General features: G+C 39.2%; 4 protein-coding genes across 4 annotated transcripts; 1 reads left to right on the top strand and 3 right to left on the bottom strand.

The window, feature by feature from the left end:
- Positions 1 to 40,598: 40,598 nt before the first annotated feature.
- LOC142628526 (uncharacterized) lies at positions 40,599 to 45,884 on the top strand. Its single transcript, XM_075802608.1, has 5 exons — positions 40,599 to 40,882; positions 42,103 to 42,372; positions 44,285 to 44,521; positions 44,982 to 45,199; positions 45,380 to 45,884. The coding sequence occupies exons 2-5, from the start codon at positions 42,124 to 42,126 to the stop codon at positions 45,606 to 45,608; spliced, it is 933 nt and encodes a 310-aa protein (XP_075658723.1). The 5' UTR covers positions 40,599 to 40,882; positions 42,103 to 42,123; the 3' UTR covers positions 45,609 to 45,884.
- A 1,122-nt stretch (positions 45,885 to 47,006) lies between these two features.
- Positions 47,007 to 48,788, bottom strand: LOC142637330 (MLO-like protein 13). Its single transcript, XM_075811607.1, has 8 exons — positions 48,744 to 48,788; positions 48,136 to 48,224; positions 47,998 to 48,047; positions 47,853 to 47,916; positions 47,507 to 47,782; positions 47,359 to 47,421; positions 47,203 to 47,263; positions 47,007 to 47,078 (listed from the first exon to the last, which is right to left on the bottom strand). The coding sequence occupies exons 1-8, from the start codon at positions 48,786 to 48,788 to the stop codon at positions 47,007 to 47,009; spliced, it is 720 nt and encodes a 239-aa protein (XP_075667722.1).
- Positions 48,789 to 49,991: 1,203 nt separating this feature from the next.
- On the bottom strand, positions 49,992 to 54,865 carry LOC142621558 (MLO-like protein 13). Its single transcript, XM_075794846.1, has 13 exons — positions 54,732 to 54,865; positions 53,929 to 53,986; positions 53,544 to 53,755; positions 52,964 to 53,080; positions 52,660 to 52,800; positions 51,646 to 51,720; positions 51,473 to 51,561; positions 51,335 to 51,384; positions 51,213 to 51,253; positions 50,883 to 51,119; positions 50,731 to 50,798; positions 50,575 to 50,635; positions 49,992 to 50,462 (listed from the first exon to the last, which is right to left on the bottom strand). The coding sequence occupies exons 1-13, from the start codon at positions 54,849 to 54,851 to the stop codon at positions 50,223 to 50,225; spliced, it is 1,509 nt and encodes a 502-aa protein (XP_075650961.1). The 5' UTR covers positions 54,852 to 54,865; the 3' UTR covers positions 49,992 to 50,222.
- Positions 54,866 to 55,717: 852 nt separating this feature from the next.
- LOC142620865 (endoglucanase 25-like) lies at positions 55,718 to 60,075 on the bottom strand. The gene is made up of 6 exons (XM_075794168.1): positions 59,386 to 60,075; positions 58,593 to 58,903; positions 57,767 to 58,228; positions 56,917 to 57,052; positions 56,611 to 56,783; positions 55,718 to 56,486 (listed from the first exon to the last, which is right to left on the bottom strand). Exons 1-6 carry the CDS (start codon positions 59,762 to 59,764, stop codon positions 56,085 to 56,087), a joined length of 1,863 nt encoding a protein of 620 aa, XP_075650283.1. The 5' UTR covers positions 59,765 to 60,075; the 3' UTR covers positions 55,718 to 56,084.
- Between the last annotated feature and the right edge of the window lie 11,284 nt (positions 60,076 to 71,359).

Raw genomic sequence — 71,359 nt, 5'->3', positions numbered from 1 at the left:
TGTAGTTCTCGGACCACAAACCTTGTAGAAATTGATGTCTTGTCATTTGTTAAACAGAACCTTAATTATGCCGGGTCCTCGGACCTCCTACTTTGGGAAAATTAACATTTGAAGTTACTGTTCTTAAGAATCAAACAGAAACTTGGTTAAGTGTAGTCCTCGGACCACAAACCTTGTGGAAATTGATGTCTTGTCATTTGTTAAACGAGAACCTTAGTTATGCGGGTCCTCGGACCTCCTACTTTGGGGAAATTAACATTTGAAGTTACCGTTCTTAAGAATCAAACGAAACTTGGTTAAGTGTAGTCCTCGGACCACAAACCTTGTGGAAATTGATGTCTTGTCATTTGTTAAACAGAACCTTAGTTATGCCGGGTCCTCGGACCTCCTACTTTGGGGAAATTAACATTTGAAGTTACCGTTCTTAAGAATCAAACAGAAACTTGGTTAAGTGTAGTCCTCGGACCACAAACCTTGTTGAAATTGATGTCTTGTCATTTGTTAAACAGAACCTTAGTTATGCCGGGTCCTCGGACCTCCTACTTTGGGGAAATTAACATTTGAAGTTACCGTTCTTAAGAATCAAACAGAAACTTGGTTAAGTGTAGTCCTCGGACCACAAACCTTGTGGAAATTGATGTCTTGTCATTTGTTAAACAGAACCTTAGTTATGAGGGATCATCGGAACTCGTACGTTCGAGAAAATAACAATTGAAGTTACTGTTCTTAAGAATCAAACGAAACTTGGTTAAGTGTAGTCCTCTGACCACAAACCTTGTGGAAATTGATGTCTTGTCATTTGTTAAACGGAACCTTAGTTATGCGGGTCCTCGGACCTCCTACTTTGGGGAAATTAACATTTGAAGTTACCGTTCTTAAGAATCAAACGAAACTTGGTTAAGTGTAGTCCTCGGACCACAAACCTTGTGGAAATTGATGTCTTGTCATTTGTTAAACAGAACCTTAGTTATGCGGGTCCTCGGACCTCCTACTTTGGGAAAATTAACATTTGAAGTTACCGTTCTTAAGAATCAAACAGAAACTTGGTTAAGTGTAGTCCTCGGACCACAAACCTTGTGGAAATTGACGACTTGTCATTTGTGAAAAGGAACCTTAGTTATGCGGGTCCTCGGACCTCCTACTTTGGGGAAATTAACATTTGAAGTTACCGTTCTTAAGAATCAAACGAAACTTGGTTAAGTGTAGTCCTCGGACCACAAACCTTGTGGAAATTGATGTCTTGTCATTTGTTAAACAGAACCTTAGTTATGCCGGGTCCTCGGACCTCCTACTTTGGGGAAATTAACATTTGAAGTTACCGTTCTTAAGAATCAAACAGAAACTTGGTTAAGTGTAGTCCTCGGACCACAAACCTTGTGGAAATTGATGTCTTGTCATTTGTTAAATAGAACCTTAGTTATGCCGGGTCCTCGGACCTCCTACTTTGGGGAAATTAACATTTGAAGTTACCGTTCTTAAGAATCAAACAGAAACTTGGTTAAGTGTAGTCCTCGGACCACAAACCTTGTGGAAATTGATGTCTTGTCATTTGTTAAACAGAACCTTAGTTATGCCGGGTCCTCGGACCTCCTACTTTGGGGAAATTAACATTTGAAGTTACTGTTCTTAAGAATCAAACAGAAACTTGGTTAAGTGTAGTCCTCGGACCACAAACCTTGTGGAAATTGATGTCTTGTCATTTGTTAAACAGAACCTTAGTTATGCCGGGTCCTCGGACCTCCTACTTTGGGAAAATTAACATTTGAAGTTACTGTTCTTAAGAATCAAACAGAAACTTGGTTAAGTGTAGTCCTCGGACCACAAACCTTGTGGAAATTGATGTCTTGTCATTTGTGAAAAAGAACCTTAGTTATGCCGGGTCCTCAGACCTCCTACTTTGGGGAAATTAACATTTGAAGTTACTGTTCTTAAGAATCAAACAGAAACTTGGTTAAGTGTAGTCCTCGGACCACAAACCTTGTGGAAATTGATGTCTTGTCATTTGTTAAACAGAACCTTAGTTATGCCGGGACCTCAGACCTCCTACTTTGGGGAAATTAACATTTGAAGTTACTGTTCTTAAGAATCAAACAGAAACTTGGTTAAGTGTAGTCCTCGGACCACAAACCTTGTGGAAATTGATGTCTTGTCATTTGTTAAACAGAACCTTAGTTATGCCGGGTCCTCGGACCTCCTACTTTGGGGAAATTAACATTTGAAGTTACTGTTCTTAAGAATCAAACAGAAACTTGGTTAAGTGTAGTCCTCGGACCACAAACCTTGTGGAAATTGATGTCTTGTCATTTGTTAAACAGAACCTTAGTTATGCAGGGTCCTCAGACCTCCTACTTTGGGGAAATTAACATTTGAAGTTACTGTTCTTAAGAATCAAACAGAAACTTGGTTAAGTGTAGTCCTCGGACCACAAACCTTGTGGAAATTGATGTCTTGTCATTTGTTAAACAGAACCTTAGTTATGCCGGGTCCTCAGACCTCCTACTTTGGGGAAATTAACATTTGAAGTTACTGTTCTTGAGAATAAAACAGAAACTTGGTTAAGTGTAGTCCTCGGACCACAAACCTTGTGGAAATTGATGTCTTGTCATTTGTTAAAAAGAACCTTAGTTATGCCGGGTCCTCGGACCTCCTACTTTGGGGAAATTAACATTTGAAGTTACTGTTCTTAAGAATCAAACAGAAACTTGGTTAAGTGTAGTCCTCGGACCACAAACCTTGTGGAAATTGATGTATTGTCATTTGTTAAACAGAACCTTAGTTATGCCGGGTCCTCGGACCTCCTACTTTGGGGAAATTAACATTTGAAGTTACTGTTCTTAAGAATCAAACAGAAACTTGGTTAAGTGTAGTCCTCGGACCACAAACCTTGTGGAAATTGATGTATTGTCATTTGTTAAACAGAACCTTAGTTATGCCGGGTCCTCAGACCTCCTACTTTGGGCAAATTAACATTTGAAGTTACTGTTCTTAAGAATCAAACAGAACTTGGTTAAGTGTACTCCTCGGACCACAAACCTTGTGGAAATTGATGTCTTGTCATTTGTTAAAAAGAACCTTAGTTATGCCGGGTCCTCAGACCTCCTACTTTGGGGAAATTAACATTTGAAGTTACTGTTCTTGAGAATAAAAAAGAAACTTGGTTAAGTGTAGTCCTCGAACCACAAACCTTGTAGAAATTGATGTTTTGTCATTTGTTAAACAGAACCTTAGTTATGACGGGTCCTCAGACCTCCTACTTTGGGGAAATTAACAATTGAAGTTACTGTTCTTGAGAATAAAAAAGAAACTTGGTTAAGTGTAGTCCTCGAACCACAAACCTTGTGGAAATTGATGTCTTGTCATTTGTTAAACAGAACCTTAGTTATGCCGGGTCCTCGGACCTCCTACTTTGGGGAAATTAACATTTGAAGTTACTGTTCTTAAGAATCAAACAGAAACTTGGTTAAGTGTAGTCCTCGGACCACAAACCTTGTGGAAATTGATGTCTTGTCATTTGTTAAACAGAACCTTAGTTATGCCGGGTCCTCGGACCTCCTACTTTGGGAAAATTAACATTTGAAGTTACTGTTCTTAAGAATCAAACAGAAACTTGGTTAAATGTAGTCCTCGGACCACAAACCTTGTGGAAATTGATGTCTTGTCATTTGTTAAACAGAACCTTAGTTATGCCGGGTCCTCGGACCTCCTACTTTGGGGAAATTAACATTTGAAGTTACTGTTCTTAAGAATCAAACAGAAACTTGGTTAAGTGTAGTCCTCGGACCACAAACCTTGTGGAAATTGATGTCTTGTCATTTGTGAAAAAGAACCTTAGTTATGCCGGTCCTCAGACCTCCTACTTTGGGGAAATTAACATTTGAAGTTACTGTTCTTAAGAATAAAAAAGAAACTTGGTTAAGTGTAGTCCTCGGACCACAAACCTTGTAGAAATTGATGTTTTGTCATTTGTTAAACAGAACCTTAGTTATGCCGGGTCCTCAGACCTCCTACTTTGGGGAAATTAACATTTGAAGTTACTGTTCTTAAGAATCAAACAGAAACTTGGTTAAGTGTAGTCCTCGGACCACAAACCTTGTGGAAATTGATGTCTTGTCATTTGTTAAACAGAACCTTAGTTATGCCGGGTCCTCGGACCTCCTACTTTGGGGAAATTAACATTTGAAGTTACTGTTATTAAGAATCAAACAGAAACTTGGTTAAGTGTAGTCCTCGGACCACAAACCTTGTGGAAATTGATGTCTTGTCATTTGTTAAACAGAACCTTAGTTATGCCGGGTCCTCGGACCTCCTACTTTGGGAAAATTAACATTTGAAGTTCTTGTTCTTAAGAATCAAACGAAACTTGGTTAAGTGTAGTACTCGGACCACAAACCTTGTGGAAATTGATGTCTTGTCATTTGTTAAACAGAACCTTAGTTATGCGGGTCCTCGGACCTCCTACTTTGGGGAAATTAACATTTGAAGTTACGTTCTTAAGAATCAAACGAAACTTGGTTAAGTGTAGTCCTCGGACCACAAACCTTGTGGAAATTGATGTCTTGTCATTTGATAAAAAGAACCTTAGTTATGCGGGTCCTCGGACCTCCTACTTTGGGGAAATTAACATTTGAAGTTCTTGTTCTTAAGAATCAAACGAAACTTGGTTAAGTGTAGTCCTCGGACCACAAACCTTGTGGAAATTGATGTCTTGTCATTTGTTAAACGGAACCTTAGTTATGCGGGTCCTCGGACCTCCTACTTTGGGGAAATTAACATTTGAAGTTCTTGTTCTTAAGAATCAAACGAAACTTGGTTAAGTGTAGTCCTCGGACCACAAACCTTGTGGAAATTGATGTCTTGTCATTTGTTAAACGGAACCTTAGTTATGCGGGTCCTCGGACCTCCTACTTTGGGGAAATTAACATTTGAAGTTCTTGTTCTTAAGAATCAAACGAAACTTGGTTAAGTGTAGTCCTCGGACCACAAACCTTGTAGAAATTGATGTCTTGTCATTTGTTAAAAAGAACCTTAGTTATGCGGGTCCTCGGACCTCCTACTTTGGGGAAATTAACATTTGAAGTTCTTGTTCTTAAGAATCAAACGAAACTTGGTTAAGTGTAGTCCTCGGACCACAAACCTTGTGGAAATTGATGTCTTGTCATTTGTTAAAACGGAACCTTAGTTATGCCGGGTCCTCGGACCTCCTACTTTGGGGAAATTAACATTTGAAGTTCTTGTTCTTAAGAATCAAACGAAACTTGGTTAAGTGTAGTCCTCGGACCACAAACCTTGTGGAAATTGATGTCTTGTCATTTGTTAAACAGAACCTTAGTTATGCGGGTCCTCGGACCTCCTACTTTGGGGAAATTAACATTTGAAGTTCTTGTTCTTAAGAATCAAACGAAACTTGGTTAAGTGTAGTCCTCGGACCACAAACCTTGTGGAAATTGATGTCTTGTCATTTGTTAAACGAGAACCTTAGTTATGCGGGTCCTCGGACCTCCTACTTTGGGGAAATTAACATTTGAAGTTCTTGTTCTTAAGAATCAAACGAAACTTGGTTAAGTGTAGTCCTCGGACCACAAACCTTGTGGAAATTGATGTCTTGTCATTTGTTAAACGAACCTTAGTTATGCGGGTCCTCGGACCTCCTACTTTGGGGAAATTAACATTTGAAGTTCTTGTTCTTAAGAATCAAACGAAACTTGGTTAAGTGTAGTCCTCGGACCACAAACCTTGTGGAAATTGATGTCTTGTCATTTGTTAAACGGAACCTTAGTTATGCGGGTCCTCGGACCTCCTACTTTGGGGAAATTAACATTTGAAGTTCTTGTTCTTAAGAATCAAACAGAAACTTGGTTAAGTGTAGTCCTCGGACCACAAACCTTGTGGAAATTGATGTCTTGTCATTTGTGAAAAAGAACCTTAGTTATGCCGGTCCTCAGACCTCCTACTTTGGGGAAATTAACATTTGAAGTTCTTGTTCTTAAGAATCAAACGAAACTTGGTTAAGTGTAGTCCTCGGACCACAAACCTTGTGGAAATTGATGTCTTGTCATTTGTTAAACGAGAACCTTAGTTATGCCGGGTCCTCTGACCTCCTACTTTGGGGAAATTAACATTTGAAGTTCTTGTTCTTAAGAATCAAACGAAACTTGGTTATGTGTAGTCCTCGGACCACAAACCTTGTGGAAATTGATGTCTTGTCATTTGTTAAACAGAACCTTAGTTATGCGGGTCCTCTGACCTCCTACTTTGGGGAAATTAACATTTGAAGTTCTTGTTCTTAAGAATCAAACGAAACTTGGTTAAGTGTAGTCCTCGGACCACAAACCTTGTGGAAATTGATGTCTTGTCATTTGTTAAACGAGAACCTTAGTTATGCGGGTCCTCGGACCTCCTACTTTGGGGAAATTAACATTTGAAGTTCTTGTTCTTAAGAATCAAACGAAACTTGGTTAAGTGTAGTCCTCGGACCACAAACCTTGTGGAAATTGATGTCTTGTCATTTGTTAAACAGAACCTTAGTTATGCGGGTCCTCGGACCTCCTACTTTGGGGAAATTAACATTTGAAGTTCTTGTTCTTAAGAATCAAACGAAACTTGGTTAAGTGTAGTCCTCGGACCACAAACCTTGTGGAAATTGATGTCTTGTCATTTGTTAAACAGAACCTTAGTTATGCGGGTCCTCGGACCTCCTACTTTGGGGAAATTAACATTTGAAGTTCTTGTTCTTAAGAATCAAACGAAACTTGGTTAAGTGTAGTCCTCGGACCACAAACCTTGTGGAAATTGATGTCTTGTCATTTGTTAAACAGAACCTTAGTTATGCCGGGTCCTCGGACCTCCTACTTTGGGGAAATTAACATTTGAAGTTCTTGTTCTTAAGAATCAAACGAAACTTGGTTAAGTGTAGTCCTCGGACCACAAACCTTGTGGAAATTGATGTCTTGTCATTTGTTAAAAAGAACCTTAGTTATGCGGGTCCTCGGACCTCCTACTTTGGGGAAATTAACATTTGAAGTTCTTGTTCTTAAGAATCAAACGAAACTTGGTTAAGTGTAGTCCTCGGACCACAAACCTTGTGGAAATTGATGTCTTGTCATTTGTTAAACAGAACCTTAGTTATGCGGGTCCTCGGACCTCCTACTTTGGGGAAATTAACATTTGAAGTTCTTGTTCTTAAGAATCAAACGAAACTTGGTTAAGTGTAGTCCTCGGACCACAAACCTTGTGGAAATTGATGTCTTGTCATTTGTTAAACGAGAACCTTAGTTATGCGGGTCCTCGGACCTCCTACTTTGGGGAAATTAACATTTGAAGTTCTTGTTCTTAAGAATCAAACGAAACTTGGTTAAGTGTAGTCCTCGGACCACAAACCTTGTGGAAATTGATGTCTTGTCATTTGTTAAACAGGAACCTTAGTTATGCGGGTCCTCGGACCTCCTACTTTGGGGAAATTAACATTTGAAGTTCTTTGTTCTTAAGAATCAAACGAAACTTGGTTAAGTGTAGTCCTCGGACCACAAACCTTGTGGAAATTGATGTCTTGTCATTTGTTAAACGAGAACCTTAGTTATGCGGGTCCTCGGACCTCCTACTTTGGGGAAATTAACATTTGAAGTTCTTGTTCTTAAGAATCAAACGAAACTTGGTTAAGTGTAGTCCTCGGACCACAAACCTTGTGGAAATTGATGTCTTGTCATTTGTTAAAAAGAAACTTAGTTATGCGGGTCCTCGGACCTCCTACTTTGGGAAAATTAACATTTGAAGTTCTTGTTCTTAAGAATCAAACGAAACTTGGTTAAGTGTAGTCCTCGGACCACAAACCTTGTGGAAATTGATGTCTTGTCATTTGTTAAACAGAACCTTAGTTATGCGGGTCCTCGGACCTCCTACTTTGGGAAAATTAACATTTGAAGTTCTTGTTCTTAAGAATCAAACGAAACTTGGTTAAGTGTAGTCCTCGGACCACAAACCTTGTGGAAATTGATGTCTTGTCATTTGTTAAACAGAACCTTAGTTATGCGGGTCCTCGGACCTCCTACTTTGGGGAAATTAACATTTGAAGTTCTTGTTCTTAAGAATCAAACGAAACTTGGTTAAGTGTAGTCCTCGGACCACAAACCTTGTGGAAATTGATGTCTTGTCATTTGTTAAACAGAACCTTAGTTATGCGGGTCCTCGGACCTCCTACTTTGGGAAAATTAACATTTGAAGTTCTTGTTCTTAAGAATCAAACGAAACTTGGTTAAGTGTAGTCCTCGGACCACAAACCTTGTGGAAATTGATGTCTTGTCATTTGTTAAACGGAACCTTAGTTATGCGGGTCCTCGGACCTCCTACTTTGGGGAAATTAACATTTGAAGTTCTTGTTCTTAAGAATCAAACGAAACTTGGTTAAGTGTAGTCCTCGGACCACAAACCTTGTGGAAATTGATGTCTTGTCATTTGTTAAAAAGAACCTTAGTTATGCCGGGTCCTCGGACCTCCTACTTTGGGGAAATTAACATTTGAAGTTCTTGTTCTTAAGAATCAAACGAAACTTGGTTAAGTGTAGTCCTCGGACCACAAACCTTGTGGAAATTGATGTCTTGTCATTTGTTAAACAGAACCTTAGTTATGCGGGTCCTCGGACCTCCTACTTTGGGGAAATTAACATTTGAAGTTCTTGTTCTTAAGAATCAAACGAAACTTGGTTAAGTGTAGTCCTCGGACCACAAACCTTGTGGAAATTGATGTCTTGTCATTTGTTAAACGAGAACCTTAGTTATGCGGGTCCTCGGACCTCCTACTTTGGGGAAATTAACATTTGAAGTTCTTGTTCTTAAGAATCAAACGAAACTTGGTTAAGTGTAGTCCTCGGACCACAAACCTTGTGGAAATTGATGTCTTGTCATTTGTTTAACGGAGACCTTAGTTATGCGGGTCCTCGGACCTCCTACTTTGGGAAAATTAACATTTGAAGTTCTTGTTCTTAAGAATCAAACGAAACTTGGTTAAGTGTAGTCCTCGGACCACAAACCTTGTGGAAATTGATGTCTTGTCATTTGTTAAACAGAACCTCAGTTATGCCGGGTCCTCGGACCTCCTACTTTGGGAAAATTAACATTTGAAGTTCTTGTTCTTAAGAATCAAACGAAACTTGGTTAAGTGTAGTCCTCGGACCACAAACCTTGTGGAAATTGATGTCTTGTCATTTGTTAAACGGAACCTTAGTTATGCGGGTCCTCGGACCTCCTACTTTGGGGAAAATTACATTTGAAGTTCTTGTTCTTAAGAATCAAACGAAACTTGGTTAAGTGTAGTTCTCGGACCACAAACCTTGTTGAAATTGATGTCTTGTCATTTGTGAAACAGAACCTTAGTTATGCGGGTCCTCGGACCTCCTACTTTGGGGAAATTAACATTTGAAGTTCTTGTTCTTAAGAATCAAACGAAACTTGGTTAAGTGTAGTCCTCGGACCACAAACCTTGTGGAAATTGATGTCTTGTCATTTGTGAAAAAGAACCTTAGTTATGCGGGTCCTCGGACCTCCTACTTTGGGGAAATTAACATTTGAAGTTCTTGTTCTTAAGAATCAAACGAAACTTGGTTAAGTGTAGTCCTCGGACCACAAACCTTGTGGAAATTGATGTCTTGTCATTTGTTAAAAAGAACCTTAGTTATGCGGGTCCTCGGACCTCCTACTTTGGGGAAATTAACATTTGAAGTTCTTGTTCTTAAGAATCAAACGAAACTTGGTTAAGTGTAGTCCTCGGACCACAAACCTTGTGGAAATTGATGTCTTGTCATTTGTTAAACGGAACCTTAGTTATGCGGGTCCTCGGACCTCCTACTTTGGGGAAATTAACATTTGAAGTTCTTGTTCTTAAGAATCAAACGAAACTTGGTTAAGTGTAGTCCTCGGACCACAAACCTTGTGGAAATTGATGTCTTGTCATTTGTTAAAAAGAACCTTAGTTATGCGGGTCCTCGGACCTCCTACTTTGGGGAAATTAACATTTGAAGTTCTTGTTCTTAAGAATCAAACGAAACTTGGTTAAGTGTAGTCCTCGGACCACAAACCTTGTGGAAATTGATGTCTTGTCATTTGTTAAACAGAACCTTAGTTATGCGGGTCCTCGGACCTCCTACTTTGGGGAAATTAACATTTGAAGTTCTTGTTCTTAAGAATCAAACGAAACTTGGTTAAGTGTAGTCCTCGGACCACAAACCTTGTGGAAATTGATGTCTTGTCATTTGTTAAACAGAACCTTAGTTATGCGGGTCCTCGGACCTCCTACTTTGGGGAAATTAACATTTGAAGTTCTTGTTCTTAAGAATCAAACGAAACTTGGTTAAGTGTAGTCCTCGGACCACAAACCTTGTGGAAATTGATGTCTTGTCATTTGTTAAACAGAACCTTAGTTATGCGGGTCCTCGGACCTCCTACTTTGGGGAAATTAACATTTGAAGTTCTTGTTCTTAAGAATCAAACGAAACTTGGTTAAGTGTAGTCCTCGGACCACAAACCTTGTGGAAATTGATGTCTTGTCATTTGTTAAACAGAACCTTAGTTATGCGGGTCCTCGGACCTCCTACTTTGGGGAAATTAACATTTGAAGTTCTTGTTCTTAAGAATCAAACGAAACTTGGTTAAGTGTAGTCCTCGGACCACAAACCTTGTGGAAATTGATGTCTTGTCATTTGTGAAAAAGAACCTTAGTTATGCCGGGTCCTCGGACCTCCTACTTTGGGAAAATTAACATTTGAAGTTCTTGTTCTTAAGAATCAAACGAAACTTGGTTAAGTGTAGTCCTCGGACCACAAACCTTGTGGAAATTGATGTCTTGTCATTTGTTAAAAGAACCTTAGTTATGCGGGTCCTCGGACCTCCTACTTTGGGGAAATTAACATTTGAAGTTCTTGTTCTTAAGAATAAAAAAAAACTTGGTTAAGTGTAGTCCTCGGACCACAAACCTTGTGGAAATTGATGTCTTGTCATTTGTTAAAAAGAACCTTAGTTATGCCGGGTCCTCGGACCTCCTACTTTGGGAAAATTAACATTTGAAGTTACTGTTCTTAAGAATCAAACTGAAACTTGGTTAAGTGTAGTCCTCGGACCACAAACCTTGTGGAAATTGATGTCTTGTCATTTGTTAAACGGAACCTTAGTTATGCGGGTCCTCGGACCTCCTACTTTGGGGAAATTAACATTTGAAGTTCTTGTTCTTAAGAATCAAACGAAACTTGGTTAAGTGTAGTCCACGGCCCACAAACCTTGTGGTTATTGATGTCTTGTCATTTGTTAATCAGAACCTTAGTTATGGGGTGTCCTCGGACCTCCAACTTTGGGAAAATTAACATTTGAAGTTCTTGTTCTTAAGAATCAAACGAAACTTGGTTAAGTGTAGTCCTCGGACCACAAACCTTGTGGAAATTGATGTCTTGTCATTTGTTAAACGGAACCTTAGTTATGCGGGTCCTCGGACCTCCTACTTTGGGGAAAATTAACATTTGAAGTTCTTGTTCTTAAGAATCAAACGAAACTTGGTTAAGTGTAGTCCTCGGACCACAAACCTTGTGGAAATTGATGTCTTGTCATTTGTTAAACAGAACCTTAGTTATGCCGGGTCCTCGGACCTCCTACTTTGGGGAAATTAACATTTGAAGTTCTTGTTCTTAAGAATCAAACGAAACTTGGTTAAGTGTAGTCCTCGGACCACAAACCTTGTGGAAATTGATGTCTTGTCATTTGTTAAACAGAACCTTAGTTATGCGGGTCCTCGGACCTCCTACTTTGGGGAAATTAACATTTGAAGTTCTTGTTCTTAAGAATCAAACGAAACTTGGTTAAGTGTAGTCCTCGGACCACAAACCTTGTGAAAATTCATGTCTTGTCATTAGTTAAAAAGAACATTAGTTATGCGGGTCCTCGGACCTCCTACTTTGGGGAAATTAACATTTGAAGTTCTTGTTCTTAAGAATCAAACGAAACTTGGTTAAGTGTAGTCCTCGGACCACAAACCTTGTGGAAATTGATGTCTTGTCATTTGTTAAACAGAACCTTAGTTATGCGGGTCCTCGGACCTCCTACTTTGGGGAAATTAACATTTGAAGTTCTTGTTCTTAAGAATGATAATGAAACTTGGTTAAGTGTAGTCCTCGGACAACAAACCTTGTGGAAATTGATGTCTTGTCATTTGTTAAACAGAACCTTAGTTATGCGGGTCCTCGGACCTCCTACTTTGGGAAAATTAACATTTGAAGTTCTTGTTCTTAAGAATCAAACGAAACTTGGTTAAGTGTAGTCCTCGGAACACAAAACTTGTGGTAATTTATGTCTTGTCATTTGTTAAACAGAACCTTAGTTATGCGGGTCCTCGGACCTCCTACTTTGGGGAAATTAACATTTGAAGTTCTTGTTCTTAAGAATCAAACGAAACTTGGTTAAGTGTAGTCCTCGGACCACAAACCTTGTGGAAATTGATGTCTTGTCATTTGTTAAACAGAACCTTAGTTATGCGGGTCCTCGGACCTCCTACTTTGGGGAAATTAACATTTGAAGTTCTTGTTCTTAAGAATCAAACGAAACTTGGTTAAGTGTAGTCCTCGGACCACAAACCTTGTGGAAATTGATGTCTTGTCATTTGTTAAACGGAACCTTAGTTATGCGGGTCCTCGGACCTCCTACTTTGGGGAAATTAACATTTGAAGTTCTTGTTCTTAAGAATCAAACGAAACTTGGTTAAGTGTAGTCCTCGGACCACAAACCTTGTGGAAATTGATGTCTTGTCATTTGTTAAACAGAACCTTAGTTATGCGGGTCCTCGGACCTCCTACTTTGGGGAAATTAACATTTGAAGTTCTTGTTCTTAAGAATCAAACGAAACTTGGTTAAGTGTAGTCCTCGGACCACAAACCTTGTGGAAATTGATGTCTTGTCATTTGTTAAACGGAACCTTAGTTATGCGGGTCCTCGGACCTCCTACTTTGGGGAAATTAACATTTGAAGTTCTTGTTCTTAAGAATCAAACGAAACTTGGTTAAGTGTAGTCCTCGGACCACAAACCTTGTGGAAATTGATGTCTTGTCATTTGTTAAAAAGAACCTTAGTTATGCGGGTCCTCGGACCTCCTACTTTGGGGAAATTAACATTTGAAGTTCTTGTTCTTAAGAATCAAACGAAACTTGGTTAAGTGTAGTCCTCGGACCACAAACCTTGTGGAAATTGATGTCTTGTCATTTGTTAAACAGAACCTTAGTTATGCGGGTCCTCGGACCTCCTACTTTGGGGAAATTAACATTTGAAGTTCTTGTTCTTAAGAATCAAACGAAACTTGGTTAAGTGTAGTCCTCGGACCACAAACCTTGTGGAAATTGATGTGTTGTCATTTGGTAAAAGAACCTTAGTTATGCGGGTCCTCGGACCTCCTACTTTGGGAAAATTAACATTTGAAGTTCTTGTTCTTAAGAATCAAACGAAACTTGGTTAAGTGTAGTCCTCGGACCACAAACCTTGTGGAAATTGATGTCTTGTCATTTGTTAAACAGAACCTTAGTTATGCGGGTCCTCGGACCTCCTACTTTGGGAAAATTAACATTTGAAGTTCTTGTTCTTAAGAATCAAACGAAACTTGGTTAAGTGTAGTCCTCGGACCACAAACCTTGTGGAAATTGATGTTTTGTCATTTGTTAAACAGAACCTTAGTTATGCGGGTCCTCGGACCTCCTACTTTGGGAAAATTAACATTTGAAGTTCTTGTTCTTAAGAATCAAACGAAACTTGGTTAAGTGTAGTCCTCGGACCACAAACCTTGTGGAAATTGATGTCTTGTCATTTGTTAAACAGAACCTTAGTTATGCGGGTCCCCGGACCTCCTACTTTGAGGAAATTAACATTTGAAGTTCTTGTTCTTAAGAATCAAACGAAACTTGGTTAAGTGTAGTCCTCGGACCACAAACCTTGTGGAAATTGATGTTTTGTCATTTGTTAAACAGAACCTTAGTTATGCCGGTCCTCGGACCTCCTACTTTGGGGAAATTAACATTTGAAGTTCTTGTTCTTAAGAATCAAACGAAACTTGGTTAAGTGTAGTCCTCGGACCACAAACCTTGTGGAAATTGATGTCTTGTCATTTGTTAAACGGAACCTTAGTTATGCGGGTCCTCGGACCTCCTACTTTGGGGAAATTAACATTTGAAGTTCTTGTTCTTAAGAATCAAACGAAACTTGGTTAAGTGTAGTCCTCGGACCACAAACCTTGTGGAAATTGATGTCTTGTCATTTGTTAAACAGAACCTTAGTTATGCGGGTCCTCGGACCTCCTACTTTGGGAAAATTAACATTTGAAGTTCTTGTTCTTAAGAATCAAACGAAACTTGGTTAAGTGTAGTCCTCGGACCACAAACCTTGTGGAAATTGATGTCTTGTCATTTGTTAAAAAGAACATTATTTATGCCGGTCCTCAGACCTACTACTTTGGGGAAATTAACATTTGAAGTTCTTGTTCTTAAGAATCAAACGAAACTTGGTTAAGTGTAGTCCTCGGACCACAAACCTTGTGGAAATTGATGTCTTGTCATTTGTTAAACGGAACCTTAGTTATGCGGGTCCTCGGACCTCCTACTTTGGGGAAATTAACATTTGAAGTTACTGTTCTTAAGAATCAAACAGAAACTTGGTTAAGTGTAGTCCTCGGACCACAAACCTTGTGGAAATTGATGTCTTGTCATTTGTTAAACAGAACCTTAGTTATGCCGGGTCCTCAGACCTCCTACTTTGAGGAAATTAACATTTGAAGTTAATGTTCTTAAGAATCAAACAGAAACTTGGTTAAGTGTAGTCCTCGGACCACAAACCTTGTGGAAATTGATGTTTTGTCATTTGTTAAACAGAACCTTAGTTATGCCGGGTCCTCGGACCTCCTACTTGGGGAACATTAACCTTTGAAGTGACTGTTCTTAAGAATCAAACGAAACTTGGTTAAGTGTAGTCCTCGGACCACAAACCTTGTGGAAATTGATGTCTTGTCATTTGTTAAACGAGAACCTTAGTTATGCCGGGTCCTCGGACCTCCTACTTTGGGAAAATTAATATTTGAAGTTAATGTTCTTAAGAATCAAACAGAAACTTGGTTAAGTGTAGTCCTCGGACCACAAACCTTGTGGAAATTGATGTTTTGTCATTTGTTAAACAGAACCTTAGTTATGCCGGGTCCTCTGTCCTCCTGGTTTGGGAAAATTAACATTTGAAGTTCTTGTTCTTAAGAATCAAACGAAACTTGGTTAAGTGTAGTCCTCGGACCACAAACCTTGTGGAAATTGATGTCTTGTCATTTGTTAAACAGAACCTTAGTTATGCGGGTCCTCGGACCTCCTACTTTGGGAAAATTAACATTTGAAGTTCTTGTTCTTAAGAATCAAACGAAACTTGGTTAAGTGTAGTCCTCGGACCACAAACCTTGTGGAAATTGATGTTTTGTCATTTGTTAAAAGAACCTTAGTTATGCGGGTCCTCGGACCTCCTACTTTGGGAAAATTAACATTTGAAGTTCTTGTTCTTAAGAATCAAACGAAACTTGGTTAAGTGTAGTCCTCGGACCACAAACCTTGTGGAAATTGATGTCTTGTCATTTGTTAAACAGAACCTTAGTTATGCGGGTCCTCGGACCTCCTACTTTGAGGAAATTAACATTTGAAGTTCTTGTTCTTAAGAATCAAACGAAACTTGGTTAAGTGTAGTCCTCGGACCACAAACCTTGTGGAAATTGATGTCTTGTCATTTGTTAAACAGAACCTTAGTTATGCGGGTCCTCGGACCTCCTACTTTGGGGAAATTAACATTTGAAGTTCTTGTTCTTAAGAATCAAACGAAACTTGGTTAAGTGTAGTCCTCGGACCACAAACCTTGTGGAAATTGATGTCTTGTCATTAGATAAAAAGAACCTTAGTTATGCGGGTCCTCGGACCTCCTACTTTGGGGAAATTAACATTTGAAGTTCTTGTTCTTAAGAATCAAACGAAACTTGGTTAAGTGTAGTCCTCGGACCACAAACCTTGTGGAAATTCATGTCTTGTCATTTGTTAAACAGAACCTTAGTTATGCGGGTCCTCGGACCTCCTACTTTGGGGAAATTAACATTTGAAGTTCTTGTTCTTAAGAATCAAACGAAACTTGGTTAAGTGTAGTCCTCGGACCACAAACCTTGTGGAAATTGATGTCTTGTCATTTGTTAAACAGAACCTTAGTTATGCGGGTCCTCGGACCTCCTACTTTGGGGAAATTAACATTTGAAGTTCTTGTTCTTAAGAATCAAACGAAACTTGGTTAAGTGTAGTCCTCGGACCACAAACCTTGTGGAAATTGATGTCTTGTCATTTGTTAAACAGAACCTTAGTTATGCGGGTCCTCGGACCTCCTACTTTGGGAAATTAACATTTGAAGTTCTTGTTCTTAAGAATCAAACGAAACTTGGTTAAGTGTAGTCCTCGGACCACAAACCTTGTGGAAATTGATGTCTTGTCATTTGTTAAACAGAACCTTAGTTATGCGGGTCCTCGGACCTCCTACTTTGGGGAAATTAACATTTGAAGTTCTTGTTCTTAAGAATCAAACGAAACTTGGTTAAGTGTAGTCCTCGGACCACAAACCTTGTGCAAATTGATGTCTTGTCATTTGTAAAACAGAACCTTAGTTATGCGGGTCCTCGGACCTCCTACTTTGGGAAAATTAACATTTGAAGTTCTTGTTCTTAAGAATCAAACGAAACTTGGTTAAGTGTAGTCCTCGGACCACAAACCTTGTGGAAATTGATGTCTTGTCATTTTTTAAAACAGAACCTTAGTTATGCGGGTCCTCGGACCTCCTACTTTGGGGAAATTAACATTTGAAGTTCTTGTTCTTAAGAATCAAACGAAACTTGGTTAAGTGTAGTCCTCGGACCACAAACCTTGTGCAAATTGATGTCTTGTCATTTGTAAAACAGAACCTTAGTTATGCGGGTCCTCGGACCTCCTACTTTGGGGAAATTAACATTTGAAGTTCTTGTTCTTAAGAATCAAACGAAACTTGGTTAAGTGTAGTCCTCGGACCACAAACCTTGTGGAAATTGATGTCTTGTCATTTTTTAAAACAGAACCTTAGTTATGCGGGTCCTCGGACCTCCTACTTTGGGGAAATTAACATTTGAAGTTCTTGTTCTTAAGAATCAAACGAAACTTGGTTAAGTGTAGTCCTCGGACCACAAACCTTGTGGAAATTGATGTCTTGTCATTTGTTAAAAAGAACCTTAGTTATGCGGGTCCTCGGACCTCCTACTTTGGAGAAATTAACATTTGAAGTTACTGTTCTTAAGAATCAAACAGAACTTGGTTAAGTGTACTCCTCGGACCACAAACCTTGTGGAAATTGATGTCTTGTCATTTGTTAAAAAGAACCTTAGTTATGCCGGGTCCTCGGACCTCCTACTTTGGGGAAATTAACATTTGAAGATAATCAAAATTATAATCAAACTTAAAATTGGTTAAGTGTAGTCCTCGGACCACAAACCTTGTGGAAATTGATGTTTTGTCATTTGTTAAAAGAACCTTAGTTATGCGGGTCCTCAGACCTCCAACTTTGGGAAACTTAACATTTTAATGAAGTGTTCTTTTGATTCATACATAACTTGGTTAAGTGTACTCCTCGGACCACAAACCTTGTGGAAATTGATGTCTTGTCATTTGTTAAAAAGAACCTTAGTTATGCCGGGTCCTCGGACCTCCTACTTTGGGAAAATTAACATTTGAAGTTCTTGTTCTTAAGAATCAAACGAAACTTGGTTAAGTGTAGTCCTCGGACCACAAACCTTGTGGAAATTGATGTTTTGTCATTTGTTAAACGGAACCTTAGTTATGCGGGTCCTCGGACCTCCTACTTTGGGAAAATTAACATTTGAAGTTCTTGTTCTTAAGAATCAAACGAAACTTGGTTAAGTGTAGTACTCGGACCACAAACCTTGTGGAAATTGATATCTTGTCATTTGTTAAACAGAACCTTAATTATGCCGGGTCCTCGGACCTCCTACTTTGAGGAAATTAACATTTGAAGTTCTTGTTCTTAAGAATCAAACGAAACTTGGTTAAGTGTAGTCCTCGGACCACAAACCTTGTGGAAATTGATGTCTTGTCATTTGTTAAAAGAACCTTAGTTATGCGGGTCCTCGGACCTCCTACTTTGGGGAAATTAACATTTGAAGTTCTTGTTCTTAAGAATCAAACGAAACTTGGTTAAGTGTAGTCCTCGGACCACAAACCTTGTGGAAATTGATGTCTTGTCATTTGTTAAACGAGAACCTTAGTTATGCGGGTCCTCGGACCTCCTACTTTGGGGAAATTAACATTTGAAGTTCTTGTTCTTAAGAATCAAACGAAACTTGGTTAAGTGTAGTCCTCGGACCACAAACCTTGTGGAAATTGATGTCTTGTCATTTGTTAAACGGAACCTTAGTTATGCGGGTCCTCGGACCTCCTACTTTGGGAAAATTAACATTTGAAGTTCTTGTTCTTAAGAATCAAACGAAACTTGGTTAAGTGTAGTCCTCGGACCACAAACCTTGTTGAAAATTATTTCGTGTCATTTGTTAAGAAGAACCTTAGTTATGCGTGGTAGTCGGAGCTCCTACTTTGGTGAAATTAACATTTGAAGTTCTTGTTCTTAAGAATCAAACGAAACTTGGTTAAGTGTAGTCCTCGGACCACAAACCTTGTGGAAATTGATGTCTTGTCATTTGTTAAACAGAACCTTAGTTATGCGGGTCCTCGGACCTCCTACTTTGGGGAAATTAACATTTGAAGTTCTTGTTCTTAAGAATCAAACGAAACTTGGTTAAGTGTAGTCCTCGGACCACAAACCTTGTGGAAATTGATGTGTTGTCATTTGTTAAAAGAACCTTAGTTATGCGGGTCCTCAGACCTCCTACTTTAGGGAAATTAACATTTGAAGTTACTGTTCTTAAGAATCAAACAGAAACTTTGTTAAGTGTAGTCCTCGGACCACAAACCTTGTGGAAATTGATGTCTTGTCATTTGTGAAACAGAACCTTAGTTATGCCGGGTCCTCGGACCTCCTACTTTGGGGAAATTAACATTTGAAGTTTGTGTTCTTAAGAATCAAACGAAACTTGGTTAAGTGTAGTCCTCGGACCAAAAACCTTGTGGAAATTGATGTCTTGTCATTTGTTAAACAGAACCTTAGCAATGACGGGTCCTCAGACCTCCTACTTTGGGGAAATTAACATTTGATGTTTCTGTTGTTTAGAAACTGAAACTTGGTTAAGTGTAGTCCTCGGACCACAAACCTTGTGGAAATTGATGTTTTGTCATTTGTTAAACAGAACCTTAGTTATGCCGGGTCCTCGGACCTCCTACTTTGGGAAAATTAACATTTGAAGTTACTGTTCTTAAGAATCAAACGGAAACTTGGTTAAGTGTAGTCCTCGGACCACAAACCTTGTGGAAATTGATGTCTTGTCATTTGTTAAACAGAACCTTAGTTATGCCGGGTCCTCGGACCTCCTACTTTGGGAAAATTAACATTTGAAGTTACTGTTCTTAAGAATCAAACAGAAACTTGGTTAAGTGTAGTCCTCGGACCACAAACCTTGTGGAAATTGATGTTTTGTCATTTGTTAAACAGAACCTTAGTTATGCCGGGTCCTCGGACCTCCTACTTTGGGAAAATTAACATTTGAAGTTACTGTTCTTAAGAATCAAACAGAAACTTGGTTAAGTGTAGTCCTCGGACCACAAACCTTGTGGAAATTGATGTCTTGTCATTTGTTAAACAGAACCTTAGTTATGCCGGGTCCTCGGACCTCCTACTTTGAGGAAATTAACATTTGTAGTTTCCTATCTTAAGATTCAAAATGATTCTTGGTTAAGTGTAGTCCTCGGACCACAAACCTTGTGGAAATTGATGTTTTGTCATTTGTTAAACAGAACCTTAGTTATGCCGGGTCCTCAGACCTCCTACTTTAGGGAAATTAACATTTGAAGTTACTGTTCTTAAGAATCAAACAGAAACTTTGTTAAGTGTAGTCCTCGGACCACAAACCTTGTGGAAATTGATGTCTTGTCATTTGTTAAACGGAACCTTAGTTATGCGGGTCCTCGGACCTCCTACTTTGAGGAAATTAACATTTGAAGTTCTTGTTCTTAAGAATCAAACGAAACTTGGTTAAGTGTAGTCCTCGGACCACAAACCTTGTGGAAATTGATGTTTTGTCATTTGTTAAACGGAACCTTAGTTATGCGGGTCCTCGGACCTCCTACTTTGGGGAAATTAACATTTGAAGTTCTTGTTCTTAAGAATCAAACGAAACTTGGTTAAGTGTAGTCCTCGGACCACAAACCTTGTGGAAATTGATGTCTTGTCATTTGTTAAACGAACCTTAGTTATGCGGGTCCTCGGACCTCCTACTTTGGGGAAATTAACATTTGAAGTTCTTGTTCTTAAGAATCAAACGAAACTTGGTTAAGTGTAGTCCTCGGACCACAAACCTTGTGGAAATTGATGTCTTGTCATTTGTTAAACAGAACCTTAGTTATGCGGGTCCTCGGACCTCCTACTTTGGGGAAATTAACATTTGAAGTTCTTGTTCTTAAGAATCAAACGAAACTTGGTTAAGTGTAGTCCTCGGACCACAAACCTTGTGGAAATTGATGTCTTGTCATTTGTTAAACAGAACCTTAGTTATGCGGGTCCTCGGACCTCCTACTTTGGGGAAATTAACATTTGAAGTTCTTGTTCTTAAGAATCAAACGAAACTTGGTTAAGTGTAGTCCTCGGACCACAAACCTTGTGGAAATTGATGTCTTGTCATTTGTTAAACGGAACCTTAGTTATGCGGGTCCTCGGACCTCCTACTTTGGGAAAATTAACATTTGAAGTTCTTGTTCTTAAGAATCAAACGAAACTTGGTTAAGTGTAGTCCTCGGACCACAAACCTTGTGGAAATTGATGTCTTGTCATTTGTTAAACGGAACCTTAGTTATGCGGGTCCTCGGACCTCCTACTTTGAGGAAATTAACATTTGAAGTTCTTGTTCTTAAGAATCAAACGAAACTTGGTTAAGTGTAGTCCTCGGACCACAAACCTTGTGGAAATTGATGTCTTGTCATTTGTTAAACGGAACCTTAGTTATGCGGGTCCTCGGACCTCCTACTTTGGGGAAATTAACATTTGAAGTTCTTGTTCTTAAGAATCAAACGAAACTTGGTTAAGTGTAGTCCTCGGACCACAAACCTTGTGGAAATTGATGTCTTGTCATTTGTTAAACGGAACCTTAGTTATGCGGGTCCTCGGACCTCCTACTTTGGGAAAATTAACATTTGAAGTTCTTGTTCTTAAGAATCAAACGAAACTTGGTTAAGTGTAGTCCTCGGACCACAAACCTTGTGGAAATTGATGTCTTGTCATTTGTTAAACGGAACCTTAGTTATGCGGGTCCTCGGACCTCCTACTTTGGGGAAATTAACATTTGAAGTTCTTGTTCTTAAGAATCAAACGAAACTTGGTTAAGTGTAGTCCTCGGACCACAAACCTTGTGGAAATTCATGTCTTGTCATTTGTTAAAAAGAACCTTAGTTATGCGGGTCCTCGGACCTCCTACTTTGGGGAAATTAACATTTGAAGTTCTTGTTCTTAAGAATCAAACGAAACTTGGTTAAGTGTAGTCCTCGGACCACAAACCTTGTGGAAATTGATGTCTTGTCATTTGTTAAAAAGAACCTTAGTTATGCCGGGTCCTCGGACCTCCAACGTTGGGGAAATTAACATTTGAAGTTACTGTTCTTAAGAATCAAACAGAAACTTGGTTAAGTGTAGTCCTCGGACCACAAACCTTGTGGAAATTGATGTCTTGTCATTTGTTAAACAGAACCTTAGTTATGCCGGGTCCTCGGACCTCCTACTTTGGGAAAATTAACATTTGAAGTTAATGTTCTTAAGAATCAAACAGAAACTTGGTTAATTGTAGTCCTCGGACCACAAACGTTGGGGAAATTGATGTCTTGTCATTTGTTAAACAGAACCTTAGTTATGCCGGGTCCTCGGACCTCCTACTTTGGGAAAATTAACATTTGAAGTTACTGTTCTTAAGAATCAAACAGAAACTTGGTTAAGTGTAGTCCTCGGACCACAAACCTTGTGGAAATTGATGTTTTGTCATTTGTTAAACAGAACCTTAGTTATGCCGGGTCCTCGGACCTCCTACTTTGGGAAAATTAACATTTGAAGTTACTGTTCTTAAGAATCAAACAGAAACTTGGTTAAGTGTAGTCCTCGGACCACAAACCTTGTGGAAATTGATGTCTTGTCATTTGTTAAACAGAACCTTAGTTATGCCGGGTCCTCAGACCTCCTACTTTGAGGAAATTAACATTTGAAGTTACTGTTCTTAAGAATCAAACAGAAACTTGGTTAAGTGTAGTCCTCGGACCACAAACCTTGTGGAAATTGATGTTTTGTCATTTGTTAAACAGAACCTTAGTTATGCCGGGTCCTCGGACCTCCTACTTTGGGAGAATTAACATTTGAAGTTCTTGTTCTTAAGAATCAAACGAAACTTGGTTAAGTGTAGTCCTCGGCCACAAACCTTGTGGAAATTGATGTCTTGTCATTTTTTAAACATACCCTTTGTTTTGCGGGTCCTCGGACCTCCTACTTTGGGGAAATTAACATTTGAAGTTCTTGTTCTTAAGAATCAAACGAAACTTGGTTAAGTGTAGTCCTCGGACCACAAACCTTGTGGAAATTGATGTCTTGTCATTTGTTAAACGGAACCTTAGTTATGCCGGGTCCTCGGACCTCCTACTTTGGGGAAATTAACATTTGAAGTTCTTGTTCTTAAGAATCAAACGAAACTTGGTTAAGTGTAGTCCTCGGACCACAAACCTTGTGGTAATTGATGTCTTGTCATTTGTTAAACAGAACCTTAGTTATGCCGGGTCCTCGGACCTCCTACTTTGGAGAAATTAACATTTGAAGTTCTTGTTCTTAAGAATCAAACGAAACTTGGTTAAGTGTAGTCCTCGGACCACAAACCTTGTGGAAATTGATGTCTTGTCATTTGTTAAACGGAACCTTAGTTATGCGGGTCCTCGGACCTCCTACTTTGGGGAAATTAACATTTGAAGTTCTTGTTCTTAAGAATCAAACGAAACTTGGTTAAGTGTAGTCCTCGGACCACAAACCTTGTGGAAATTGATGTCTTGTCATTTGTTAAACAGAACCTTAGTTATGCGGGTCCTCGGACCTCCTACTTTGGGGAAATTAACATTTGAAGTTCTTGTTCTTAAGAATCAAACGAAACTTGGTTAAGTGTAGTCCTCGGACCACAAACCTTGTGGAAATTGATGTCTTGTCATTTGTTAAACAGAACCTTAGTTATGCGGGTCCTCGGACCTCCTACTTTGGGGAAATTAACATTTGAAGTTCTTGTTCTTAAGAATCAAACGAAACTTGGTTAAGTGTAGTCCTCGGACCACAAACCTTGTGGAAATTGATGTTTTGTCATTTGTCAAACAGAACCTTAGTTATGCGGGTCCTCGGACCTCCTACTTTGGGGAAATTAACATTTGAAGTTCTTGTTCTTAAGAATCAAACGAAACTTGGTTAAGTGTAGTCCTCGGACCACAAACCTTGTGGAAATTGATGTCTTGTCATTTGTAAAACAGAACCTTAGTTATGCGGGTCCTCGGACCTCCTACTTTGGGGAAATTAACATTTGAAGTTCTTGTTCTTAAGAATCAAACGAAACTTGGTTAAGTGTAGTCCTCGGACCATAAACCTTGTGGAAATTGATGTCTTGTCATTTGTTAAACGGAACCTTAGTTATGACGGGTCCTCGGACCTCCTACTTTGGGGAAATTAACATTTGAAGTTACTGTTCTTAAGAATCAAACAGAAACTTGGTTAAGTGTAATCCTCGGGCCACAAACCTTGTGGAAATTGATGTCTTGTCATTTGTTAAACAGAACCTTAGTTATGCCGGGTCCTCGGACCTCCTACTTTGGGGAAATTAACATTTGAAGTTACTGTTCTTAAGAATCAAACAGAAACTTGGTTAAGTGTAGTCCTCGGACCACAAACCTTGTAGAAATTGATGTCTTGTCATTTGTTAAACAGAACCTTTGTTATGCCGGGTCCTCAGACCTCCTACTTTTGGGAAATTAACATTTGAAGTTATTGTTCTTAAGAATCAAACAGAAACTTGGTTAAGTGTAGTCCTCGGACCACAAACCTTGTGGAAATTGATGTCTTGTCATTTGTTAAACAGAACCTTTGTTATGCCGGGTCCTCGGACCTCCTACTTTGGGGAAATTAACATTTGAAGTTACTGTTTTTAAGAATCAAACAGAAACTTTTTTAAGTGTAGTCCTCGGACCACAAACCTTGTGGAAATTGATGTCTTGTCATTTGTTAAACAGAACCTTAAGAATCAAGGGTGTGCTTGTGGGCGCGAGCCTCCTCCTTTGCCAGCGTAAGCTTCTTTTCCAAGTCAGAGCGTGCCTGGTGTACTTGTGCGAGCTCGTCATCCTTTTGACGGAGAAGCTTACGCTGCCCCTCCACTTGGGTTTCCATCGTCTTCAAGCTGGCCTTGTCACCATCTCTTTCTCTTTTCAAGTCGGCCAGCTGGGACGTGATTTTCCCATTCTCTGCTAGGGCCTGGCTTAGAGATATTTCTGCCTCTTGCCTTAGCTCCTACTCCATCCCAGCGCGCTTCCGAGAGTCATCCACGAACTTCTCGGCCGCGAAAACCTCTTGGATGGACTGCAAAAATGTTAGGAGGTTAAATGCAGTGAAGTGTTTACAAACCAATATAGAATATAAGTGTAAGATGGAACTTACCAGAGCTAAACCCCTTTTTAACGAGAGGAACAGCTGCGGCTGGCCCATCTTCTCCAAGGACTCCATGTCCTTGGGCAGCAGAAGAGGATGCTCCAGCACCTCGGCCAGGTGGTGGGCGTGGCCTTGTTGGACTGCCCTAATGCTGGAGTGGCAGGGAATTGGGGCCCCGTCCAGCCTCAAGTCAGGAGACTAGGTGGCTGGTGCTCGACCCACCTCGGCCACGTCCCTGGTCTCCCCACTTTTAACTGAGCGGGCGCGTCCTTTGCCCTTGTCCAGCTTCTGCTGCTGGGCCGGCGGTGGCTACTGTTTCAGCTTCTTTGGCTTCTCGCCACCAGCCCCCTCGGCATCCACTTTTCTTTTCTTCTTAGAATCGTCAGTGGGAGGTTTTGGCTCAGCTGGAGGAGAGGGTGGTGGCAAGGCAGGGGGAGCTTGGGACCCTCCTGCTCCCTTCTTTGCCACTCGGGCGCCTCTATCGGTCATAAGGTCCTTTAGCTTGTCCATCTCTTCTTCAATGGAACTGTCGTCTGGACGCGCTATCACTAGACCCGCGATCCCAGAGGCCTCAGCAGCTTCTTCTTCCTCGTCGGAAAGAACAACGAACGGGCTTCCGCGAGGTCGTGGAACGTCCTCGAGTTGGAACCTGTCGATCTCCTCGTCCAACGTGTTTGACGAAGACACTTGCTCCTCTGGGACAACAGTTGCCTGGGAGTGTGTAGCTAGAGGGACCGCAGCAATCGGTTGTAAGTACAGTATGGTGTTAGGGATGTCAGGGAGGTCTTGGTCGGCCAGGAAGTGTGGTCTGGCTACGTGAATCTTTCTACGCTGCCAGTCACCGGCAATGATGGCGTTCTCTATTGCCTGGAAGTCCGAGGATATGGGATCGTACCCCAGAATCAAGTGAGCCGCTCTAAGTTGTAAGTCTGCACTGACGAACACTTCGGAGCGGAGCACTCGATTCAAATCTGCAACATTGCAGTGGCTTAGGCGGGGGCGCACGTTTTGTTTATCTGCAAAGAAAAACATCCAAATAAACAAACATGATCAGATGCGTAGAGTATATAATGAATTAAAGCTAGACGCTTAAGTAAATGCGAGTGCATGTTCCTAGATGATTTAGGGAGTTATGGGGTGGGAAGTTAAATCCTAAGGTGTCGCACCTGGATCTCCCCACTCAACTGGGCAGTGGGGGCCGTCATGCCAGTTGTCAGAGACGATGAGATAGTCATCCTTCATGCCTTTATTGGACTTGGGCAAACAAGAAATCAACCTAACTACGCTGGAGTGGGATTTGATATAATAGCCCACTCCAGTGAGTTTGTGGCATTCGTACATAAAGACGATATCATGCCAGGTGAGGTTCAGACCCATTTGCTCATTTAGAGTGTCGACGCTACCTAAAACTCTAAAAACGTTTGGAGCGCACTGATCGGGACACAACCGATGGTTGCGGAGGTACTCTCTAGTTACGGGTTTCATTGGGAGGGTCATCCCACCTTCTACGAAGGCGACCATAGGGATGATGACCTCTCCGATTTTCCTAGAACCGGCCACGGCTTCCGCCGGGCAGTATTTTAAACCTACGTCGCTGGGAATATGGTACTTGGCTCTAAAACCTTCCATCCCAACGGCGGTATCAACTAGACACTTGAACTTTCCCATCAGAAAGGAACAAAAGGCTAAATTCTAATAGGGAGAATGGTTATAAGGGGAGCCGAGGACAGGGTCCGAGGAGAAAGGGTTAAGAGAAAAGAAATGAGAACTTACAAATTTCGAGTTATGCAAATTTCCACGGATTTCTGCAGACAAAAGGTGATTGCTGATGTTTTGATGGGATTAGCTTCTGGAGAAATAAATGAGGGCACAGGTTCCCGAAGCGTCACGACGTGCGGGAAGTGGCCTCGAAATTGTACTTGTCCCGCCCAAATTTTCATGGAGTAACAAGGACCGTTGGATGCTCATCTCACCGTTGAACGTGGGAGACAAGGTATAACTTACAGAAATAAATGCGCGCGTTTTTGAAAATAAAACTGCCAAGTGGCATCCTCTGGAACGCAAAACGGTCTTCACACGCATAGTTATTTACGGAACGTGTGGGGAAAGTTTTCGTTGGATCAAAACCCTATTTTTCTCCTCGGATGATGAAAAATAGAGTTTTGAGGGGCTATTGTGGGGAGTAAAAGGACCCAAATGGGCATATGGGCCTTTAGACTGTAGCATGGAGGGCCGACCTGCTCCATAATTAAACTCTACGAATTGGCCCATAAGCCGAGGATCCGAGGGTACAGCAGAGGGCGAGTTTCTCCTCGGACAGATCCAAGAGAACTCAAGACTTCATTATGAAGGTCAAGGCACAACTCTAGAAAGACTAATGGTTAAAAGGGGGAGGCCCTGAACCTTCTAGATACACCAGTGTTAAAGAAAATATCAAGTGCAAAGGCTGCCACCTCCGCATTAAAGGCTCTGCACCTACCTCCCTGGCCGCATTAATGGGGAAGTGACTCCTGAACAGTAGGGCAGAAACTTCTAGTCAAGGTCCCAAAAGGCATCAGAAAAAGGGGTATTTAAGGGGGAGGAATGCAAAAGAGGAGGAGATCTCTCTCGCTCACTCTCTCTCTTTAAAGAAAAAGAAAGGAAATTAAGGATTGTAACCTGTAAGAAAGAAAGAGAAATAATGCAGAGTTGGTCCTCGACTTACATTCGAGGAGGCCTATTTGCAATTAACAATTGTTATTCACAAGTGTTTGTAACTCTCAGGCTGTTGTCAGGTTCTCAGTACCTCTAACCTAGATTTCAAGTCCACACTCTACAAATTTTATTGTTTAAGGCTCATTGGGCCTGAGCCCATAATCTTCTTTGGGTCCAGGTGCAATTGTGCACTTACAGTAGTAAAATTGTAATTTAATCTTATAGTTGTGTGGGCAATTTTTGTACTCCAGGAAAACTTATTGCTTACTCCCTGGAAACTTCTTATTGTCCCACATCGCAAAGATCCTCCCCCACTTGCTGCCTTATAAGCCTGAAGCTGAAGGAGTAGTGTACCATCAGTTATTAATAATTGATATTCAAGGCCTGTAGGTGGTCATCCATTTCCAACATGGCAACATAACATTCGCGAGTGGCCATTTGGTCCCCTCATGCTTCCCCTATCCCGTACTCCATAGGGAACTTCACCAGCAAGTGATACATGGACATTATGAGCGTGCGTGGGGACTATGCACAGTTACGTAAGACCCGTCGGCTTCACGGTCCCGTCGGTCTTATGGCCCATCGTCGCTCCAACTTCTCCCGTCGGTTTTGTGGGCTTCATGCTTTTGAAGGTGCCATTGGTGATTAAGGCCCTCCGTCATTTTTGTGAAACCGACGACCCTGTAGAGGTCGTCTGTCTCCCTTGCCTTCTGCCTTTCAGCCAACTTTATCTGACTAAAATATCCCCATCAATAAAAAATAAGAAAGAAAGAACCATTACTTTAAATTCTTTAATGCGTAGTTTGTTTTAACGCATGTTTATAGAAATTTATGGGTCAAACTTCTAGATTGATTCCTACCTTTACACTAATAAAAGAGTCATGCCCTGAAATGAAATATCAACATACACAAACTGACAGACAATTGTGCAAAATTATAATCGAACTTGAAAGGGTATTTGGCCAATATATAAAAATATAATTTAGAAAGTCGAGTAATCAAAGGTTTAGAAATTTTTACAAACAACAAATGTCATCACAAAGTTCAAACATAAAGTATTAATTAAAGTTGATATTAATTTAGGTAAAGTAGATATTAATTTAGCTCAATGGTAAGGTATCTTATTTTAAAATAAATAATTTTGATTTAAAGGATCATACACCAAATATCAATAGATGTCTTGTTTTGTTTTTCTGAGAATGATATTTTCTCTTGTTTTGTTAATAAAGTGCAATTATCATAAAATTTATTATCATAAGTTTGAAATACTATTATATCTGTAAGCGCACAATTGCACCTGGCCCCAAGAACAGTTACAGGCTCAGGCCCAATGAGCCTTAAACAATATGAATTTGTAGAGTGTGGGCTTGAAACCCAGGTTAGAAGTGACTAAGGATTAAATGACAAGTCAAAGATTGCTAACACTTGAAAACAATAAGGAATATTGTAAATCAACCTACTCGGACGCAAGTCGAGAGCTGTTCTTATATTATCTCTTTCTCTTTTTTCTCTTGATTACAAAAAAGGGGATCCCTCTTCCTGTTCTAGGTTGCTCCTTAAATATTCCTCTTTTTGATACTTTGTACACGTGTTGCCCCAACTCCCCCTTAGCCTAGATATTTCTTTCCTCAGTGCCTTTGAATAGTAACCAGAAATTTCCCTTCCACTGTTCAGGTGTCACTTCCCCATTAATGCGGCCAGGGTGGTAGGTGCAGGGTCTTTAATGTGGAGGTGGCAGCCTTTATCTTTGGTATTTCTCTAACATCGGTGCTTCTAGGACATTCAAGGGTTCACCCCTTTTAACCATTGGTCTTGACCGTGTCATTCCCTAACCTTTACCATGAAGTCCCTGGTTCTCCAGTGTCCGTCCGAGGAGAAATTCACCCTCGGCTGGATCCTCGGATCCTCGGTGTATGGGCCGACCCGTAGTACTAAAAAATTCTAAACCCAAGAGCAGGTCGGCCTTCTTTAGCATGGCCCAAAGGTCCACATCCCCATCAGGGTCTTTTTACCCCCCACAATAGCCCCTCAAAACTCTAATTTTCAACGTCCGAGGAGAAAAATAGGGTTTTGACCTGACGAGAACTTACTCCACACACTTTGTGAATGATTGCACGTGTGGAAATCGTTTCGCGTCCCAGAAGATGCCACTTAGCGGTTTAATTTTCAAAAACGCGCCCATTTATTGCTGTAAGCTACACTTTGTCCCCCACGTTCAACGGTGAGATGGGTATCCGGCGGTCCTCGTTACTCCACGAAAATTTGGGCGGGACGAAAATAATTTTGAGGCCGCTTTTCCGCACATCGTGACGCTTCGGGAACCTGCGCCTTCATTTAATTTCCCAGGGGCTAATCCCATTAAAACATCAGCAATCATACTTTACCTGCAAAAAACCGTGGAAATTTGCACACCTTCAACTTTGTAAGTTTTTGCTCTCTCTACTCTTAACCTTTTCTCCTCAGACATAGTCCTCGGCTGTCCTCGTAGACATTCTCCCCTTTAGAGTTTAGCCTTTCGCTCCTTTCTGATGGGTAGGTTTAAGTGTCTAGTTGATACCGCCGCGGGAATGGAAGGCTTCAGAGCCAAGTATCACATTCCTGGCGATGTAGGTTTAGAATATTGTCCGGCAGGAGCCGTGGCCGGTTCTAGAAAAGAGGGAGAAGTGATCATCCCAATGATAGCCTTTATAGAGGGTGGGATGACCCTCCCAATGAGACCTGTAACTAGGGAGTACCTTCGCAACCACCGGTTGTGTCCCGATCAGTGCCTCCCAAACGTTTTTAGAGTTTTGGGTAGTGTCGATGCTCTAAACGAGCAGATGGGTTTAAACCTCACCTGGCACGACGTCGTCTTTCTGTACGAGTCCCATAAACTTTCCAATGTAGGTTATTACATTAAGTCTCGCTCCAGTGTCGTTAGGCTAATCTCCTGTCTGCCCAAATCCAACAAAGGCATGAAGGACGACTACCTGATCGTCTCTGGGAACTGGCACGACGGCCTCCACTGCCCAATTGAGTGGGGAGATCCAGGTGCGACACCTTAGGATTAACCTCCCCACCTCACAACTTCCTTTAATACTCACAAACATACACACTAATATGTGTTTATATTTGTTTAACTTTATCACTTGCTATGTGAATCTGACCATGTTGTTCACTTTCACATCTTTCTTTGCAGATAAACAACACGTGCGTCCACGCTTGAGCCACTGCAGTGTTGTCGATCTAAACCGAGTACTTCGCTCCGAGGTGTTTGTCAGCGAGGACTTACAACTTAGAGCCGCTCATCTGATTCTGGGGTACACTCCCATCTCTTCGGACTTCCAGGAGATAGAAAACGCCATAATCGCAGGTGACCGAAGGCGAAGGAAAATAAACGTAGCTCGGCCCAACTTTTTGGACGACCGCGATCTCCCCGACGCCCCTCACACCGTGTTGTACAACCAGCCCATAGCGGCAGTTCCCCTCGCCGTACATTCTCAGGTCATTGCCATCCCGGAGGAGCAGGTGTCCTCTTCTAACACTTTGGACGAGGAGATAGAACAATTTCAGTTCGAGGGCTCTCCACGACCTCGCGGAAACCCATTTGTTATCCTCTCCGCCGAGGAGGAAGAAGAAGAAGCCGAGGCCTCAGGGATTGCAGGTCTAGTGATAGCGCGTCCAGACGATAGTTCAATCGAAGAAGAAATGGACACGCTTAAGGATCTCATGTCCGACAGAGGTGCCCGGGTGGCAAAGAAGGGTGCGAGGGGGTCCCAAGCTCATCCTGCCTTGCCACCACCTCCTCCTCCTCTAGCCGACACTAAGCCTCCCACCGACGATCCTAAGAAGAAGAGAAAGGTGGACGCCGAGGTGGCTGGTGGGGAGAAGGCAAAGAAAATAAAGCATCAACCGCCGCTGGCCCAACAGCAGAAGCCAGATAAAGGCGAAGGGCGCGCCCGCTCGGTTGAGAGTGGGGAGATCAGAGAAGTGGCTGAGGTGCGACGAGCGCCAGCCGTCTGGTCTCCTGATTTGAGACTGGACGGCGCCCCTATTCCCTGCCACTCCAGCATCAGAGCAGTGCAACAAGGCCACGCCCACCACTTAGCCGAGGTGCTGGAGCATTCTCTTCTGCTGCCCAAGGACATGGAGTCTTTGGAGAAGATGGGCCATCCGCAGCTATTCCTCTCGTTAAAAAGGGGTTTAGCTCTGGTAAACTCCAATTGTACACTTTTGTTTTCTACACTTATTTATAAGCATTTCGTTGCATTTAACCTTCTTAACCCTTTTTCAGTCCATCCAAGAAGTTTTTACGGCCGAGAAATTCGTGGAGGACTCTCGAAAGCGTGCTGGGATGGAGCAGGAGTTGAGACAAGAAGCAGAAAAGTCTCTGGGCCAGGCCCTGGCAGAGAAAGGAAGGCTCACTTCACAGCTGGCCGATCTGAAGAGAGAGAGAGACGGCGACAAGGCCAGCTTGAAGACAATGGAGAGTCAAGTGGAGGCGCAGCGTAAGCTCCTCCATCAAAAGGAGGACGAGCTTGCCCAAATCCAACAGGCACGCTCCGATCTTGAAAAGGAGCTTGCGCTGGCTAAAGAGGAAGCTCACGCCCACAAGCACGCCATGGAGGCCGCGAAGAAGGCCAGTTATCAGGAGGGGGTCACCAAAACCCAAGAGGAGCTGACAGAAACTTTCGCGGCCTTGTGCCGTGAATACTGTCAGCAAGTCTGAGGGGAGGCCATGAATATAGCAGGGGTTCCTCAAGTTTCCGAATTGAGGAAGCCCGAAAATATTTGGCTTCCCCTAGACATTCAAGAAATTGAAGACCCTCCTGTCCCTGCCTCTCCTACTCTTCCTCCGGTGGTTCAAGAGCTTGCTCCTACTCCTACAGAACTTGAAGGTTCCCATAAAGAGGAAGACAAGCGTGATGAGGATGGCAGTAGCTCCCATCAAGCTTGGAGCCTGGAGCCCCTCATGCCTTCAACAAACAAAGTGAAACAAGCCTTATCAACCTTTGAATTGGATTTGAAGAGTACTGAGGATGGCAGCAGCTCCCATCAAGCTCCCCTTCCCTAGCTTAGGGCCCAGTCTAGGAACTTTTATATTCCTCTTCTTTGTACATGCTTAATGAAAAACCTTTTATTCGGCCTTCATTATTACTGCCTTTGCTTTACTTTTTTTTCTTTATGTTTGCCATGAAAGTTCGTAATAACAAGTAATCACAAGGAATGCCACTCTACCATGCAAACCATCATGACTTAAAAAATTATCATATAACTTTAGATATTAAAAAGTGTCACCGTGCAAATAACTCACATAAAGATCAAACTTTTATAATCTGAACAGATTTGACACTCAAAAATAAAGAACCGAAGATCCAATTTTAACAAATGGAGAAGTAATAATTTCCTTAACATGTGTGATAAGGGCAAGGACACCAACAAGATTTGTGATCCGAGGACTGTACTTGGACAAGTTCTTGTTTGGTTATTGATAGTCATAACTTCAAACGTTAAATTTCCCAAAGTAGGAGGTCCGGGAACCCGGCATAACTGAGGTTCTGTTTAACAAATGTCAAGATATCAATTTCCACAAGGTTTGTGGTCCGAGGACTGCACTTAACCAAATTTCTGTTTGATTCTTAAAGATAGTAGCTTCAAATGTTAATTTTCCCAAAGTGGGAGGTCCGAGGACCCGGCATAACTAAGGTTCTGTTTAACAAATGACAAGATATCAATTTTCACAAGGTTTGTGGTCCGAGGACTGCACTTAACCAAGTTTCTGTTTGATTCTTAAAGATAGTAGCTTCAAATGTTAATTTTCCCAAAGTAGGAGGTCCGAGGACCCGCATAACTAAGGTTCTGTTTAACAAATGACAAGATATCAATTTCCACAAGGTTTGTGGTCCGAGGACTGCACTTAACCAAGTTTCTGTTTGATTCTTAAAGATAGTAGCTTCAAATGTTAATTTTCCCAAAGTAGGAGGTCCGAGGACCCGGCATAACTAAGGTTCTGTTTAACAAATGACAAGATATCAATTTCCACAAGGTTTGTGGTCCGAGGACTGCACTTAACCAAGTTTCTGTTTGATTCTTTAGAACAGTAACTGCATGCGTCAGAGGTACTTATAACTTCGAAATGTTAACTGAAAAAAGCACATTTTATTAATAATAATACATTCTAAGATTATTTACATTCCATGGGCGTGGTACAATTCTTTCGTCTAGGTCAGCTAGCCGATATGACCCTATGCCTGCTACTGAAACAATGCGATAGGGGCCTTCCCAGTTGGGTCCTAGCTTACCCCAAGCTGAGTTTTTAGAGGTGCCAACAACTTTTCTTAGCACAAGATCACCAGGTGCAAGTGGCCTTAGCCTCACGTGGGCATCATATCCTCGTTTTAGCTTCTATTGATAGTAAGCCATTTGAACCATAGCTGCCTCGCGTCGTTCCTCAAATAAATCAAGACCTTTCTCCAGGAGTCCATCGTTGTTCTCCGGGCTAAAAGAACTTGTCTTTAAGGTAGGAAAACCGTATTCCAAAGGTATCACCGCCTCGGCCCCAAAAGTCATAGAGAATGGCGTTTCTCCAGTGGACCTGCGCGGTGTGGTCCGATACGTCCACAGAACATGAGGAAGCTCTTCTACCCATCTGCCTTTCGCATCGTCCAACCTTTTCTTCAGCCCACTGACAATGACCTTGTTAACGGCCTCGGCTTGCCCATTTCCTTGAGGATAAACTGGAGTGGAATATCTATTTATGATACCCATGTCACCACAATACTTCCTAAAAGCCTTACTATCGAACTGGACACCGTTGTCTGAGATGAGTGTGTGTGGTATACCAAATCTAGTGACGATGTTTTTCCAGACAAACTTCTTGGAGTCAACATCTCTAGTGTTTGCTAAGGGCTCGGCCTCAACCCATTTAGTGAAATAGTCTGTTCCCACGAGAAGCCATCTTTTATTACTTGTTGCCCTCGGGAATGGCCCAACTATGTCTAGTCCCCACTGTGCGAAGGGCCAAGGACTGGAAAGGGGGTTAAGAACTCCAGGTTGATGAATATTAGGGGCGAACCTCTGACACTGATCGCATTTCCTGGCATAGTCTTGAGCCTCCCTTTGCATATTGGGCCACCAATAACCCTGAGTTAGAGCTCTGTGGGCTAAGGATCTTCCCCCGGTGTGGCTGCCACAAATCCCTTCATGCAGTTCTTCCAGAAGCCCTTCCGTTGAGTCAGGGTGTACACACAACAAGTACGGTCCTGAAAAGGATCGTTTGTACAGTTTCTGGTCCTCGGACAACCAGAAATGCGACGCCTTTCGGCGTATCTTATCTGCTTCAGATTTGTCCTCAGGAAGGACATCATTCCTAAGAAAAGATATGACCGGGTCAATCCAACTAGGTCCAGGCCTTATTAGATGGATGCGAGGTGCGTTGGCAATGACAACAGAGGGTTTTAGTAAATCCTCAACGAGGATAACCCTAGGTAAACCTTGAGCCGAGGTAGTTGCCAGCGTGGCTAAGGAGTCTGCATGGGTGTTTCCGCTCCGAGAGATATGAGTTAAGGCGAAGGAGTCAAATTCAGGTTGTTGGCGCTTGATCTGGGCCAAATATTCCTGCATTCTAGGGTCTCTAGCCTCCATGGTCCCCATGACCTGGCCGACCACTAGTTGAGAGTCCGAGAAGACATGGACTTCCTTTCCACCCATCTTACGTACCATCTGCATGCCTACCAAGACTGTTTCATACTCGGCCTCATTGTTAGTAGCCGAGAAGGCCAATCTTAAAGATTTTTCAAAGACAATTCCTTCAAGGGACATTAGAACAAGTCCAATACTAGACCCTCTCTGATTAGTAGCCCCATCCACATACACTTTCCAAGCCGAGGGCACTGCGGCCGTGATCACTCCAACTGATTTTGCATCCATGTGTGCTTCCTTCAGAGCTTCTTCTAGCAATGGTTCAGTAAACCCTGCCACCAAGTCAGCAAGGACCTGGCCCTTCACCAAAGTGCGAGGCTTGTACTTAACATCAAAAGCCCCCAGGATGGTCCCCCACTTTGCTATCCTTCGTGAGTAGTCGGCGCTACGCAGCACTGCCTTGAAGGGCAATTGAGTTAGAACAACCACTGTGTGAGACTGAAAATAATGGGGAAGCTTTCGCGTGGCATAAACCACGGCCAGGAGCGCTTTCTCTAAGGGTTGATAACGCACATCAGCATCACCTAAAGACTTACTAACATAATATACCGGTCTTTGCACCCCGTTATCATCTCTTATCAGGACCAGGCTGACCGCGTGGACGGCCACAGCCAGATAAGCAAACAAAATCTCATGTGCCTCCGGACGAGACAGAATGGGTGGCCGAGAAAGATATTGCTTGAGCTGTTGAAAAGCTAACTCGCAGTCCTCGGTCCATCGAAATCCTTTCCACTTATTCAACAGTTGGAAGAAAGGACGACACCGGTCAGCTGACCGAGATATGAACCTATTCAAGGCGGCAATCATTCCCGTTAACTTTTGAATCTCTTTTGGGTTCCGAGGAGGCTGCAAGTCCTGAATAGCCTTGACCTGCACCGGATTTACCTCTATGCCTCTATGAGTAATCATGTATCCCAAAAATTTTTCAGACCCCACGCCGAAAGAGCACTTTGAGGCGTTGAGGCGCAACTTGTACTTTCTCAATATCTGAAAAGTATCGACCAAATCTTTCACGTGTGAGGGTATTGTTTTGCTTTTCACCACCATATCGTCGACATATACTTCAATGGTTTTCCCCATTTGCTGTTCGAACATTCTGGTCATCATCCTTTGATAGGTAGCCCCAGCATTCTTCAAGCCGAATGGCATGACCTTATAATGATAATTTCCCGTCGGTGTAATGAAGGCAGTTTTCTCCTGGTCCTCTAATGCTAAGGGAATCTGGTGGTAACCCTGGAAGGCGTCCAAAAAACTCATCCGAGGATGTCCGACAGTGGCATCCACCAGTTGATCAATACGTGGCATTGGGAACGAATCTTTAGGACAGGCCTTGTTCAGATCAGTGAAGTCCACACATACCCTCCACGTTCCATTCTTCTTTTTGACAACAACCGTATGGGCCAACCACTCGGGGTAGAAAACCTCTTTGATAGTACTAGCCCTTTTAAGTTTAAGAACCTCTTCCTTCACAGCCTCGGAATGTTCCCTGGAAGATCGCCGAGGTGGCTGCCTTCTCGGAACGATAGCTGGGTTGACATTTAAGTGATGACAAATGAAGCTCGGATCAACGCCTGGAGCTTCATAAGGATCCCAAACAAAAACATCAACATTGTCCTTCAAGAATTCTAACAATTCCATCTTCTCTTGGTGTGGCAAAAGTACACCGACTTGGAAGAACCTCTCTGGGTCATCGGCTACTGGAAACTTCTCTAACTCCTCACAATATGTCTCCTCTCCTGTCGCCATCCCAGATGAACCGGGAGCAGTTAATTGCTATAAACCTTTGGTGATCAGAGCCGAAGATTCGGCCTTCGTCTGATGCAGGACAGCAGCCGATATGCATTGCCTGGCCACCGATTGGCTGCCGAGGACCTCTTCAACACATTCCCCTGAGGGAAATTTAACTTTAACATGCAAGGTAGAGAAGACAGCTCCAAGAGCGTGCAGCCATGGCCTGGCAAGGATGGCTGTATATGGAGAGTACGCGTCAACCACAATAAAGTCCACCTCAACCGTTTCTGAGCCGGATTGAACGGGTAAACGAATCTGTCCCTTCGGCACAACGGCTCTCCCTTCAAAACTTATGAGCGGCGAATCATAAGGAGTAAGATCTTCCAACTTCAACCTTAACCCCTTGAATAGATCAGGGTACATGATATCTGCACCACTGCCCTGGTCTATCATCACCCTTCTCACATCATAGTTCCCTATCCTGAGGGTGACCACAAGAGCATTGTCATGGGGCTGGATAGTCCCTACCTTATCCTCCTCGGAGAAACCTAGGACAGGCAAAGTGCCCTTCAACCTCTTCGGCCTGCTACCCACATCCTCAACCTGAGGATGGGAAACCGCCATCACCCTAGTGGGACCTGAGCCGGTCCTACCAGGTGCAGCGAAGATAACATTAATTGTTCCTAATGCTGGCCGAGATAAATTGTTCCTCTGGTTGTTCGAGCCAACTTGACTGACCTGCCCAGCAGGCTGACACAAGTGCTGCTTCAACTTTCCCTCACTGACGAGCTGCTCTAGATGGTTCCACAAGGTCCGACAGTTCTCGGTAGTGTGGCCCACATCCTGATGGTACTGACAAAAGAGGTTTTGATTTCTTTTCGCAGGGTCCCCTGCCATCTTGCTGGGCCATCTGAAGAAGGGCTCTTTACGAACTTTCTCTAGTAACTGATGCACTGGTTCTCGGAACACAGTATTTACAGCCTGAGGTGCTGCCGAGCCGGATTGCCCGAAATAATCCCTCCTCGGCTTGTTGTTGTGATATCTGTCCGACCTGAAATCCCTTCTCTCCTGCGGGATAACCTTCTCCTTTCCCTTCCCCTGCTGCTGGTCTTCCTCTACCCTTTTATACTCATCAATACGATCCATAAGGCGGCGTACGCTGCGGACGGGCTTTTTCGTCAAAGACTTTCTTAGGTCGTGGTCAGTAGGAAGACCTACCTTAAAGGTATTAAGCGCCACCTCATCAAAATCACCATCTATTTCATTAAACATTTCCCAGTATCGGTCGGAGTATGCTTTCAGCGTCTCCCCTTCCTTCATGGCCATGGATAGCAGCGAGTCCAATGGCCGAGGGACTCTGCTACACGTAATGAACCGCGAAGCGAATGCCCTAGTTAGCTCCCCGAATGAGCCTATAGACCTCGATTTAAGACCGTTAAACCATCTCATAGCCACAGGTCCCAAGCTGGAGGGGAAAACTTTACACATCAGAGTCTCGTTGTGAGAGTGCACTGCCATCCTCTGGTTGAAGTGACTCACGTGCTTCACCGGATCAGTCCGGCCATTGTAGATGGTAAAGGTGGGCTGGGTAAACCTCCTGGGAAGCCTTCCTTTTTCAATCCTCCGTGTGAATGGAGACTTAGAGAGTTGGTGCAACGCCCTACTCATAGCGTCGTTGCCTAAGCCCCTAGAATGAAGCTTCTTACGTCTGCGAGTTGGCTGGTCGTTCTCCTCACAGGAGGACGTTGCACTGGTGTGGTTGCTCGACGTGGAGCTGTAGCCATCTCCCCTATCCTCCTCGAGGAAGGATTAGATGAGGACGGTGAAAACCTACGCTTAGCACGGCGTAACTTCCTCTTCAAACGATTAATTTCCTTCTGCATGGATTTAGAACCCTCCTCGTGAGTGGTGCTACCCCCACCATGAGTATGGCTGGCGCCTGGGTACTCTGTGTGGACGCTTCCCTCACGATCCCTTCGATGTTCAAGACGCTCGAAATGGTCCTCCGGTTGTGATCCCTGTGACTCTGCATGGTAAGAGCCTAAGCCTGCCATAATATCCCTACCTCTTCTAGACTAGAGTTCCCACAGACGGCGCCAATTGTAAGCGCACAATTGCACCTGGCCCCAAGAACAATTACGGGCTCAGGCCCAATGAGCCTTAAACAATATGAATTTGTAGAGTGTGGGCTTGAAACCCAGGTTAGAAGTGACTAAGGATTAAATGACAAGTCAAAGATTGCTAACACTTGAAAACAACAAGGAATATTGTAAATCAACCTGCTCGGACGCAAGCCGAGAGCTGTTCTTATATTATCTCTTTCTCTTTTTTCTCTTGATTACAAAAAAGGGGATCCCTCTTCCTGTTCTAGGTTGCTCCTTAAATACTCCTCTTTTTGATACTTTGTACACGTGTTGCCCCAACTCCCCCTTAGCCTAGATATTTCTTTTCTCAGTGCCTTTGAATAGTAACCAGAAGTTTCCCTTCCACTGTTCAGGTGTCACTTCCCCATTAATGCGGCCAGGGTGGTAGGTGCAGGGTCTTTAATGTGGAGGTGGCAGCCTTTATCTTTGGTATTTCTCTAACATCGGTGCTTCCAGGACATTCAAGGGTTCACCCCTTTTAACCATTGGTCTTGACCGTGTCATTCCCTAACCTTTACCATGAAGTCCCTGGTTCTCCAGTGTCCGTCCGAGGAGAAATTCACCCTCGGCTGGATCCTCGGATCCTCGGCGTATGGGCCGACCCGTAGTACTAACAAATTCTAAACCCAAGAGCAGGTCGGCCTTCTTTAGCATGGCCCAAAGGCCCACATCCCCATCAGGGTCTTTTTACCCCCCACAATATCTATATTTCAAAAAAAAATCAATTTTAAAAAGAAGGGAATATTGTCTCATTAAGCCAACTAAATATACAAAAATTGATCGTAGTTTTTATGTAAACAAAAATAATAATGGGAGAGAAGTGGATACTAATTTTACCAAAACAAGACAACTATGTAAAAGATTAGAAAGGCAATTATATTGTATCAACAAAATAAATAAATAAATAAATAAAGACAATTATACTATTAAAACTTTAATTAATAGTAATTTTGGGTTTTTTTTTTTTAGGGGTTGGGGAAGTAATTTGGGGGTAAATGCTTTAGCCTTGAAAAAACCTTTAAGGTTAATACATATATATGGCAAAACTTAAATATAGTTCCTTAAGTTCCTCTCTTAAGATTTAGTTATATGAATTTTTTTCATGAGACAGAAGTGTATTTTTTATTTAAATAATCACATGACTGAATCTTAAGAGGAGAATTTAAAGAACAGCACCTAAGATACTATACTTAAATTTTGTCCAAAAAAAATATGAAGAATTTAAGGAACAGCACCTAAAATATTATACTTAAATTTTATTCAAAATAATAATAAAAAAAAAATGTGAGTTTTAGTTAAGTAAAAGTAAGGGTAAGGGTAAGGGTGAAGTTTTTTATTTATGAAATAATAATAAAAAATTGGAGTTCCAAACCAATTCCGCGTATTCGAGAAACTAATAAAATTCAAATGATATTTAAAAATAAATAAATAATAAATGTTAATGTTATTAAAAACTAAATAAAAATAAAAAAGAGGAAAAAGCAAAAAAGTCAGGTTGGGTGGGCGTGGGGGCACGCGGAGAATGAAACGGGCAGGGAGGAACAAAAGAGAAACAGAAAAAAAGGAAAGGAAAGGAAAGAAAAGAAATTGGTTATCGGTTGGTTTGGTTTTGGTTGTTGAAATTTGATTCAAAGTTCTGTTTGCAAATTGCAAGGCAACACAACCACCTGTTCTACTTCTACACCCCTAATACTCAATTTGGTGGCGGAACCCCAGCGGCAGACCTCCTCCACCAACTCCTCTTTCTCCGTTGGAAATCCTATTTCCAAGGTAAAATTATTATTTTTTAAATTTCGGGTCAGCTAGTATTTGTTGATCTTGTTTCTATTCTTAGCAGCAAGCAACAAAACACATAACACTAATCTATAAATAAATACTAGGAGTTGTAGTTGTAGACGACGTTGGAGTTCATTCATTCCTTCCTCCTTCAATAAGACAACCAACCCATTATTACTTACTTACTTATTATCATTTGGAACACAATACAACACAACTTTGGCCGTTCGGAGGATTAGGATTTTAGGACCAAATTCATTACTTTTTTGCATTTCAATCACCACCACTATACATACTGCAGCTTTCTCTTTCTAATGCAATAATTTTAGATCTTTCGTTCAAAATATGTTTTTATGATTTTTTTTTTTTTCCCTCTCTTTTCCCCCTTCAATTATCAAAATGCTTACAAATTACCCTAAATGACCCACCCACAACCCTCTTTTCCCCTTCAATTCTCTCTTCTTTTCCAATGAAAATTCATTGTATATTCATAAATTTTCATCATCACCATGCCCTTCTTACACTTCCAAACCTAACCTGCATCTATTTCCTTTGTTTGTTGTTCCAAGGAAAGTGTTTTGATTTTAATTAATCATACAAGTATAACACTCCCTTTTAAGCAAATACTACTTACTATCTTACCTGTGGCTGTCACTCAGACTGCTTTATTTTTAGTCATACAGCGCTACTTGATCTTATCTTCTCTATGGATTTAATTAAACCTTCAATTACTACTATCTTACCTTTGACCTTTTCATCAGCACTACATCTACATGTTGAATATAGATAATAAGCTTACTCTTGTCTCTGTGTTTTTTCATTTACTTTACTGGTAATTAGATTGTGACCGATTGGGAAATCGATTACTTTCCTACCAGATCCTTCACATATTTTATGTATTCACACTTTGCCACCATCTATCACATAAACAGTGATATGAAAAGTATAGTTTAAAGTTGGAAACAAAGACTTGTCTGTTTAAAAATGATCTAACATTGCATGTGATGTGAAATGGTGTTACATACATATAGTTTTCAACAAGATGATGTTTGAGTATTCCGCTTCCCACATTCCCTGACATGAATCATTCAGGATTCTTAACCCTTTGTGAAACTTTTGTGCTTTTTTCATGAATAATTTGCAAGTACTTTCACTTGTTTATTATGAGTTATGCTTTCCCCCAATTTATTTATTTTTTTTTTTAAATTTCTTAGCCTTCTGAGTTCTTGATAAAGATGACAAGCTCGTCTGTTGAGGTAGCAAAACATGCAAACTCTGGGCATCATGTGAGAGAGAACAGTGAATATGCAAGACTGGTCATATCAAATGAACTGCATTCAGTGGAAACTGATCTCCTACAACCTCAAGCTGAAGCTAGGACTAAATCTTTCATGTGGTGGATCAAAGCCTTTTTATGGTGCATGGTAGTGATAATATTTCTTTTCATTTCCTTGAAATGGGGAGTTCCATTTATTTTCCAGAAGGTACTTCTTATTCTCTTTTTTTTTTTTTAATTTAGATTTGTTTGTACTGCAACTGCTTTAATCTATATTTTTTTAATGCTATTTTTTGGGTGAGAGCGTCCACAGGGGTCAAAAGGGGGGGGGGGGGGGGGAAGTTGATACTGATAATACATACCTGTGCTGACGCTACAATTCAGCAAATATCTCTTGAGGCATTTTATGATAAAAGTGATAGTTTAATTTGGATTTTCTTCGAAGAATTTTGACAACTGCACAGTATTCTGATAATCTCAGTGCTCTAATGTTGTTAACAACTGGCAATAATATGTATGACTAAGACAGCATAATGTACCATGTTAAATTCAATGCAGTGAAGAATCTCAATGGAAATGACCTAATGTTTGATCTCATCACTTTGTGCCCTTGGTCATCACTCATCACCATTTTTTTTAAATTAAAAAAATAAAAATTTTAATTAAAACTCAAAAATCAAATTTATCTGTAAATATAGTTTTTAAAATTTGCAACAGAATTTATTTTTTTTTTAAATAAATAGAAAAGTGCAAAATATAGCATTATCATAGTACACTAGGTGTATACCAAAGCATGGCAACAAAAACAAAAGGGACTAAAGAAAGAAGAGGTCAAGATCTAAAAAAACAAGTTATCTACAAAGTCCAAAAAGCTAATTGTGAAAAATTGAAGGAATTGGAAGTCCTCTCTTATAATGTCTTGAGAATAGATAACTCTTTTCTTTTGGAACTATGTATTCCACTCTTTCAAAGTATACCACACAAGACATGACAGAGCCATCATCCAAATTCTCCATTATTGAGCTTGCCCAAATTCCCTTTTCAAGAAGCCAACATATCAATTACTGAATTGGACATGACCCAAGTGACACCAAACTAACATGATAGGAAGTTCCACAACTCCTTAGCAATAGGACAATGAAGAAGAAGATGAATTAAGGACTCCCCATTGAATTTATACATGTAGCACCAATCTGCAGCTATTGTCTCCCTTTTTTTTCAAATTATACATTGCCAATATTTTCCCTAGTATTACTTATCAAGGGCAGTGTCTATTACACATTTCTTGTTACACACAGTGTACACACATTTTAGTTTTTGAACTAAAATTGTGACTTCAAATGACTATTTCAGTTCAAAAAATAAATTATGCATGCAGCAAGGTGTGTGAACTAATAATTACCCTACTTATCAATGCACGCACAAACTTTTTTATTTTGATAGGTAATAAGACTTTTATTGAATGAAATGAACATCGTGCTCACGATGGTCACACACACACACAGATGCGTATGTATGTATATATTTTACCTAGTTCTGCAGTCCATGTAAAGAAAGCGACTCTAGGTAGAACTCTAACTTACCAAATGCTCCTCCAAGAAAAAGGGGTAGCTCCCTCACCCCTATCCTTTGAACTCTATAATAACTTTAAACTTGAAATCCCTGCTTCGGTGCTGGTAGCCACACCAATCTATTAGTGCCATCCTAGTCAATCTTAGCTACATATAATTTATCTTAAAATTGCTATATTCTGTAAATAGACTTGCAGAAAGGAGCAATGCAGAGGGATAAATTTAAAATGGGCATTTAAAGGATCTCTACTCTTGCATAAGTTTTGAGCAGTTGAGCTGATATTTTAGCATTGAGACATCACCATAATCTGCAAATTTACTACATACTGATTTAGCTTACATGAAAATTTTCAGATGCCCTGTTTCTAGTTTTAACCTTGCCATGTAGGCAAGTATCTTTTGTTGATCATGCTCTGTTCTATATAACTTAACAAGAGGGGATATATTTAAAAAATAACAAAACTTTACCCCTTGTGAAGTTCTTTTGCTATGTGGAGACTCTACATTTTGCTTAATTTTTATCCTAAAGATTTATCATTTTCATTGTAGGTTCTCATCCCTCTCATGCAGTGGGAAGCCACTGCCTTTGGCCGTCCCGTTCTTGCCCTCGTGCTTGTTGCTTCTCTGGCTTTCTTCCCTGTGTTCTTAATCCCTTCTGGCCCTTCAATGTGGTTATCTGGAATGATTTTTGGATATGGCCTTGGATTCGTTATAATCATGGTTGGAACAACCATTGGGATGATCCTTCCCTATTTGATTGGACTATTATTCCGTGATCGCATTCATGTAAGTTTCTTACTTGGCTTTAGCTTATGATGATTTAATGAAGTGTGCAATTGTTTTTAGGCAAAAATGCATTTTACACCCTCTAAGTTTGGGGTTGTTTCTAAATTGGTCCCTCAAATTTCAAAAACTGCAATTATTCCCTATAACAATGATGTCAATGTGCCCCTTATGATTCGTCACATTTTTGCCATTGACTTGCTTAAAAAATGGCTTTTTTTTTTCTTTTTTTTTTTTTCTGTCCAAAATGACATTGCTTTTGGGTGGGATAATGGCAAAATTCTAGCAGATGTTGATGGAAGGGCACATGAACATTGTTGTAATACTTGAGTGTAAATTGTGAGTTTTCATAATCAAATTATTGATCTAGAAGAGATCCCAAACAAAGAGGGTTTAATAGAAAAATTGCATTTTAGCCTTATTTTATTTATTTTTCCATCATATTTTCTTCTTACTTGTGCAGCAATGGTTAAAGAGATGGCCCAATAAAGCTGAAATGATTAGACTAGCTGGAGAAGGAAGCTGGTTCCATCAATTCAAAGTGGTAGCTCTCTTTAGGGTTTCACCTTTTCCCTACACAATTTTCAACTATGCCATTGTGGTAACAAGTATGAGGTTTTGGCCCTACTTATGTGGATCAGTTGCCGGAATGGTCCCTGAAGCTTTCCTTTATATCTACAGGTTTGTGCTCTATATTCCTAATATGATTATTTTGCTGTGATCATTTCTCTAAGAAAATAAAATATGAAAACAGAATAGATTTTCCTCTTCCCGTCATTCATTTGATGGATGAAGCTGTAATAAAAAAGAAGACTGTCTTTTGATTGGTAATTAAATTATGTTGGCTGTACTTATGTGCAGTGGTCGGTTAATAAGGACAATTGCAGATGCAAATTATGGAAGCCTGCACCTGACTACAGTGGAAATCATATACAACATTATCTCCTTCATTATTGCTGTCATTACCACAATTGCATTCACTGTGTACGCAAAAAGAGCTTTAGATGATATTAAAAAGGCTGAGACTAGTGGGGTAGATGCCTCTCCCTCTGACCGTGGCAATCTCGAGATGGGGAAGCGACCTAAGTAGCTTTATTTCTCATCCGTTTCTTTATAGCCTGGATTCTTTACTAATAGAATAGTACTGTAAATATTGGGATTTACTAAGAGGGCAGGTTCAGATTTTCTTGATCCTTGTAACTCTATTTTTTTGGGACCACAGGGTTTATCTTTGTAAGCACAAAAACTGTACACGCAACAACAACAATAACAACCAAGCCTTGGTCCCAAAATAGGAGGGGAAAAAATGATTGGTTATGTCATTTAAGAAATGCTAGAGACTTCTAGCTTGTCAGTTTCTTATGCATGTTCTTAGTTACCATCTGTGAATATGAGAATTCACTTCTGCTTGTTCAGGTAGTTTGACAGTAATTACATCACACTGTCCTAGACCTTAAGCTCTATGATGTTTTGTTTCATATGGATTTTTAATTTTGCATTATGTTAAGCACAAACAAATACACAAATGGTGTAGCTTTGATGCTTTATATAACAAAAATATGACCCCTTTTAACTTTTTAGGCTAAAAATGTATCTTTTCTGCTTGTGCCTATAACTGATCACAGCTTTCAACTAGGATCCATTTCAGGGTTTACTTTATCGGGTAGATGGTTTTGCAGCTTAACCGATTCTGTGTATGGTATTAATGAAACATGTTAAACAGTGTATTGTATGAATGTCGGGTTAGAGAATCAGCTGAAACAGTACTGAGTGTTTGAACTCTGGACCATTTATTTCACTTGCTATTGTATACTTGCATTGCTAGTCAGTTTGTGTTAGCAACAGGAACTTATAAAACCATATAGAACGTTATAGATGTTTCATTTTTATTTTTGTTTGTTTGATGCTGATTTTCCTGCATTATTTGCTGTAGTTTTATTTTTACTAGCATTTGTGATACCCCAAATTGTGCAAATTTGACTAAATTTGATTTTTTGAGTATGTGTTGTGCGGACTTGTGTTGGACCGAATTGAATAATTAAGAAATAGACAATGAGACAAAGCCAAGAGGGGAATCTCACTTCGGATGTTTAATAAGTGAATCTTAGGTTATAAGTAATTACGATGAGTTCCAATTGCCACTTGATTGGTCATTTTGGGTATTAAGTGTGGCTAGCACTTTCCTTGAATCATGGTAAATGATATCAGAGCAAACTTAATTTCTTTTATTGTTGAAAAGCTACATCCTTTTTCATGGAAGAGAAGAAACAATCTAATGTCCTTGATATCTTTGAAGAAAGTTAAAATGATGTAAAAAGCAGTTGTGCTAACGAAGGAAGCTCTGTTATTGATGTGCTAGTTTCTTAAATCACATTGCTTGTTCTGAAATTTGACCATTTTGGGGTGATTCTTTAGCCATTTTTTGCATTTGTATTTTACCTTCCACAATTTGGTTGACTTTGCACCTCTCTTTTGCCCAATGACTCTTCTATGCCCAATGTGCTAATAATGTTGATGCCACATGCTCTTCAAACGTGCTCCTTTTGAATGTGCTACCCATCTTCAAGCAGGCAGCAAATATTTAAAAAGTACATAGAGAAATGAGTGATAAATTCAGGTGTTAGCTGAAGCTTAAATATGATTCCAACGAAGAAGCATGTCTGTGATTCTGTATATTATCTAACCTGGGTCACAAGAGCATACAAAGGCCTGGTGCAATAACTGCATAGCACTTGAACAATCACACTGCATAAGGAAAATATTAATTGAGCACGTGAATGATGGGAGGCACACAGGCTAGCTAAGATAATATGTTCCATATTCTCTCCCCTAAGTATTACCCCATAACAAGTCTTGCGATAATGAATCGTGATTTCTCCATGATGCATGAATTGAATCCATATGTGCACGGCATAGTAGTATATTTGATTACGTAAGAATGCGGTTGCATATATGCTTTTGAAAATATATTATGTACCATTTAGCTAACTCACCAAGATCCAGAAGAAGAATGCAATCTCAAATGAATTCTGAAACAAAATGAAGTGAATTAAGTTGAGAACAAGTGCAGGCCTACTAAACCAAAAGTGTTTATCTGAAGGCTTCACTCTAGCTCCTTCATGGTCTTTTGCGTTCTTCTCCACAACATTATGCACTTCATGATTGTCTATGGTCATCTCTGTTACCTGTTCCAGTTGTGCTTGTGCTTCATAAGCCAAACGGGTGATTATGTGTTCTAACTTAGCACCCACAAAAAAGTAGCAGCTATCACTCCAACCAACTCAAGAATAAGTCCAACAGTGTCATTCCATAAACAAAGACAATTAATTTTCACTTGGAATCAACAGAGCCACTTACAATCACTGGCAAAAAGGGCAACCAAAAATACGAGTGCCACACTGCATGTTCATTTCAGACTCAAGTAAGATATGAAATTCCAATTATGAAATGAGCTGAATTAATCAAGATTTGGAAATTACCTGCCACATTCAGTAGCAAGAAAACCACAACAAACAGCCATAGGTACCAACTACAGTTGACAACGTTTATCTAAAAAGTCAAATTGAATCTTGGAAAATAATTCAATAATTAAATTTAAACCTCTCTTTGAGTTTTACCTTATGCAAACAACTTTTTTGAAATCAACTTCAAGTGTCCGCACCATGTATTTGTGAAAATTAAATTTTGGATTTTGTGGGCAGTGCTCCTGCAAGGAGAAAACAAGGGTAAATGGCATATGAAACAAAATAGATGCGCATAATTTGGTACATAGAAATGATACAAACCTAACCTTGATGAATCCTAGTCACAATGCAGTGTAGTCTGACTTGATAACAGAACCACGAAACTATTTAAAGAATGATATCTACCAATAAATAAAAAAAACTGAGTGTCACCACATTGGATATAAGCCTTCATACCGGGAAAACATATAGGAAAATATTTTTTCAACCATTTTATAAACACACATAATTGCATGCAAGGTCATAGAGCAGTACTTATGTGTATTGTTTTCAAACAGAAACAATACACTGCTATGTGCAATATGATGGATTTATTATGAATAATTAAATAATTGGAATTTCCCTTGTTTCATTATGTGTAGTTGAGCCCTATTGTTTACAAAGACATGCACAAAATCTAGTTGAGTTGTTCTTCATTATGCACAACACTGTCCTTTTTTCTTTCTTTTTTTTAATGTCTTTTTAGGCATTTTTTTCCATACATGTAGAGAAAATTTATCTGTAATACTCTTTACAACATTGCTCATTGTGTATGCATCAGCTTGTTGGTCGTTGCCTACCTTTGTGTGCATTTGAAAGGTACCTTTGTGTTTAATTACGTAATTATTGCTGTCATTACCACAATTGCATTCACTGTGTACGCAAAAAGAGCTTTAGATGATATTAAAAAGGCTGAGACTAGTGGGGTAGATGCCTCTCCCTCTGACCATAGCAATCTCGAGATGGGGAAGCTCCCTCTTGAAAGACCTAAGTAGCTTTATTCCTCATCCGTTTCTTTATAGCCTGGATTCTTTACAAATAGAATAGTTCTGTAAATATTGGGATTTACTAAGAGGGCAGGTTCAGATTTTCTTGATCCTTGTGACTCTATTTTTTTGGGACCACAGGGTTTATCTTTGTAAGCACAAAAACTGTATACACAACAACAATAATAACAACCAAGCCTTGGTCCTAAAATAGCAGGGAAAAAAAATGATTTGGTTATGTCATATAAGAAATGCTGGAGACTTCTAGCTTGTCAGTTTCTTATGCATGTTCTTAGTTACCATCTGTGAATATGAGAATTAACTTCTGCTTGTTCAGGTAGTTTGACGGTAATAACATCACACTGTCCTAGACCTTAAGCTCTATGATGTTTTGTTTCATATGGATTTTTAATTTTGCATTATGTTGTGCACAAACAAATACACAAATGGTGCAGCTTTAATGCTCTATATAACTAAAATATGACCCCTTTCAACTTTTTAGGCTAAAAATGTATATGTTCTGCTTGTGCCTATAGCTGATCACAGCTTTCAACTAGGATCCATTTCAGGGTTTACTTTACCGGGTAGATGGTTTTGCAGCTTAACCGATTCTGTGTATGGTATTGATGATACATGTTAAACAGTATATTGTATGAATGTTGGGTTAGAGAGTCAGCTGAAACGGTACTGAGTGTTTGAACTCTGGACCATTTATTTCACTTGCTGTTGTATACTTGTATTTCTAGTCAGTTCGTGTTAGCAACAGGAACTTATAAAACCATATAGAACGTTATAGATGTTTCATTTTCATTTTTATTTTTATTTGTTTGATGCTAATTTTCCTGCATTATTTGCTGTAGTTTTATTTTTACTAGCATTTGTGATACCCCAAATTGATTAAATTTGGTTTTTTGAGTGTGTTGTGTGGGCTTGTGTTGGACCGAATTGAATAATTAAGAAATAGACAATGAGACAAAGCCAAGAGGGGAATCTCACTTCAGATGTTTAATAAGTGAATCTTAGGTTATAAGTAATTACAATGAGTTCCAATTGCCACTTGATTGGTCATTTTGGGTATTAAGTGTGGCTAGCACTTTCCTTGGGTCATGGTAAATGATATCAAAGCAAACTTAATTTCTTTTATTGTTGAAAAGCTACATCCTTTTTCATGGAAGAGAAGAAACAATCTAATGTTCTTGATATCTTTGAAGAAAGTTAAAATGACGTAAAAGGCAGTTGTGCTAACGAAGGAAGCTCTGTTATTGATGTGCTAGTTTCCTCAATCACAACAATAGCTTGCTCTGAAATTTGACCATTTTGGGGTGATTCTTTAGCCATTTTTTGCATTTGTATTTGACTTTCTACAGTTTGGTCGCTGTGCATCCCTTTTGCCCAATGTTTAAATAATGATTCCACATGCTCTTCAAACATGCCACTTTTGAATGCGCTACCCATCTTCAAGCAGTCAGCAAATATTTAAAAAGTACATAGAGAAATGAGTGATAAGTTCAGGTGTTAGCTGAAGCTTAAATATGATTCCAACAAAGAAGCATATCTGTGATCTAACCTGGGTCACAAGAGCATACAAAGGCATGGTGCAATAACTGCATAGCACTTGAACAATCACACTGCATAAGGAAAATATTAATTGAGCATGTGAATGATGGGAGGCACACAGGCTCGCTAAGATAATATGTTCCATATTCTCTCCCCTAAGTATTACCCCATAACAAGTCTTGTGATAATGAATCCTGGTTTCTCCATGATGCATGAATTGAATCCATATGTGCACTGCATAGTAGTATATTTGATTACGTAAGAATGTGGTTGCATATATGCTTTTGAAATTGATTATGTACCATTTAGCTAACTCACCAAGATCCAGAAGAAGAATGCAATCTCAAATGAATTCTGAAACAAAATAAAGTGAATTAAGTCGAGAACAAGAGCAGGCCTACTAAACCAAAAGTGTTTATCTGAAGGCTTCACTCTAGCTCCTTCACGGTCTTTTGTGTTCTTCTCCACAACGGGTGACTGTTCCTGTTGTGCTTGTGCTTCATGAGCCAAACGGGTGATTATGTGTTCTAACTTAGCACCCACAAAAAGTAGCAGCTGTCACTCCAACCAACTAAAGAATAAGTCCAACAATGTCATTCCATAAACAAAGACAATTAATTTTCACTTGGAATCAACAAAGCCACTTACAATCACTGGCAAAAAGGACAACCAAAAATACGAGTGCCACCCTGCATGTTCATTTCAGACGCAAGTAAGATATGAAATTCCAATTATGAAATGAGGTGAATCAATCAAGATTTGGAAATTACCTGCCACATTCAGTAGCAAAAAAACCACAACAAACAGCCATAGGTACCAGCTACAGTTGACAACGTTTATCTAAAAAGTCAAATTGAATCTTGGAAAATAATTCAATAATTAAATTTAAATCTCTCTTTGAGTTTTACCTTATGCCAACAACTTTTTTGAAATCAACTTCAAGTGTCCGCACCATGTATTTGTGAAAATCAAATAGTGGATTTTGTGGGCAGTGCTCCTACAAGGAGAAAACAAGGGCAAATGGCGTATGAAACAAAATAGATGTGCATAATCTGGTACATAGAAATGATGCAAACCTAACCTTGATGAATCCTAGTCGCAGTGCAGTGTAGTCTGACTTGGTAACAGAACCGCGAAACTGTTTGAAGAATGATATCTACCAATAAATAAAAAAATCTGGGCATCACCACATTGGATATAAGCCTTCATACCAGGAAAACATGTAGGAAAAAAAATGTTTTCAACCATTTTATAAACACACATAATTGCATGCAAAGTCATAGAGCAGTACTTTAAACTCAAACAAAAACAATACACTGCTATGTGCAATATGATGGATTTATTATGAATAATTAAATAATTGGAATTGCCCTTGTTTCATTATGTGTAGTTGAGCCCTATTATTTACAAAGACATGCACAAAATCTAGTTGAGTTGGTCTTCATTATGCACAAAATTGTCCTTTTTTCTTTTTCTTTTTTTAATGTCTTTTTATGCATTTTTACCATACATGTAGAGAAAATTTATCTGTAATTCTCTTTACAACATTGTTCATTGTGTATGCATCAGCTTGTTGCTTGTTGTCTGCCTTCATGTGCATTTGAAAGGTACCTTTGTGTTTAATTATGTAATAGAAATGTAACTGTAATTCATGAAGAATAACAATCCATTATGTTTTGGCACCAGATATTTCTGTTTTGGTTTGTGACTGCATGAATCGTGAAGCTAGACTAGACCATCCATTGGCATCACATAAACCGTGAAGCTAACAGATGTGTAGATAGATTGACAAAGAGAGGAAGAGAGTAATCAAGCAACATGGAAGAATTACCCCTAAGGAATGCCCCATGGTCTGCTAATTTTGTACAAATGCTCCTATAAATATTAATAAAACTCCCTATTCTTTATAAATAAATAAAAATAAAAAACTATAACTTTTTGCATAAATGGAGATATTTATGACTAATTTAGGGATATTTTGAAGTGCATGAGATAAGCTTTGAGTTCATCCACTTAATGAAAGGAAAACAATTACAGTTACCTTAAGACTGATAATTTGAGAATTTAATTATTGCATAGATAGGTTCAAACTCACCATCCAACTTACAACTGCTGCCTTTCTCCAATATCCTTGTGCGCGATGTTTCAAGAACTCATTGTTCATGTTCATGTTCATGTTACCCCTTCCTGAAATTTCTTGCCTAATTGAATCCTCCCAGACCTTCCATTGGCGTATCTATATATGTAGAAGAAAAACTATATAAATTATGAAACACTTATTTATCCAATTTCCATCAACAAAAGCATAAAAGGTGTAAAAAACTTCTTAACTGAAAATCTAACCCAAAACATATATACATTTTCAATGGAATCAACAGTTAGAGGCATCAATATATTACCCTAACTCCTCCAAGGAACATTGTAGAGACACAGAAGATCACATGAACAACTGCCAATACAAAGATGAAAATGTGTAGTTGATGTAATGCTTCCAATGATAACAATGGAACTTTCCCCTGAGAGAGAGAGGGAGAGAGAGAACCAATTATGTAACAATAAATCAATTGAATATCATCTTCAGTAGATAGCATATACAAATGTTTGTTTGGGGTGGAAGATCCCATACCTTTTCCATCTATAAGTATCATTTTCCCTTTCTTTTATTAGTTAGCTACCTATCCAGGTATCTTTACTCTATTCTCTAATGACTAGGTGGAGTAATCCGAAATTTTCCCAGACCCCCATTGTATGGCTACACCTGTAATCATGTGTACTTTGCAGCGAAGGGGTACATATTCTTTATTTTTTATTATTATTATATGTCTGCATGTATGTATCACTTTTTCATTACTTGTTCATGGCCATTTATATATAGGGCAGCAATTTAATTACAATAAGTCTAAGAAGTGATAATAATAATAATAATAATAAAAGGCTAATGTATAAAAAATCAGTTAAAATTACAGGACTATGATATACCTCATGGCAGTGCCCTGAATTAGTCTCTTCAGACAAAAGCTGTCGCCGATTGTTAGTAGCTAGATTAGAGTAATGTTCAGAACCATTGGAGGAAACAGCGCCCCTCTTGCATGGAAGCATGGTAGATGAAAGATGAGTTGGTATGCATATGCGACTTATGAAACCTTGAAAGACCGTTAATAGAAGGGAAATGAACCCTAAGAGCATCAGTTCTACAACAACAACAAAATCAGTAGCGCATTGATTAGACTTTGCAAATAATGTAAAAATTTGGGCATGGTGAATTTGCAAGGCAAAATTAATCATAAAGTGAAAGATGACTAGGATTGCAAACTTGGCTTTAATTAATCTTAATAAAGTGAGAGAGAGGCAAAGAGGAGCAAACCTTCCTTTAATTTTGTTAACGCTTCATATAATTTATCTTGACCATTACGCTCCAGTAACTGAAACGCAAACCAATGCAACAAGCAGCAAAATACTTAAAAGACTCCCCACTATGCATCAAAAAATATTCATTATAAAATCATTCAATAAAATAAAGTTCGTTTCCATAATTAGAGCAAAAATGTTAAAAAGGGCCAGTGCAGTTGTGTTTTAAAAATAAATGTTCTTGAGAACCTGTTTTTTGGAACAAACACACAGCAATTTTTTCCTGTAAAGTTATCATAAAGACGTGCAGCGCATAATACCAAATAAAAAAAAATATTTTTTTTAAAAAAAAATCTCTCAATTTTGTCAAAAAGACCATCTCATCTTATGCTTATTTAGTTTAGAACTAGGAATAAAACTTATGTTTGATAAAAATCTCAATGAGGGCTGTCATTGTAAAGTCAAAACTGGATCAGTGAAGCAGTTAAATTTGTGACTTCAATAGTGAATCAAAAGCTAGCTTTGGAGAACAAGAAGAAGAAAGGAATACAGAAACAACTTTCTTGGGTCAGAATGCAACCAACAATTTTAGTAGAATTTGAGCAAGTTCAATCAAATTTGACATGAATAAAGCAAGTCAGACTAGAATTCCACAGCCTAGAAATGAGAGAGAAATTTGGCCAAGTATTTTCCAGCCAAAAGCCAAAGAAAGATCAATCCACGAATATAGAGAAGACCAGGAAATTAAAGAGGTACTACATTACTATATATGCATTATAATAATGATGTTACTAGGTTGTGACAGAAGAGTTTGAATACCTTTCCAAGTCGATGAAGGCCACGCTCAGCACATAAAGATATTAAAACAATGACGGAGCAGACAGTGGCAACTATCCATGTGGGTGTATACTCTAAGGAGCTGTTGAATTCCGCTTCCATATCTTGGTAATGCAGTTGACAATGTGATATGGCGGTGAAGTTTGTATATATAAGACAGATCACAGATGGCTGTGGTGTGGGGGCAAAGAATAGAATATGTAATGGAGAAGACAGATTATGACAAAATCAGATTATTTAATGGTGAGCATTTTTAAGTAACGCACAGAATCTACCATGCTTGGGAAAGAGGACAAGTAGCAATGAGGTTCTTGCCTTAAATTCTTAACTTCCATCCCTCCTACTAAAAGCGAAGAGTCAGCTGAACAACGTAGAATAACAATTTTCCTGAAAAGAATTACTTGAGATGTTCATCTAACAGCACTGACGAATCTATCCTGTTATTGTCAGCCAGCATGTGGCAAAGCTAAGAACTTTGTAGTACTGTTGACCTAGAGCTCAACAACAATCCAATCCCAGTTTTGGGAAATATGCACATCCCTTGCCAGTGAAAACACAGGCAAACTAGGCCGTTGTCAAACTTTCTCCACAAAAAATTAAATAAATAATATAAAAAAAAAAAAATCACCAAAAGAAAATCTATAAGCTAGAATGTTGGGAAAATGACTATGGCCGTTGTCAAACTTTTAACCTTGTCTCCCCCCAATTTAATCGGAGCATTGTTGAAGCAAAGCTTGGCGGTTAACAAAGTACCAAGGTTTGAAACTGTAGTAATGCGAGCAAGTCCCATTGAATCAATCCATACAGTTACAGTATACAGAGAAATGAGTTCACCACCTTCAGAATGGCTTTTCAGTTGCTAAATCCGCATGCACCGTGCAACAACACAACATAGAAAGAATACTACATGGAAAATTTCAAAAATAAATCCAAAAAAACAATAAAAAGAGAAGAAAGCTACAAGGTAATTGTGGGACTTCCAAGTGAAAATTTATTTGTCAACAAATCTCAAACTGTCAACTTCTTGTGTTTAAAGAATACATGATGGTTTCATACATATATACTACATATATCACAACCCAAAACAAAGACATTCCCAAACATCAGTGATCAATTCTTAATGCCAGTCTTTAGTTCCCCATCCAGGCCCCAGTCCATTTTTAGGTAGTCTGTCCTTTGCTTTCTTTCTTATGCGCATCTCCTTCCTCATCTTTGCATTTACTTTTTACCTTGAAGGTGACACAAATTCCAAAAAAACTATTACTTCCACCAAAATCATCTATTCATAAGTCATACAGCATACTTCACAAAAAAGATGAGCACCAACACAGCCTCTCATGGTTTCCAAGGTGCTGGAGGTGGTGGTGGAGTTGGAAACATAGGAGGAACCGAAGAGAAAATGGTGTTCTTATCAATCCCAGTAGTCCTGTCACCTGACAAAGCCACAAGTGCAGCAACTAAACCAGCATTACCAGCAAGGGTTGGTTCTGTGTAATTGTAGTTTGTACGCACATCATGGAAACCGTCATGCTTGTCAGGGCCAGCAGCCATAGCTCCAACAAGTGTATTTGGGTTTGGCTTTGAAGTGTCCCTCCATTTCCATCCTCCTTTACAGTTATACTTGATCTTATTCTTAGGAATAGATGCACCTCTATGGTGGACGTGTTTTGGATAATGATTACCGAAACCCGCAATGTAGCTCATCTTCCGAGGATTTTTGCCGAGGATGTAATCAATCTGCCAGAACATCACAGTAAAAGATGGAGTTATTTGCCATCATGTATCGGCAGTAATGTATTATCATGTGAGCAGACTCAAGTCCCCTAGACTGCCGTGCTGAAGGGATTACAACATCACATACCTGTGTTTTGGCAAAATCACGCAAGACCTCAGTTGAATAGAAATTGGGTCCACAGTACCATCCAGGTGTATCTGCAGCCTCGAGATAATCACTGTACAGCGTAGCTAAAAAGGCTGCATTGACTACATACTGAAGAGGTTGAGGCCTTCCGTGGTTCAATTGAATCAGGCCTCCTGCAAGAGGTCACCCAAGTCAAGAGCAACATCCCCATACATACATTAAACTAGATATAGAACAAAATAAGGCCAATAGAGTCCACTACCCAAGTGTAAGATCAAGGAAGTATGAGCAGATTACGATGCATACCTTTGGTTCTATTGAAGCTAGTGAAAAATGGAAGGTATGAGCACATTACGATGCTAGTCTGATTGTGGAATGTTCTTAAAATTTCCTCATATGGATAGCCAGGGCTTAAGAACAACCGCAAACGGCTTAGAAGCACCTAACACAAGATAACAAGCTTAGGTCAGAAATGATCCACATACGGCAAGCAAAATCAAAAGTAACAAAGGTTGTAAAGTTCTTAATCCAATGTGCTTATACATCACTGAGCATCCACAACCAGTGCAACAATATCATTGCAATTTCAAAATAAAAAACTAGTCAAGCTGGTTTTCAACACATGCAAATAAAATTATCGTAATCAGAAACATTATCAGCATAACATCATGTAGAAGTACCTCTTCAGAGAAATTTGAGATAATGAAGAATTAAAATTCATCTTTAAAAAAAATATATATATATATATATATATATATTTTAAAATCCAGTTTCTGTGTACTGAAAGGTCTGCAGTTAGGGAAAACAACAATGTGGCCTTTGTTCACATACAAAACCAAACATGTATGGATTAGTATCTTTGATAAAAGTACAGTTATAAGCTGTAGAAACAAACAAGAAATTAATAAACAAATATGTATTCGCATAAACATATACATTACGCAAGAAACATGGTTAAAGTACATATATGGGATATACAACCAGAAAAGCTTTATAGCACTAAAAACATGGGGCCAATACTCAAGAACTAAGTACTAGGACTTAATAATAGCTTAATTAACATAAACACTTAAACAGTACCATTTGAAGATAGTAAAACGAAACCAATTATGGATATTCCCTCTGACATCCAAACACATCTATAATTAAAAATTACCTGAGCCCCTGCAAGCTTGTTGTCCCAGCTAAGCACACCATAATCAGGGCCTCCCCAAAAAGCTCCGGCATGTCTGGCAATACCAGGTGTAGTGGCAAGCTGAAGATAGGAAGAATTCCCAGTTGCATAGTACAACCAAGCTCCACCCCATACAAACTCATCCCAGTAACTCGTGGAATTATAGAATGTAGCAGCTTCAGAACCACCAGCACTGTATCTGCCCCTCTGCTCTCTTGAAAACTTAAAGAGTGTTCTGGCTCCATGGACAAGTTTCTGAGAGTAGGCCTTGTTTTCCTTGAAAACAATAGATGCAGCAGCGAGAGCAGCAGCCATTTCTGCACCAAGATCTGAGCAACTGGAACATGTCGTTACAGGTCGTTTGTAATCAATGTCCTCAGGACGCATCCAGCAATAATGATCATTAGGAGTTGTACTCCCTCCAGAAGTATCCCCTGACCCGACCTATCAAAAAAGAGGACAAATTATTACATTTAATTGCATACTTCACAAGAGATCCAAAGACAAACTTTAACGATAGTTTGATAACTTATCACATGGCTTAATCATGGCACCTGGCAAAAAAAAAAAAACATCTAGAGAGTAATATACAAGTTCCTAAATGCTTTGAAAACGTACAGTACAGTCAATAATGATGGGATCTAACCCATAATATCGAGAGAAAAAAAAAACACCCTGGTTCCTCCTAGATATACAGAAATGTAGAAGTAGCAGGTTCAGACAAAGCATAAGGCATAATAAGCAGTAATTATATAGCTAAATGCAATAAGCAAAGAATTAATAAGATATAGAGTAGTATGTTATATACCTGCGCAACAAGGGTATTAATGGTATCTGCAGTACTATTGAATGTCTTGAGAAAATAATCAGTTCCCCACTTGATAATTTCTTTAACATGGGTGAGCTCTCCAGCATCTTCATACTTTTGTCTGTATTCAATAACACTCCAGCTCAACATGGTGATGGCAAAGGATTGAGGGAAGTTGAACTTGATAGCATCTCCAGCGTCATAATAGCCACCCACTAGATCCTTGTAAAATGTTCCGGATTGGCCTTTGCCATCATCTAGACAGGAACTACCTCTCCATGATACATTATTATGCTTTGGGAGTTTCCCAGCTGCAAATATCAAGTTAAAACCCTTAAGAAATGAAGGATCTTTGCATTGGGATCACTAAAAATTCTGTAATAAAGGATTTGAGGTTTTTTTACTTTCGATTTTTTTACCATTGTTGCTACTTATTAAATCTTTAAGAAATATACATATATAACTGCTAACAGAACATATTTGGTATACAGATTTGATTGGGCTATGCAAAAGAAACAAAATTATTGCTTTGTGGGTGGGTGTTTTTAATTAATGGGGCATGTGAAGGAAAGACTTAACCAAAGTCTCTCTTTTTTTCTTTTTTCTTTTTTAATTAATGTATATAGAGATACAGTAAGTGAATAATTTGAATTAATAAATATAGTATGTATCTACGTCTGATGTGTGATGTGTGATGTAGTAATTGTATAGCGAAGGTTGATAATTAAAAAAGGGAAAGGGGTCAGAGACAGAGGAAGCAAAGAAAAGAAGAGTAGTAGAAGAAAGTGCTTACATTTTTGAGCATTGAAGAACATGAGAGCCTTATGAAGAGCAAGGGTATAGTTGTCAGGAGGAGGATGGGCGTGTCGGTGGCGTGGGACAGTCTTGACGATGAGGGTGATGAAACCGGCCAAGAAGGCGGAGACGACGAGGGTACCGACAGTCCAGACGAAGATCTTGCGGCTAACAATGATACAGCCGAGATCGACGTACTTCTTCTTCTTCTGCTCGCCGGGGCCAAGTAGCCAGCTCTGCTGGGTCTCGTCCAGAGGGCGAGAGAGAGCAGCCCTGTCGAAGTCCTGAAGGTTTCGGCTGCGGTCATCGTCGGTGGCAGAGTCAGCAGCGTTAATCTCAAGTGGACCACCCCATGGATCCCTTCCGTACATGCTCATATATCGAGATAGAGATCAAGATCTTATCTTCAATCACCTCCTCCACCCGAAGAGATGGGTAGATCTGAGACTGAGTGTAATTGGAGATAGAACTAGAAGGGAATGGGTGTAGTACACTTAGTACTAGAGAGAGAGAGAGAGAGAGAGAGAGAGAGAAGCAAAAAGTAAAGGAAAAGAAATAACAAGTATATGACTATATCATATGCTAAAATGCTGCTTTGGTTGGAAGTGGAACTGTTGGAGTCTCTAAGAAGGAAGGAACCCCAACACAAGACAACACGACAGTGTGTGTTTGTGGGAAAGTACTGCCTACTGGGATGGGAATGGGAAGGTGAGAGGTCATGCAAATGAAATAATAATAATAATAATAATAATAATAATAATAATAATAAGAGAAATGATATCTCCATAACATTTTTACAATATTTTTACAATAAATTTTAAGTGGCAGGTTGTTACTAGTTGTTATTGTTGGGGCAAAAAAGTAATCTTTTTGTTAAGTTCAAATTTGAACCAATAATAACTAACCACCTATGATTTGTTGTGAAAATATTGTAAAAATGTTGTGAACGTAGCACCTCTCTAATAATAATGTTGTAATGGGTTGAGTTTAGGCTTAGGGTATTTACTTAGTATTTTAATAGTATAATATAGAAAGAATATTATTATTAGTAGGACTAGTAGTCGTATATTTTCGGGTGTGGTGGGTGGGTGACGGTGGTCGTCAATAATTATGTCATTCTTATTTTTTTTTTTGGTTGCGCAGATCTCGCTGCTTTCAGAGAATTAATCGTTGGAGAGCTGCGAAGAAAGACTCGTTGTGAAATTCGTTTCAAAGTGCAGGTAGCAAGACTCGAACTGGGGAGCACACCCAGTCGAGCCCAGTACAAGCACCCTGAGGCTGAGAGCTCTACCAACTCAGCCAACCCCCTGGGTTTATGTCATTCTTATTATATCATATGAATATGATCCTGATTCATATATCATGTGATTTTAGGGTTGCTTTTGATTAAATTTATATGGTTTGATGACACTGACCACTCCACTAATCGACAACGACACTCTGTCTAACTCTAACTTCTTAGCCTCTCTCCATTCTCATCTTTACTGATTACAACACCTGAACAATGAGCAAACAAGAAATAAAAAAAATCCTGTTTAACTCTCAATCCATTGTTTAACTACAACTACTACTAGTTTTGATTTTAAAGCAAAGCCCAATTCTAGAATGAATGAAAGTAACTCTTTTTTTGTTCTGCTGAAAAGAACCCCAACCTCTCTCTGTACTATACTCTATCCTCCATAATTTTACTAATTTCTCTAATTATCCACAACCTACGACCCTCTTTTTAATTTTGTATTTTTGTTTTTCTTCTTCGAGATTTTACATATATACCCACAACCCTTCTCTTTCAAATTTTCTACTTTTTTCTTTTTCCTACCTAAATGCTTGCCGACACTCAAAGACACACCCACACCCACACCCACACCCACACCCACACATCTAATTGCTTGCTTGCTGCTGTCCGCTTTTTATTTTGATTTTTTTTTTTTTTAATCTCAGCTGTCTCTTAGTTGTATATGCTGGGGTCCATTTTTAGCCTTTTCCTTTTTGGCCTTTATATATAGGGAATTGTTATAAGAGATAAAAAAAAATTATCAAAAACTGAAAAAGAGGAAAAAAAATTGCTAAAATAGATAAAAAAAAAATTATCAAAAACTAAAAAATTGTTAAAAGTTAAAAAAATTACACAAAAAAACTACCCAAAATGTATTGTTAACGGGCACCGTAAGGTGTTACGGTGCCCGTTAACACAACCCTTATATATAACCATTCACACACCCACATATTGGGTGAAAAAAAAAAAAGCAAATATATATATATATATATATATATATATATATAATTAATTATTTCTAGACATGATATAGCCATTATTGTGTATAGTTTATGTATAGAATTTGTTCTCTTTACAAATTAAGCAATTTTTAAAAGTAATTTTTACCTCTTTTTTTTTTGTAAATATATAATTTTAACTTTTTTTTATTGATATTTTTTTTTTGAGGTGGTTCCAATTTTCTAACTATTGTTATTATGTATTATATTTTTTAATTTATTCTGGTACAACTTAAATTTTTAAGTTTCAAATTTCTCATTCCCTTAAAAAGATTATCATGTTAATCAAAACTTATCATATAATAGTAATTGTTATCACTCAAATAATTGATAGTGCCCTTAACCCAAACATGTATTTTTCGCATTCTTAAGTAAGTACACTAAATGGATCAAAATGACCAAATTGGACCAATATAGACCAAATGAACTAAACTACACCGAATTGTCAAACCGTAATTAGTAAATATATGTTAAAAAATTAATTATAATTATCTATATATAAAAAAAGAGTCAATGAGTTAGTGCTACAGTTATATCGCTACTGTACTTTGGTTTTTTCAATTCTTTTTTTATTTGTATAAATGGTACTTGATACACGATACTTTGGTTTGTTACACTTGCCTCCATTGAACTTGCTTATATAATAATAATAATAATAATAATATTAACGTAATAAACTGTCACAATATTTTCACAATTATTGAGATATTAATTCTTATAAAATAATAAAATATCATACTATAACCAACTACGACTAAAAATAAAGGTATTTCTTCAATATATAAAAAGAGCCAATCAGTTAGTGCTACAGTAATATCACTATGGTAATTTAATTTGTTCAATTCTTTTTCTTCTTTTTTTCCTTTCTAAACGGTACTTGCTACACAGTACTTTTGGTTTGTTACTATTGCCTCCATTGAACTTGCTTATATAATAATAGAATATTAACACAACAAATTATCACAATATTTTTACAATTGTTGAGGTGTTAATTCCTATAAAATAATAAAATATCTTCCTGAAACCAACCACAACTAAAAATAAAAGTATTTTGAAAATGCTACATTTTCAACATTTTTATAACAAATCTTAGGTGGTAAATTATTATTCTAATTTAAATTTACTAATGAAATTATTTTTTTGCCCACCAATAACAACTCGTAACAACCTACTACTTTATAATTTTGTAATGAAAATGTTGTGAATATAGCATTTCTCTTGTGAAAATATTAAGACAATTTGTTATCGTCACAATATTTTCACAACTGCTGAGGTGTCAATTTTTTACAAGTCAAAGTACAATATAACAAAATTGTAAATGTATTATGAAAATGTTGTGTCATTCTTTGTGTTTCTAGAATTTTTTTTTTATTAGTCAATTTTTGTTGAGCCAAAATTCATTGTTTCACATACAGCTTTCTTGGATTGAATTTTTGTATTTTTTTTTTCTTTATGCACCATTTTAAGTAAAAACACATAGTTTTACACAAAAAACAAAAACTTAGGATTAAAATATTTTTCATCCTTTATATAAGGACTAGATTTGGTAGCTCAAGCCCACTTAGAATAGTAGTGTCTTGCACTTCAACCTAAACCCAAACAATAGAATTGTTTTGTATATATGTGGGAAGACAATTACGGTATAGTTGCAAGCTAAGCCTAAGGCTAGTGAAGTGGTTCTTAGATAAGGAAGAACAAACCAAATAGTTGTTGATAAAAAAAAAATAAAAATAAAAAAGTTCTCCATGGTCACTTTCAAGGAAGAGTTCTTATAAATGTCTTACTTAGGTTTTTATCAAATTATACACTGTTTACTTTTCTATTTCTTTCTCTCTCTCTCTCTCTCTTTCTCAAAATTCCCCCTGTTGTAGAGCTTCATTCCTCTTATATATCCTCCTTCTTGACATCCTAGCTCTTCCCTAGATACTTGTCCCATCAGGGTTTTACTAAAGGTGGTAGAAGGGGTTACTAGTTGTGAAAACATTGTTCAAGGGTCATTTCCTCATTAATGCAACTAATAAAGTTGTTACAGAGCATTCAATGTGGGGGTGGAAGGTATACCCTTTCAGGAAGCTTCCTCCCACCGCACTGATACTCTCCTACAGCTCCTTTAGTCGGGTGCTCATAAGATGCTAAGTCTCTTCCCCATCCTCTTATCAGGTAGACCAACACCTCGGGTTAGATGTGATTTTATAAATGATTTGGTGCATGACACCCTACCTCTTATTCTTCTCGATCCTTGGACACCCCACACTTTATGTTTGGAGTAGTTTACAATTTCTCCTTAAACTTTAAAATCAAGAAATTTCCCCCTTAATAATTTGGAAAAGAGCAAATATGTCATATTATTATTTTCTCAATTAAACCTTAATAAAAGCTTATGATTTTTAAAATATTCCATTATATAGTGGCTAAAATACTCTCTAAATTTTAACATCTCAAAATTTTTCTTCATGTATTTTGAGTTTTAAATGATAGTAATGGTTAGAAAGTTTGAGTGGTAACATAAGGTGTTTTATCTGTTACCTAGAGAATATTGATTTTCTAGATTTAAATCTTTGAAACTTATAATTTATCTAATGAAAAATTTGATGATATATGCCTTTTGTTATTTTTTTTTCCTTGCCTAAAATGGGTGTTCATAAAAGCTAATTAAGTTAAAGATTGCACCTAGACTCATGTAAAATGATAAAGAAGAAAGTATAAATGACAAAATTTCCATTGTGTATCGTTGAAAATATTTGATGAAGAGTTTCCATTTTAGCATATAACATTATTCATTGCGAAAATTTAAATATTGTGATAGGGTTTTAGCAAAACTCAGTTGCTTATTGTTGGAAGATGATGATATTCGTTATCATTCTTAAAAGTTTTTAATGAGTGGATATTGTCTTTGGCTAATAGGTATCAAAATTCAAATACAAATGAGATTAACTTTGTATGACATGCATTTTTTATGTATATACTTTTTGGACAAAACTTAAGTGTTTAGGTGTTGTTCCTTCCATCCTATGAGAAAAAATTCACATGGTAGAATCTTAAAAAGGGAATCTAAGGAACAACACCTAAGTAGTGTGCCTAAATCTTGCTCATACTTTTTTACGTATCTTAATTTTCTTACTCAAGAAGTAGAATGTGACTTGCATGTGCCACCTACACTAGTAATAATAAAACGATGTAAAATCATAATTTATGATAAATAATTTCTTCCAATATGATGGAAGTGATTTGTTGTTGAAATAACATCAATCAAATTTGTTACCACATTAATATTTTCAATTATTAAATTATTAATGTATTATACATGTGTCTGTGATTCTATATGCATGTTTAAGGTTTTATTCAAGTTGAACTTGGTATCATGTAGAGAAAGTTCGTGTACCACAAAAAGATACTACTTGTAGAAAGTTCGTAGAAAAAATATACTACTTGCATATAATATTTAATACAAAAAGAAATAGAAGGGGGGGGGGGGGCGATCTTGCTATTGTTTCACAATTTGTATGCAAACTCTCTATGTCAATCTAGAATATGCCATCAAAGTGCAAGATTAATGTCTATTATTTCAATTAGTAAAGTCTTTTTATTATTGAACAAGATATTTGGGGTTTGAATCCCGCTGACACCAAATAATGATTGGTGTTTCGACTTGACGATAAAGAGTTATTATCATGAAACAGATGTTATAAGCTGAAATTCTATTCGATATAAAAATAAAAAATGTCTTACATAAGTTTTTTTTAGAGAGAAAGAGAGAGAGAGAGGGAGAGTTTCAACCTACAATGTCCACTGCTAATAATTGTTTTTTATCATTAGACTAAGATACCAATTGGTTTTTGGTGTAGATAAGGATTGAATTTCAGATCTCTTATTCGAGAACGAGAGACTTTATTAGTTGAACTAACTAGAATTTTACCTTACTAGTGACGGCTTCACATGCAAGCCAAGGTGGTCCTGACTTGCAAAACAATGTATATATACACTTGCCAAAAAATATTATACACTAAATTATCCTATTGTGACCACTCTAATAAAAATTTTGAACACCTTGACCTGAGAATTACAAAAATTTGAGTTCAAAAAAAATAAGAGTATTATTATGTTCACAATACTTTCACAATAATTTCATAATAAATCCAATATGGTAAGTTGTTATTGATTCTAATTTAAACCTAATATTGATATTAGGTTTTTTTTTTTAATCTACTAATAACAGCTTTTTGCATAAGATTTATTGTAAAAATATTGTGGGTATAACATTACTCCAAAATTAATTATGTACCTCAAACATAGTCCTTAATCCCTTAAAAAAAGACTTAAATAACAATAATAAATATTATCCCAAATAACAACAAATATAAACCTAACAAAAATAAGACAAGACCAAACAAAAAGTAAACAAATTATTCAACAAAAAGCTTATTATAAAACAAAAATATTAAAATCACTAATCATTCAAATTTGTAGTGTAAGTGCACAAATTGTACCCAGACCCAAAAACAAGTGATGGGCTCAGACCCAATGAGTCTTATAGACGGTTTGTTCAAATATTTTTACCCCTCACAATAGCCCCTCAAAACTTTATTTTTTCCTCCCATCCGAGGAGAGAAATAGAGTTTTGAACCAAACAGCGCACCCTCCACACACTTTGCAAACCGCCGCACGTGTAAGAGCCTTTTCGTTCCCTTAAACCGTCTCTGACACTTCGAAACCCGGAACGTGCGCATTTATGACCGCAAGTTACATCCTGTTTCCCCCGTTCAACGGTGGGATACGCATCCAACGGCCCAGATTGGCTCTAAAAATTTGAACGGGAGAATTTTAATTTCGAGACCGCCTCCTGCACATCAAAACGCCTGGGAACCTATACCTTCATTCATTCTTCCAGAAATCAATCACATCTAAGTGCCAATCATTATCTTTTCTCTCCAGAAGCTCGTGAAGAATCGCATAACCAACTCCCGTAAATTCTCACTTTTCTTTACTCATTCCTTCTCGGCTTCTGTCCTCGGCCACCATTTAAGCCCCTTTCCTTCTTTAAACTTTCATTTTCGCTCCCACCAAATGGATAGATTTAAGTGTTTAGTAGATATTGACACCGGTATAGAGGGTTTTAGGGCCAAATATCAAATTCCTCATGATGTAGGCTTAAGATATTGCCCAGTAGAAGCCGTAGGTAACGCTAGGAGAGAGGGAGAAGTCATCATTCCCATGATCGCCTTCATAGAAGGTGGGATGACCCTCCCCATGAAAAACGTGACCAGTGAATACCTTCGCAACCATAGGTTATGCCCAGACCAATGCACACCATACGTGTTTAGAGTCTTAGATTGTGTCGATACTCTAAACGAGCAAATGGGTCTAAACCTCACATGGCACAACGTTGCCTATATGTACGAGTGCCATAAACTCAAAAGTGTAGGATATTACATTAAATCCAGGTCTAGCATCGTTAGGCTGATTTCCTGTCTTCCCAAATCCAACAAAGGCATGAAAGACGACTATCTCATCGCCTTAGGAAACTGGTTTGATGGTCCTCACTGCCCAGTCAAATGGGGAGAGCCAGGTGTGACTCCATAGGAGTTAGATTTCCTAACCCATGATTCAATCTCGTTGCCTTTACTGCTTTTAATTTTATTGCACATTATTGCTTTTTGCCTTGATGTTTATGACTAGTCTGACCATGCTCGTCTTCTCGAATATTTCTTTTCACAGATAAACAGCACGTACGCCCACATCTTAGCCTTTGCAACGTTGTTGACTAGAACTGTGTCCTTCGATCTGAAGTTTTTGTCAGCGAAGACCTACAAGTGAGAGTTGCCCACCTAATACTAGGATATGACCCTTTATTAGTGGACTTCCAAGAAATTGACAACGCAATCACTGCGAGAGACAAACGACACAGAAGGATAGACGTGGCCTGACCCGGCTTCCTTTCTAATCACGAACTCCCAAACGATCCCTCCATCATCCTATACTCTCGCCCGATTGTAGCGATTCCTCTTTCGACACATTCCCAAACAACTGCTGTCCGAGAAGGGCTAAGGTCCTCGCAACAATCTTTAGACAAGGAGATCGACCAGTTTTGACTCAAGGAAGTTATGAGACCTCGAGAAAATCCACTCGTCATTCTTTCGGACGAAGAATACGCGCCCGCTGAAACTTCGGGCATACAAGGTTTGGTGATTGCACAGCCTGATTCCAGCTCCAAAGAAGAAGAAATGGACGTTCTAAGGAAGCTGATGAATAAGAGGGGCGCGAGAGTCTCTCAAAAGGGAACAGGTGGATCATAGGTCCCTCCGTCCTTGCCCCCACCCCCTCCTCCCTCCGATCCTAAGCCTTCCATTTCGGAGCCTAAGAAGAAGAGGAAGAGTGAGGTCGAGGAGGCAAATGCGGAGAGGCAGAAGAAGCTGAAACAACAACAACAACAACAACCTAGCAAAGGCAAGGGACGTGCCTCTTTAGTGGAAAGCAGGGAGAACAGGGACCTTGCTGAGGTACACCGTACACCGGCTAACTGGTCTCCAGAGCTGAAATTGGACGGGGCACCAATCTCCTGCCAATCTAGTATTAGGGCGTTCTAACAAGGTCACGCTCACCACCTGGCCGACGCCTTGGAACGTCCCTTTCTTCTGCCTAAGGACATGGACGCCCTGGACAAGATGAACCAGCCGCATCTGTTCCTTTCGCTAAAAAAGGACTTGGCTTTGGTGAGTATCTAAGTCTTATCCTCACCTTATTCTTTCATTACACCTTAACGAAAGAAACATTCTTATGTACTTTAGACTCGCGTTACTAATAATGCATTTATTTTGATATTTCACCATAGGCCATCCAAGAAGTTTTTGCTGCTGAGAAGTGGGTGGAAGATTCTCGGAAGAAAGCTGGACTTGAACTTGAGCTTAGGCAGGAGACTGAGAAGTCCTTAGGCCAAGCTCTTGCGTAGAACAAGAAGCTAACCACACAGTTAGCAGAGCTAAAAAGGGAAAAGGATGGTGCCGAGGCCAGTCTGAAGACAATGAGGACCTAGGTGGAGGGGCAACGCAAGCTTCTTTGTCAAAAGAACGAAGACTTATCTAAAACTCAACAAGAAAACTCCGACCTGAAGAAGGAGCTTGCTAGGATGAGGGAAAAGGCTCGTACTTTCAAGAACTCCATGGAGGCCGCGAAGAAGGTCACTTACAAGGAAGGGGTGCAGGCGACAGAGAACCAACTAATTGAGGAGTTCGCCGAGCTATGCCGGGAATATTGTCAACAAGTATGGGGAGAAGCCTTAAATGTGGCTGGGATTCCCTCAACCTCCAAGTTGAGGAAGCTCGAAAACATCTAGCTCTCCCAAGACATCCAGGTAATAGAAGAACTTCCTCCTGTCGCACCTCCCCCTGAGACAGCGTCTTCTACGCTCCCTCCCATGATTCCAGAGCCCAATCCAACTCCTAAAGAACCTGAGAGTTCCAACAAAGAGAAGGAACATGACGATAGTGCTGAGAAGACTACGAGCCAAAATACCAAGCCCAATGTCCCTCCACCGGTGGCAACAGATAAGGGAAAACAAGCCCAATCCTCATTTGACATAGAGCTGAAATGAACAGAAGTTGCCAGCACTTCCGAGCAGAACCCCCCTCTTAAGGCTTAAGGCTTAGGATAGCTAGGACTTCTCTTTTTCTTATGTAACAAATTTTTAAGTTTTTTGCTTTGAATGTACATTAACAAAAATTAATGAGAAACTGTCTGATTTGATTTTAATTTGACTTCCACTCTTTAGTATAAAAATACTCGTCAACACAAAAATGAATGAATGGGACAACTAACTCCACTTTCAATATTTCAATTTGCCATAACTTTAAATAAAAGTACACATACTTAGCAGATACTTGTAAATCATGCCTCAACAGCATAATATATGTGACACAACAATACACAATCAAAAAATTAACTTTAGAATTTAATTTGGGGCATAAAGCTATTCAAGTAGAGGGTTCGAGAACCCGACATAACTAAACTTCCTTTTAACAAAAAGTTAGATATCAATTTCCACAAGGCATGTGGCCCGAGAACCACGTATGTCCAAGTTTCTGTCTGATACTTAGAAATAGTAACTTGAAATGTTAATTTCTCTCAAAGTAGAAGGTCTGAGGACCCGACATAACTAAGATTCTGTTTAACAAATAATAAGATATCAATTTCCACAAGGCATGTGGTCCGAGGACCATGCATGACCAAGTTTCTGTTTGACACTTAGAAGTAGTAACTTGAAATGTTAATTTCCCTAAAGTAGAAGGTCTGAGGACCCGATGTAACTAAGGTTCTGTTTAACAAATAATAAGATATCAATTTCCACAAGGCATGTGGTCCGAGGATCATGCATGACCAAGTTTCTGTTTGACACTTATAAGTAGTAACTTGAAATGTCAATTTTTCCAAAGTAGAAGGTTTGAGGACCCGACATAACTAAGGTTCTATTTAACAAATAATAAGATATCAATTTCCACAAGGCATGTGGTCCGAGGACCATGCATGACCAAGTTTCTGTTTGACACTTAGAAATAGTAACTTGAAATGTTAATTTCCCTAAAGTGTAAGGTCTGAGGACTCGACATAACTAAGGTTCTATTTAACAAATAATAAGATATCAATTTTCACAAGGCATGTGGTCCGAGGACCATGCATGACCAAGTTTCTGTCTGACACTTAGAAGTAGTAACTTGAAATGTTAATTTTTCCAAAGTAGAAGGTCTGAGGACTCTAACTAAGGTTCTATTTAACAAATAATAAGATATCAATTTCCACAAGGCATGTGGTCCGAGGACCATGCATGACCAAGTTTCTGATTGATACTTAGAAATAATGAGAGATAAACCCAAGTACATATTGATAATTTGGACAACGAACGATAAAAGTACTTTTTATTAATAATAATACCTTCGTAGGTTGTTTACATTCCAGGGGTATTGTACAATTTTTTCATCTAGATCAGCTAATCGATATGACCCTATGCCCACTACAGAGATGATCCGATATGGTCCTTCCCAATTTGGTGCTAGCTTTCCCCATGTTGGGTTTTTGGCAGTACCCATGACTTTCCTTAACACCAAATCCCCAGGCGCTAATGGTCTTAGCTTGACATGAGCATCATATCCTCGTTTAGGCTTCTGCTGATAATAAGCCATTTGGACCATGGCAGCCTCTCACCACTCTTCAACCAGATCCAGGCTTTTTTCAAGGAGGCCATCGTTATTTCCTGGGCTAAAAGAACTCGTCCTTAATGTGGGGAAACCAGATTCTAAAGGTATCACCGCCTCGGCTCCATAGGTTATGGAGAAAGGTGTTTCTCTAGTGGATCTCCATGGCGTAGTCCGATACGTCCACAGAACGTGTGGCAATTCCTCTACCCATCTACCCTTCGTATTATCCAGCCTCTTCTTAATTCCACTAACTATGACTTTGTTAACGGCCTCGGACTGCTCATTTCCCTAAGGATAAGCTAGGGTGGAGTATCTATTTATGATGCCCAGGTCATTACAATATTTCCTGAAAGCTTTACTATCAAATTGTACGCCATTATCTGAAACAAGCGTGTGAGGTACCCCAAATCTAGTGATAATATTCTTTCAGATAAACTTCTTGGAGTCGATATCCCTAATATTTGATAAAGGCTCAGCTTCAACCCACTTGGTGAAGTAATCAGTTCCCACGAG

Source organism: Castanea sativa, chromosome 1, assembly GCF_040712315.1.
Source record: "Castanea sativa cultivar Marrone di Chiusa Pesio chromosome 1, ASM4071231v1".
Taxonomy (NCBI): domain Eukaryota; kingdom Viridiplantae; phylum Streptophyta; class Magnoliopsida; order Fagales; family Fagaceae; genus Castanea; species Castanea sativa.
The sequence above is the reverse complement of the archived record's forward strand: the minus strand, read 5'-3'. Positions and strand labels throughout refer to the sequence as shown.

Coding starts and splice junctions, on each gene's coding strand:
- LOC142628526 (XM_075802608.1), top strand. CDS start 42,124: ATGACAAGCTCGTCTGTTGAGGTAGCAAAACATGCAAACTCTGGGCAT. Junction 42,373..44,284: donor TTCCATTTATTTTCCAGAAG/GTACTTCTTATT, acceptor TTTTCATTGTAG/GTTCTCATCCCTCTCATGCA. Junction 44,522..44,981: donor TATTCCGTGATCGCATTCAT/GTAAGTTTCTTA, acceptor TTACTTGTGCAG/CAATGGTTAAAGAGATGGCC.
- LOC142637330 (XM_075811607.1), bottom strand. CDS start 48,788: ATGAGCAATGTTGTAAAGAGTATTACAGATAAATTTTCTCTACAT. Junction 47,264..47,358: donor ATCGCAAGACTTGTTATGGG/GTAATACTTAGG, acceptor TTCCTTATGCAG/TGTGATTGTTCAAGTGCTAT. Junction 47,079..47,202: donor TGTATGCTCTTGTGACCCAG/GTTAGATAATAT, acceptor GCCTGCTTGAAG/ATGGGTAGCACATTCAAAAG.
- LOC142621558 (XM_075794846.1), bottom strand. CDS start 54,851: ATGGAAGCGGAATTCAACAGCTCCTTAGAGTATACACCCACATGGATA. Junction 53,081..53,543: donor ATTCAGGGCACTGCCATGAG/GTATATCATAGT, acceptor TCTCTCTCTCAG/GGGAAAGTTCCATTGTTATC. Junction 51,562..51,645: donor TGCGACTAGGATTCATCAAG/GTTAGGTTTGCA, acceptor TTCTCCTTGTAG/GAGCACTGCCCACAAAATCC.
- LOC142620865 (XM_075794168.1), bottom strand. CDS start 59,764: ATGAGCATGTACGGAAGGGATCCATGGGGTGGTCCACTTGAGATTAAC. Junction 58,904..59,385: donor GTTCTTCAATGCTCAAAAAT/GTAAGCACTTTC, acceptor TGATATTTGCAG/CTGGGAAACTCCCAAAGCAT. Junction 56,784..56,916: donor TAGCTTCAATAGAACCAAAG/GTATGCATCGTA, acceptor GACCTCTTGCAG/GAGGCCTGATTCAATTGAAC.